Source organism: Thermobia domestica, chromosome 6 (genome assembly GCF_964235325.1).
Source record: "Thermobia domestica chromosome 6, izTheDome1.hap1.1, whole genome shotgun sequence".
Lineage (NCBI taxonomy): Eukaryota > Metazoa > Arthropoda > Insecta > Zygentoma > Lepismatidae > Thermobia > Thermobia domestica.
The window spans coordinates 214,466,214-214,538,302 of record NC_137459.1 but is presented as its reverse complement, the minus strand read 5'-3'; positions in this window follow the sequence as shown (position 1 = coordinate 214,538,302).

The following is a 72,089-nucleotide window of genomic DNA, read 5'->3' as shown; positions in this document are numbered from 1 at the left end:
GGTGGAACAGCATCTAAAGAACTAACATCGATCTCTTTTTCAGGGATCTAGGATGCTTCGTGCATTTGAAGTTTGTCAGTTTCGACGATGCAAAGTTCCCTTCCTCGTCGACCACAGATTCAAAGTGGCTGCGCATGTGAAGAAGCAGGGACATCTCGTTTGTGAACAAGCTCTCGAGCATCTTTTTTGGACTTCGGACTTCAGTTTATCTCTTTTCATATTCTTCTTGTCCTAAATCAGTGCGAGAATGCGAATAAACTCAATTTCTTCAGAAATATTCAAATTCAAAAATTAAAAAAAATTGGAACGAGATAATATCCGACGAATTAGGTTTATTTATGTCTTATTTTTATCTACAAATCCAGGATCGTTCCATCGCGGAAAATATAATTTCACGAAAAAGAATTTCTTCTGTTTCCCATGCAAAACCTCTTAGAAGAATAGAGTGAGTAATGATTCAAATCAAAGGTTTCAGATAACATTCTCAGAAATAGCAGTACTAGTGGGAACATGAGGGCATTTTCAGGCGGTGGTTACGATCACTAACAACTAACTCCGGAAAAGCGTGTTCCCTAAATCCAATGCTGCGATGTTTTTTATCATTTTACTTTGAATGTGCAACTTGGGGGAAGGGGAATGTATAAAAATGATTGAAAATGAACGATGTTAGTGTCAAATGCATAGATTTCGGGTTCGCTGAGATAAACAGTGACACTTTCGATGCAGTTTAAATCCAAATTCACCCCGCAACTTGTGTAATGCGGAGGATGACATACAAAATGTTCGAAAATGACTGATATTAGAGTCGAGACCATGGTGTTTGAGGTCGCTGAGATGAACAGTAACACTTTCGATGCCGTTTAAATTAAAATTTGGCCATGCAACTTGGGGAAGGGGAGATGTATAAAAGTGATCGAATATGACCGATATTTGTGTTGAATACATAGTTTTTGGAGTCCGTAAGTTGATGGTGACAGTTTTGGTGCCCTATATATCCAAAATGAAACGTATTCTCCCCGTATGAAAAACGGGTATTCTAGCTAATTTATAAAAAAGAAAAGAACAATACAATTATTAGTTTAAAAGATTGCATATAAATGTGAGAATAAAAATAAAAAATACAGCAGAAAACACTGTTACGTAAGAAAGACCTAAAGCCCCTCCTCCCCCTTATCACGCTTCGTAACGCAAGGCCGAACCCCCATCCCTCCTTGCCGCGTTACGTAATATGTGGACGACTCCTAAATGTGTCTTAATCACATATCCATTAGACACAGAACAAATATAGACACTTTAGTTCTTCTACTGACAGTCAGTTCATACAGTGATTTTTCATGATTGACCCTTATGCACATTTCGGTTGCACATGGAACAAATCCAAGAACGTTTTTTTATCATCAATTCGAGGACAAATAGCACATCTCCTCCTTTTAGCTGGATAATCTGTTTGCGGATGGTCTTCATTGATGTTCCCATCAGTTAGTCGTAACAATGACTGCCGAAGCCTACGAGAAAGTGTCCCGGATTCGCCCCTTACCTTTAGGTGATCTTGAGTGAAAATCATTTTAATACTCCTCATGAAGTCTCGTCTCTGAAGTCTTCTTGGTTCGTTGGAAAGATGGTAAAAAACAAGACTATTTAAGCATGCAACATCCAATATTCTATAGAAAATTGCAACAAACCACCTTCTGCAAAATCTGCCAGTTCCGAGTTCTGCACACATCTCTGTAACACTCCCCAAGAAAACCACAGAAAAAGTGTAATGCAGGAAACGTATAGCGCAAGTACTGACCTGGGGAAAATTTCGACCCCAGAGGTCCGAAACTATCGAAACAACAATGTGCATGGACACGAACAACAAGTCGCTACGAGAACTCAAGATCAACTGAAAAAAATGCAACCGTTAAGTTTTACGACCCACGGTTATGCCTGCTAGGCTTAAAGAGGCGGTGATAATGAGAAATGAATGAAATGGTGGAGTGAAGAAAGTGGGACGAAACTGGAGAACCCCGAGAAAACCCACGCACACAGTGTTTATCCAGCACAAGGTTCACTTTGCGCGGGCTGGGATCAAACCCAGGACCTCATGCAACAGAGGTGAATACTCTACCACTGAGCCACCGTGGTCCCCTAGCAAGGTCAACTGAGAATAGACGACTGAAGCCTCAGTGAAACAATATATATATTGTCCACAGCTAGAAATGTGTTTGCTGAGGTCAGATTTGATCCCCCACGATAGTAGTTACGAGTTAAGTATGTAGTGATAACTCCGGAAAAAGATAAGTAAAAACTTAAATTTCTTAATTAAAATAACTTTGTATACTGTTAGTATATATATATATATATATATATATATATATATATATATATATATATATATATATATATATATATATATATATATATATATAACGCAGCAGCTGATATGCTTGGGGCAGGAGGGTATGAGCAAATCGATCACCAATGGAATGAATCGATCCAGAGCACAGTAAAACTAGTTAGGCCACTGGGCAATCTCCTTCCTTCTCTTCTCTTTACATTATATCTGGAGATGTATGTTCTGACTAATGGGCTACTTTGGCAATTTTAAAACGTAAGAAGATATACGCTATCAATGATAAACTATGACTTTTAATATATATATATAGGGCAATAAATCAAAAAACTCTATATTATTGTTCTGTTCCAATGCTCCGTATACAGATCCACATATGTCTTCTCTGAGCAACATTAAAATAATCTTTTCCACAGAATATTTTTCCTTCTATACTTTGATCCAGGAGTGGAAATGGAATTTTAGAACTAAGGGGAAAGTCAATAATAGATACGGTTTGATTCAGAAAGTCGAACTTTGATGGAGAACGACTTAAGCGATAGAGATTGTTGCAGAACAATTAACAGAAAACAAAATTAATATCACCATTCAAATTTACTATTTGTTAGTACTAACTACAGATATTTTGCCTTCTTTTGCACAATCACTTTAACTTACGAAGGGGATATTATCCCCTCGTGCATGCCTGATTTCCACTTTTGCTTTGATCTCAGGCATTTTACACGTGAAACCGTATTTACCTGGTAACTTTGACGCGGGGCCACTTTGACTCGTGTATTTTTGTCACGGAGTATTACGTCCAGACCTTTCCCACGCTGGGCCGTTCGACTCGGGCCCTTTTGAGGCGGGGTTGTTTCGACCCAGGCTGCTTTGACGACAGAACTCTTTTAACTCGATTCCTTTTGACCCGGGCAATTTTGACGCGGGGCCGTTTTGACTCGGGCTTTTTAGTAGCGCGGCTATTTCGACTCGTCTCCTTTAGAGGCGGGTCCTTTTGACCCGAGCTCTTTTGATGTAGGGCCCTTTTGTCGCGGGCCCCTTTCACCAAGCCCTTTTGGCACGGGCCGTTTTGACTCGTATCCATTTGTAGCGAGGCCGTTGTGACTCGTGCCCTTTTGTTGCGGAGATCTTTTGACTCGGAGACTTTTCTCGCGAGGCCTTTTGACAAGGAGATCTTTTGACCTGGGCTTTTTTTACATTCGTTCAGCCGCGTAACCCTCAGCCGGTGCCTTAAGCATTCAAACCGGGCGAGGTAAAATTATTGATAGTGTTTCTTTATTTTTTCTAGGCTCTCTGGACGCGGAGCTGTTTATACTCGGGCTCGTTTGACGCAGGGCCCTTTTGACTCGATTCTTTTTGTCGCGGGACCATTCTGACCCAGGTCTTTTTCACACTGGGTTGTTTTACCCCGGAAACTTTTAACTCGAGCCTTTTCGACCCGGACCATTTTGACGCGTGGTCATTTTGACTTGTACCCTTTTCTCGCGGAGACTTTCGACCTGGGCATTTCACTGTAGGCCGTTTTGACCCGGGCCCTTTTGACGCGGGGTCATTTTGACTCGGGCACTTTTGTCGCGGAGACCTTTTGACCCAGGCCTTTTTGACTCGGGCTCTTTTCTAGCGGGTCTGGTTTGAACCGTGGCCTTTTGAGTCGTATCATTTTGACCCGGCCTCTTTCGAACTAGGGACCATTTGTCGCGGGGCCTTTTGACGGCTCCTTTTCACGCGGGGCCGTTTCTACTCGGGCCCTTTTGTCGCTAGGCCCTTTTGACCTGGAGACTTTTTGACTTGCGCTCTTTTAACGAGAGGCCGTTTCTTCTAGGGCCCGTTTGACGTAGTAACATTTTGACTCGGGTTTTTTCTCGCGGGATCCTTTCGACCCGGGCTCTTTTCACGCAGGGCCCTTTCAACTCAAGCCCATTTAACCTGGGTCCTTTAGACGTGTGGCCATTTTAACTCGGGTCCTTCTGTCGCGGAGACCCTTTCACACAGGTTCTTTTGACTCGGGCCCTTTTGTTGCGGAGATATTTTGAACCCGGGTCTTTTGTCGGGGGTTTCTTTTATCCGAGCCCTATTGTTCTGGTCTCTTTTCACGCGGAGCTCTTTTTACTTGGGCCTGTTTGACACAGGTCCATTTTGACTCGTTTTTTTTTGTCGCAGGACACTTTTGACACGAGCTCTTTTGACGCGGGGCCGTTTTGATCCGGGAACGTTTGTTGCGAAGAGGTTTAGACACGGGTCTTTTCGACTCGGGCATTTTTGTAGCGGGGACCCTTTTGGCACAGTCGGTTTGGCATAGAGCCCTTTTGACTCGAGCTCTCTTAACACGAGGTTCTTTTTTTTCGGGTTTTTTTTGCGGGACAATTTTGACCTGGAATTTTTCACGCTGTTCCGATTTGACCCGGGCCCTTTTGAGTTTGGATACTTTTCACCGGGGCTCTTTACGAAGACCCGTTTTAACTCGAGCCCTTTTAATGGGGCTGGGGCTCAACTTGGGGTTTCCTTTTCTTGGGCCCGTTTGACGTAGGGCCCTTTAACTAGCGTCTCTTTTCGCGAGACCCATTTGACCCGGACCTTTTTCACGATGCGTGGTTTTATTCCTGGCTCTCTTGACGCGGGGTCATTTTGTCTCGGGCCTTTTTCACGCTGGGCTGTTTTGACCTGGGCCCTTTCGAGGCGGGGTCTTTTTGACCCGTACTCTTTTGACGCAGGGCCCATTTACTCGAGCCCTTTTGACTAAGAACCTTTAGACGCGGGGTCGTTTTGACTTTGGCCCTTTTGTCGCGGAGACTTTTGACCCAGGCCTTTTTGACGCGGGACCTTTTACACTCCGGCTCTTTTGTAGCGGGACCTTTTAGATCGGCGCCCTTTTGAGGCGAGTCCTTTTGACCCGGCCTTTTTTGAAATAGGGCCCTTTTCTTGCGGGACCCTTTGACGCGGGGCCGTTTTGACTCGGGCCCATTTGACGCAGGGCCGTTTTGTCACGGATATCTTTTGGCCCAGGCTGTTTTTATTCGGAGCTCTTTTACCGGAGCCCTGTTGACTCGCAGACATCTTAACCTACGCTCTTTTAATGCGTGGCCGTTTTTACTCTGGCACGTATGGCGCGGGAACCTTTTGACTCGACTCTTTTTGTCACGAACTCCTTTAAACCAGGACCTTTTGAGTCGGGGTCCTTTTGACCCGGACTCTTTTGACGCAGGGCACTTTTGAACCGGACACTTTTGACGCGGGGTAGATTCGACTCGCGCCTTTTGTCGCGGAGACTTTTTGACCCAGGGCCTTTAGACTCGCGTCCGTTTTGACTCAGGCCCTTTTGTTACGCGTTGTTTCGACCCGTGCCCTTTTGACCCGGCTTCTTTGATGCGGAACTGTATTGGCTCGGGCCCTTTTGGCACAAGGCCCATTTGTCGCAGAGAGCTTATGACCCGGGGCCAGCTTTACTCGTGGCGTTTTGTCGCGGAGGAAGTTAACAGGGCTCTGTTAAGGCGGGGCCGTTTTGACCCGGACCCGTTTGACGCGGGGCCGTTTTGACTCGGGCACTTTTGTTTCGGAGACATTTTGACCAAGTTTCTTTTGACTGGGGCCCTTTTGTAACGGGGCCCGTTTTGACACCGGTCCATTTGACGTAGGGCCCTTTTGACACGTTCCCGTTTGATGCGGGTCCGTTTCGCCTTGAGCTCTTATGTCGCGGGTCCTTTTGATCGTTGCTGTTTTGACTCGGGCCTTTCTGTCCTCGTCCTTTCGTTTGGCCCTTCTGACATAGAACCATATATATAACGCAGCAGCTGAAATGCTTGGGGGAGGCGGCGGGTATGAGTAAATCGATTATTAATCAATCCCTGGTGCAGTAAAATTAGTTACACTACTGATCATATCTCTTTCTTTCTCTTCTCTCTACATCATGTCTGGAGATGAATGTTCTGACTAATAGGCTACAGTGGCGATTTTAAAAAGTAAGACGCTATATTCTATCAATTACAAATGTTATGAATTTTAACTTAATATATATAGCGCAATAAATCGAAAAACTCTATATCGGCCTTTTGCTCCCCCCTCCTGTTGGAAAAATCTTGCTGGTGTTAAGGATTATCATGTTGCTTAGTTACTGTATTATATTGTCCTATACACACAATAAATACATCTGTGTTTTATTTAATAAGAAGAACCTTATTTACATTTATTACGGACCTTGCTTTACGACAGCGAAACATATTCACGTTGAGCGTAATCAGTTTCCATTATGAAATAAGGACAGTGAAACGATTGAAATAATTGACGCATACATTTAGGACTTAGAAAAGTGTCGTAGTAAATTCCTGAAAAGTGAAATGCGCTAGTAGCAATTGTTAGCAGTTATTAACTGTACATAGAAGATAATAAACTGAGAAACTGAGAATACGAAACTTTTCAGAGATGATAGTGTACTGATGCTTTAAATCTGTTCCTTTACTCTCTATACATACGTTATTGCCCTAGTCAAAATGAAAACTCTTCAAAATTATTCACAATTTTTTATGCAACCATCCCTTCCTTGGAGTACTGCGCGGTCACATACCCGTCACGGCGATTTAAAGGCACTTTTGGCGACGAGGAAACAATGAAAATACCACATGTGAATATACATCGAAGGATAAATAAATTAAATAAGGCAAAAAAAATATAAATACAGGTTATCGCGTGAATAGCGAAAATATAATTGAGGAGAAAATAGGTGCAAATGTGCAAGAATACCAATATAATGTGAGATAGTGCTGGTGTGAAAATGTACGATAATGAAAATGAAAGATGAGATGAAGTACCGTCACATCACAAACATAGAAATTAGTCAGACAGATGCAGGTTAAATCTTCTGTCCCGGGGCGACTCGGGACTAGTGATCACAGGGGGAATCCCTTGTTAGTTGTGAGGATCTCTGTGTTAAGATGGAGAAACATGAGGAATATGAGCATGAATGATATTAACTGAATTTTTTTTTTTTTGCTAGCCAAGGCTAGCTACCCGCCCGAGGGTTACGCCCTCCATGGGGAAAGAGAAGGTTGGGAATTGGGAGGAAAGGACTGGGAGATGGTCTAAGGGAATTTTCATTATTTTATTATCACTTTATTTCATAAAATTTATTATTATTCATCAGGTGGATATTGCTATCTTTGCGATAGCAATCATGAGGGAGGGGAATGTCGGTATTGTATGATTGATTGATTGTGAGATTGGACAATACTTTCTATATGGGAGAAGAGAAGAATGAGATGACGATGAATTGAGGTGCACAAGACAACACAACACGAGGGTGATTGTTAGAGGACAGATGCAAGTTAATCTTCTCGCTTGGGGGCTACTCCAAGCATTGATGAGAGACAAATTAACTGAAAGAGAATGGGGGTTATATTTCGATATTCCAGGAGTTTTCAATGAGTGAGCATTATATTGTTTGTTTATAGTTTTAGTAATATTAGTATACATTATATTTATTGGATTTTAATATGGATGTTTAACATTATTATATGATTATGCAAAATACAAGTATATATTTTTATACAATACTTTTGTAAATAATATTGTGAAATATACAGAGAAAACAACGGCTCTATCTGTTAGGTAAAACAAGAAAGTCAGGTAGTCAAGTTGGTGATGACTGAAAGCAGTTTTTTTATTTCCTCTGTTTTCCTTCCTTTTGAGCAAGCTGGTTGACGAGGAGAGACTTTTTTGTGCTGTTTGCGGTAGAAGCCTTTTGTGTGCCATCTAGCGACTGAAGGAATGAACTACGTGGAAAACTTGTTTTTTAAAACATAACCGAGGATGCTTTTTTCCCATTCTTTATTTTTTTTTGGTATAGTAATAGAAAAAAAAATAATTCTATTTTAATGAAAAATATATATGGTGATTGGTTTGATTTTTAGGATGGGATTAGTTTATACGAGAATGAATTTGGTGATAAAATGATTACTTTTGACAGATTGTGATTGTTACTTTATTGTTTTCGTATGCTTGATTAGAGGATTTGTGGATTGGAAATCTTATATTTCAGTACACGTAATGCAGGATATGAGTTGAATTTGTTGCATTTTAGATGTAGAAGAACTTTGTATTAGTGGAGCGGTTAAATATAGGTGAGGAACAATTTGGGGTATAATACATAATTAAAATGTATGAATGAGACATATGAGACAAAATACATAAAGCGTTGAATTGGTAAAATGTACGGATATTTTAAAGATATAATACGTAACATGACTTCTTAGCATACCAAATTGATTAGTTAATTGGATAAACGGTAAGGGTTCGGCTTTTGGGTCTAGCCTAGAAGGAGCTGAGCGAGTGGAACTAAACTTGCAGGATTAATAGCCCATTGGGCAACAACCAAGCCGCGAAAAATCAAATTTTCCATTTACAAATACAAAGGGGGGACGGGGGACAAAACCCTAAAAAATTGTGCAAATGGCACAAAACTCATAAATATTAATCAGACTAATGTACTGAAGACAGTAATAAGTTTAAAAAAATTCTACTGCTATTTGGAGGGAGCAGAGGAGGCATATTCCTCCATAAAGTCCTATGGTTCGGCTGTTGGGTCTAGCCTAGTTATGGCAGGAGACCCAGGTTTGATTCCCGGTCGGTGCTAATTTGAGACGGATCTCATATTAAGCTGTACATCCAACAAACAAGTTTCATATAGCTTCGCTGCTGAAAAAGCTCTTAAATCAAACGAACATGTGATCTGGGTTGATTTCAGAAAAATGTATAGTATACTCAGGCGTGACATCATATACTCAACAAGTGGAGTATGGAATGTACGCACCTTACAATTCGAAAAGAAATTAAAATAATTTCAGCTACTACTGTCTCACCATCTAAAGAAACCTACGACGAAGCACAAATGTAATCTATGTACTATTTTAGAAAAAAAAATCGACTGGAATTCAAAAAAGTGCTAAAAATTAATATTAACGTTTTAAGGTTAGTTTAAAGAGACAAGTTTTGCCGATAGTTTTACAGTCTTCATATATCTCTAATGTTTTTTTTTTTTTTTTTTTTTTTTTTACCTTTCACGAAAATACACGATTTCTCTTACGAATTTCAACCTACACACTTCAAATTTTTAGAGAATGAATTTCATAACCTATTGAAGGAAACAATCCGTGCCAATTTTTTATTTAGAATTTTCTTCATTGTTTTTTATTTTTTTTTTGTTCGTCGTCCCGTTTAAAGGGTTGTGCCCTTTCTTCGGGTAAATGTTGTGCTGTAGATCAAGTGTCTCTATGGAAATGTAGGTGGTCTAAGAGTTGCCAGGTTTATTATTTCTTTATTCATCATATTAATATGAAACATACATGGATTGAAATTTTTCCAGGAGAGAAAAAAAACATATATATATATAACACAAACACTAATAGGTTAATGGTTAGAAGAGAATATTGGCAGTTATTATTACATAAACACAAAATATAAGAGGAAAAGAAAGTTCAGGGCTGCAGTAATAAAATGAACAACTGTAATAAATGGATGAAATGCAGTGCTTTGGACGTCACATCACAAGGTTATGTTAGTTCAGACGAATGAAGTTATCTTCTGTTCCTGGGGCGATTCAGGAACTGATGAAGACGAAGGAGGCCCTTGTTAATAGGTATTACTGTGCATATGATGGATAGCTATGAGATGAAAGTTCATGCGGTCGGTAGATTGTATAGATTTCGGGGTCCAATATGTCATCATCTAACTGTAAATGATATAATGTCATGAAGTGTTGGAGAGGGGTGTCAATGAATGTTGGTGGTGCATCATATGTTGTCACGGTCGTAGCGGAGAATATCAAGTATCATAGGATGGGGCTGTGCTATACGTTTGCTGATGTAACGTATACGTAGTTGTTCGAGGTGCGTTAATAATGGCGGAAAATCGATCATCTCATAAAGTAAACGTGTTGGATGAGGTAGGCTTATGCGGTATGCTAGGCGTATAGCATGGCGTTCTAGTATAGCAAGTTTTTGATAGAATTTTAGGGGCGCAGATACCCAGGCTGTATGTCCATAGGTTAATGTACTCCGCATGAAGGTTTTATATGTATTGAGAACGGAATGTGCCCTTAATCCCCAGGTTGTGCCCACTAATCGTTTGAGAAGATTAAGTCGATTTTGCGGTTGACCTATGAGTTTGGTGAGATGTGGAGTCCAGGGAAGATGAGTGTCAAAAATGACATCGAGATACGTAATACTGCTTGAAACTGGAATAGGCGTAAGATCAACCTGAAGGCGAAGTAGATTCGGGTTTCGATGTACTCGTGAACGGCGTCGACGTGGTAAGAAAACTATGGTTTGTGTTTTGGAAGAGTTAATATTTAACCTCCAAACATGACACCATCGCACAAATGCATCAATGGCTACTTGCATGGTTTTATTGAGAGATTGTACGGTGCGGCCAGTTGTGAAAAAAGCAGTGTCATCAGCAAACTGAAATATTGTGGTGTTATTAGGAATAACAAAATCAGCGACGTACAGTAAGTATAATAAAGGAGACAATGATGAGCCTTGTGGTACACCAGATTGCAGCAAGATAGGATGAGAGAGCGTTCCATTAATTGAGATATAAGCTAATCGTCCTATTAAGAAGGAGTGTATGAAGCGGATGTACGAAGTTGGCAGGAGATAGTTACGAAGCTTATATAGTAAGCCAGGGTGCCAAACTTTGTCAAAAGCCTTTTCCAAATCAAAAGTAACAAGGCAAGAAGGAAAACCTGTATTATATTGATTGTAAATAGCTGTGGTGAGACGGAATAATTGATCTTGAGTACTAAAATTTGGCCGGAATCCAGCTTGGTGTATTGGAAGAAGATTATGTGAGTGAAGATGGTCGTGCATGCGACGGACAAGGATTCTTTCCAAGATTTTGCATAGGCAACTAGTGAGGTGAATAGGACGATACGATGTGACTTCTGATGGATGTTTCTTTGGTTTAGGAAAAAAAAGCACTTTTGAGTATTTCCAGTCGAGTGGAATATATCCAGTTCGCAGATTAAAGGTATAAATGGTGCTAAGAAAGAGTAGAAAAGAGTGAGGCGCCTGTCTGATGAGTACATATGTAACAGAGTCAAATCCTGGTGCAGTATTCCGTTTACCTTTAAGTGTATTACTAATAGTTTCGGGTTGAATCGGCATGGTTAGAGGATTATTTGGTTCTAAATCATGATCAGCAGACGGACGAAAGAAAGGAGAAGTTGCATCGGTATGTCGGTTTATAGTTGATTGCAAGCGACCTGGTGTATGCCAACCGGGTAGAGGTGTAAAGATATTTTGAAAATAGGAAGCAAAAATATTAGCCTTTTCTGCATCCGTAAGGACTGCTTGATGATTATAAACAATGGGGTAAGGCGTACGAGAGACTCTACCTGTTAATTGATGGAACTTGTGCCAATATTTTGTAGGATGTGTTTCATTAGCTAGTGTGTTGCAAGTTTGAATCCAGTGGCGTCTCTTGAACGCAACGATATAATTATGAGTGATCCGTAGGTACTAGCGATGAAGCCGAAGTGCTTCAAGGTTACCCGTAGCGAGATATTCACGGAAAGCTCTCCGGGATGCTGAAATAAATGGTAAATATTGCGGAGGTAACTTAGGTTTGTGTAGCTGAACTTCGATTGTTTGAATAGAACGTTGTGCTGCGTCTTGAAGGGCTGTAGTGAGTCCAGTGATTGTTCGATCGAGTTCGTATTGCGTACTAGGCATTGTGAGCGTAGTTACAGCAGTGTCTAAATCGGTGCGATATTGTCCCAATTTGCCCTTCGGTAGCAGTAGACCTTCTGAGAAGGAGGCTTCGGCTGAGTGTTGGGAGAACAATGAAGTTCGACTTTGATGGGGACATGGTCGCTACCTATGGAGTCAAGTACAGATATGTGAATATACTGAGATAGTGAAGATGAAGTTATGACTACGTCAGGAGTAGTGCGACTGATAGGACGTGTAGGTTTCGGTAAAGTATGAAATTCAGCTCGTGTTTCATTCCGAACAAAATCGAGAAAGTTGTCTTTGTCACGTTGGGAACGGCTATGAAAATTGAGGTCGGCCATGATAATGTAATGCCGGAAGTTGGTATCAATATAGCGGAAGAAATCATAGCTGAAAGCTCTGCCTGGACGATAGTAAATAGTAACAAAGGTAATGGTTTTGCGTCTAAAATAAATTGTCGTCATGTTATGTTCAGGAAGGTGAAGAGCAGGTGGAACAGTAACTGTACGGTAAGGAAGATTTTGCCAAATACCAATAGCTGTGCCTCCGTAGAGACGTGGTCCAGTTGGTGCGTCATGTCGAAGTAAGTGATACTTCGGTATATAGCATGTTAAATATGGTGCAAGGTAAGTTTCATTAAGAGCAAATGCGGCAATTTGTTCTTCCTGTAGGAGCTGTGTAAAGAGCAGTTGGTGCGTCAACATTGATCGTATGTTAAGGAATAATAAATTGTAACTCATAATGAAAGTGAATATAAGTCCGTAGGTAGAGTTGTCCATATCAAACATAAACTTCAAGTGGTTGGATTTGAAAATGCACTGTTGGTCCGGAATACGTTGCATGTAGTTGTAGATTAAATAACAGTTTGGCTGCGTGCATGATTTGAGTTAGAATATGGTTGCGAAGAAATGGGTGGATGTTCTGTAGTGAAATAGTGAGAAAACGAAGTAGATCTTCGACAGTAACTGGATGGCGCAATGAATTTGCTGGTGGAGTTGGTGCATCGACTGAACGTATGGGGACAACGAGTTCAGGCTTAGCTGGATCAGGCTGAGGTTTAGCTTTACATTTATAGCTGTACGTTGGGTGACGTTCAGAGCAGCGATGACAACGTGGTGGTTCTTCAAGGTTTGGACAGTTTTTTGTAGAATATTCGCGGGAACAATAGCCACATTTGGTGTTGTTTGTGCATTCAGCTGTTGGGTGTGAATTATACTGTTGACATTTCTCGCAGCGAACAGGCAGAGGTGCTGGCGTGCGAGAGGGCTCAACCTTATATTTGCGTCGATAGATATATGCGCCCTTGGATAGAAGTTGATCAATAAGCTGTTGTTGATCAGTTAGCACTCGTACGAGATAAGTTGGTCCCTGATTGTTCTTGATCCTGATACAACGCTTTATAGGTAGCCCTTCCTGATGGAGTTCAGCAAGAATTTCGTCATCAGTAAGATCGGGTTCTACACCACGAATAACTACAGATAGCATAGGAGGTCGCCGTGGTGGAGGAGGAGTTTGGCGTGTACTCGGTTGTAAAGTAGAAATCTTTGCTTTCGTCCCAAAAATTTCATAAGTTGCCTTGTTGCGAACATGTGTGGCGAAATTTGGGTTAGTGGATTTCAAAATGATGCCACGGCGTGTCTTAACAATTTCACGGATTTCAGGTCGGGGGACGTACTTGACTAATTGCTGGAAGACAGCACGAACAGTGTCATATTTCTGATCGTAGTCGGTGAGCAAGAAGTTATACACGGGATCTGGCTGGTATTGCTGATGATGATTATCGGCAGAAGTGGATGCCCAATCCATACAATGGCTGTCAGTTGTAGTCTGATTGACACTGGGAGTAATTCGTTGCTTCTTTGAATCTAGCGCTTGTTCGCCATCAGAGAAAGATCGAGAACGAATTCTATGTCCTTTGGTGATGCAGTCAGCATAGGAAGGAATAGAGTTACGGTCTGAACAAGGTGTTCCCGTAACAATCCTTGGCTGCGTCTTTTGGCGACCGTTAGGCCCGATGTTAAGCGGTGGAGGTTGTAATCCTACATCTTGACCGAGATTCGTAGATCCGTTAACCTTGCCAGTGTCCGTCATCGTGATAGAGGAGCCGAGGGCCAAAGCCCAGATGAAGATTAAAAAAATGAAAAGGATGTTAGATGAGGTTCAAAAAGCAAGAAACCCTCCGAAAGTGAAAACTTTCGTCAGACCCCTAAGTGCTGTAATTGTGCTATGCTCGCAAGTACGTATGCTATACTTGGTCCTCGCTGGCACAGTAACTGACACAAGAGAGGCTAGGTTGCTTGGTAAGGTGTCTTCATTGTTAAAATGGATTTACTGTTGAGTTGGATGTCCAAATCTTTAACAGTGGATCTGTTTCAACAATGAAGAAAATTCTAAATGAAAAATCGGCACAGTTTGTTGCCTTCGATAGATTATGAAGTTCCTTATCTAAAAATTTGAAGTCTCCAGGTTAAAATTTGTAAGAGAAATTTTAAATTTTCGTAAAAGGTAAAAAATACATGAGAGAGATATGAAGACCGTAGTGACATATATCGGCAAAACTTGTCCCTTTACACCAACCTTAAATTCTAGGGGCACCCTAACTTCTCATTTCATATGTTTCAGCAGAGGTCCAACACTACATTTGTCTAGGGCCCAAATAATAATGCTTGCCCTACCAGGGAAAGTTTCAAGTTACGGTGTAGGCCGTACGTATAAATTAACCCTCCGTTACACACATAGATTGCTGTTGTTCAAAATTTTAAGAAAACTGAAATCATTCCCATTCCAATGAAATACATAAGTCCTGTCATCACTCTCGAGAAGTCACTGAGTAAGTATTTCAATCTTAAATTTGTTTAGTTCATGTATCGTGTCGTCTATGTACTTAGAAACAAGATTTTATATCAATTCTTATTTATATCTTTTGCTATCTTGCGAAATGAACACTCAATTGTTCACTTATGTACTTCTCACATGGATTTCTAAAATAAATAAATTCTACTTTTAGTCGTAGTGTATGATAATAAACACAAATAAAAATTAAAAAAAAAACACTCTCCCCACTAGACTAGAAGTTAGCACGTGCGGCTTTGGTACATAGGATCTTGGGTTTAATTTCCGGGTATAGAATTTTGAAATTTCAACGCATTACGTTGGTTCGGGTTCCACCCTAAACTGTAGATCCACATCTCATATAGCCTAGGTGTTGAAGGGGACTTTAATTCCAAATCAACTATTTATAGAAAGTGAAAACGAAACTATATCAAGATCAAAACTTTCAAAGTTTTCGAGTTTCCTCTTCACACACAAAAACACTCATAAAAATCATACATATATGCACACAAGTTTCTTACAAACTTTTTTCCTTTAAAATTTGTTCGTTACAAACGTTTTCCTGACTCCTTCTTCATTACAAAAAAGAGGTTTTATTTATTGAATTTTATTCACAGTTTTGTACATATATGTATGATACAAATTCACTTTAAATATGGATTAATGACGATTATTCTAACGGGTAAGATGGACGAAAAAAGCAACTTGAGAAAAAAGTTTGCAAATGTTGTTGTATTAGAGATTCTTTTACCTTTGCTCCAATATCTCACAATAAATTTCATACGCATTCGGATCATTCCAGTTTGCTACTAATTCCATTATTATTCACCATGCGTTGAGCGACTTACGTTGATCTACAATGTCAGAAAATTTTAATTATCTCCCAGAAATTATTGAGAGATTTTGATGTAACTCGGCCTGTATAGACATTAAATCTTGCATGTATCAATAAGTGAAAATTATTTACATATGATATTTACTTTCTCTACACCTAATTCTAGTTGTCAGTAAAGTGCAACCAAGGAAGACAGAAACTTGTAGCTTGACTAATTGTGAATTTGAAGGATTGTAGCACCCAGAAAATTCAAGATGAATTAATTTTATCTATAGTATTGATTGTCTATTCTCTGACCGTGAGACTGTCATGAGAGGGGCAATAATTTCAGAACAGGCCACAGGCCCCTTACAAATGAACCAAGGACTCGATGCCTATCAACAACCGGCACAGCCGCTGCATTGAGGAAAATGGAAGAGCTGATCTTGGAAGATCAACTAATGATATTTCATCCACAACACAATACAGCACAATGGACTCAGTTATGGTAGTGGATGGAAAATAATTAATGGAAAATGGCACATGTCCGTTGTAACAGCACATTGGGTAAAGAGATTACATACTCCGCTTCAGACAAAAACTCCGCAGGGACATGTCGAGTCATTCCTTGAAAATTTTGGAGCAAGATGAAGAAAACTTTTTGCTCATGTGGTAACGTTGCACGAATGTTGGACCTATGTATATTATCCTCAAACTAAAGAGCAAGAAGTGGAAATATTCCTCCTCATCTCACAAAAAGAAGTACAAAAGTAAGCAAATAAGGTCATCTTCTGATACTCTGACTTAAACAAGCTCCCCTCTCGCAAAAAGGGAAGCAAAAGAAGGTACAAATAATTTTTACTTTTAGGACATCAAGGAGTTAAATTTTGCAAAATTTTATCAAATTAGGATAATTTCTAAACAGTAAACATAATAAATCTACTCGTAAGTGTAACAGAAAATGTCATTCTTCTCTCTTCAATCAAAAAATAAATACATTGATATTCTGAGTTTATTTCTACCCATCGCAGTCATTATAGGCTAAACCAAAAGAAAAAAATAAATTTATATGTCTATTTTATGCCACATCTGCAAAAAAAAAAAAAAAAAAAAAAAACAGGGATTAAAATAATTTTCTATTTGATTCTCAGCACCTCATTAAATTTTGAAATTTTATACCATTAACAAATATTTTTAAAGATAAGCTTCGTCCCATTCTCGAATGTGCAAAAGGGAAAATGAATATCCAGTTTTATTATTACTCTACTCACAGGCCAAAAACTTATCAATTATACAAGCTTTATTCAGCCGCGTAAATCGATCTACGCTAAAACCAAGACCAAACAACAGGATTTTATAAGAGAATATGTACCCTCTGCTCCCTCCAAATACCAGAGAAGAAATTTCAAAAAAAAAAAAAAAAATATTTCTGTCTTCAGTACCTCACTCTGACTCACATTTATGAGTTTTGTGCCATTTGAAAATTCTTTTAGGGTTCTGCAACCTATCCCCTTTGAATTTGTAAATGGAAAGTTTATTTTTTCGCAGTTGTATTGCTGTCTGATGGGATATGAATCCTGCAACTTTCGTTCCAGTCGCTCAACTCCCTCTAGCCTAGAACCAAGAGCCAAATCATAGGATTTTATGCATGAATATGCCCTCTCTTTGCAATCCAATTAGCGGTAGAAAATTTTCAAAAATAATTTCTCTCTTCAGTACGTTACTCTGATTAATATTTATGAGTTTTGTGATATTTGGACAATATTTTAGGGTTCGCCTCCCGTTTCCCTTACTATTTGCAAAAGGAATTTTTTTTCTTTCACGGTTCTATTGGTGTGTGATGACTATTATTCCTGCAAGTTCCGTACCAATCGCTCAATTTCTTCTAGGCTTAACCCAAGTGCCAAACCACATGATTTTTTGAAGGAATATGCCCCTTCTGCTCCCTTCAAATAGCAGTAAAAAAATTCTAAAAATTATTTCTCATTTCAGTACATAAGTCAGAAAAATATTTATGACCTTTGTGCCATTTGGACAAATTTTTAGTGTTAGTCCCCCTGTCCCCCCTTTGTATTTGCAAAAGGAAAATTCAATTTTTTGTCGGTTTGGTTGCCGATCGTTGGGCTATGAATTCTACAAGTTTCGTTCCAATCGCTCAGCTCCTTCTAGGCTAGACCAAAGACCCGAACCATAGGATTTTATGAAGAAATATGCCCCCTCTACTCCCTCCAAATAGCAGTAAAAAATTTTAGAAATTATTTCTGTCTTCATTACGTTACTCTGATTAACATTTATGAGTTTTGTGCAATTTGGACAATTTTCTAGGGTTTTGCTTCCCGTCCTCCCTTTGTATTTACAAATGGAAAATTTAATTTTTCCCAGTTTGGTTGTTGCCCAATGGACTATTCATCCTCTAAGTTTCGTTCCAATCGCTCAGCTCCTTCTAGGTTAGACTGAAGAGCCGAACCATAGGATTTTATGCAGGAATATGCCTCTTCTGCTCCCTCCAAATAGCAGTAGAAAAATGTCAAAAATTATCACTGTCTTCAGTACATTAGCCTGATTAATATTTATGAGTTTTCTGCTATTTGGACATTTTTTTTTAGGGTTTGGCCTCCCGTCCCCACCTTTGTATTTGCAGTTAGAAAATATAATATTTGGGTTTTGATTGCTGCTCAATGGGCTATTAATCCAGCAAGTTTCGTTCCAATCGCTCAGCTCCTTCTAGGCTAGAGCTAAGAGACGAACCATAGAATTTTTATGGAGGAAAATGCCCACTCTGCACCCTCCAAATAGCAGTAGAAAATTTTAAAAATTATTACTGCCTTCAGTACATTAGTCTGATTAATATTCATGAGTTTTGTGCGATTTGGACAATTTCTTAGGGTTTTGCTTCCCGTTCCCCCTTTGTATTTACAAATGGAAAATTTAATTTTTCCCAGTTTGATTGCTCCTCAATGGGCTAATCATCCTGCAAGTTTCGTTCCATTCGCTCAGCTCCTTCTAGGCTAGAGCTAAGAGACGAACCATAGAATTTTTATGGAGGAAAATGCCCACTCTGCACCCTCCAAATAGCAGTAGAAAAATTTTAAAAAATATTACTGCCTTCAGTACATTAGTCTGATTAATATTCATGAGTTTTGTGCCATTTGGACAATTTTTTAGGGTTTTGCTTCCCGTTCCCCCTCTGTATTTGCAAATGGAAGCGGTTTGGTTGTTGCACAATGGGTTATTAAAAGTGCAAGTTTCGTTCCAATCGCTCAGCTCCTTCTAGGCTAAACCCAAGAGCCGATCCATATTATTTTATGGAGAAATATGCCCCCTCTGCTCCCTCCAAATAGCAGTAGAAAAATTTAAATAATTATTACTGTCTTTAGTACATTAGTCTGATTAATATTTATGAGTTTTGTGGCATTTGTACAATTTTTTAGGGTATTGCCTGCCGTCCCCCCTTTGTATTTGCAAATGGAAAGTTTAGTTTTTTTGCTGTTTGGTTGTTGCCAAATGGGCTATGAAATCTGCAGGTTTCGTTTCAATCGTTCAGTTCCTTCTAGGCTAGACCCAAGAATCGAACCATAAGATTTTATGGAGGAATATACCCCCTCTGCTCTCTCCAAATAGCAGTAGAAAAATTTTAAAAATTATTACTGTCTTCAGTACATTAATCTGATTAATATTTATGAGTTGTGTGCCCTTTGGACAATTTTTTTTAGGGTTTTGCCTCCCGCCCTTTTGTATTTGCAATTAGAAAATATAATTTTTGGTGGTTTGGTTGTTGCCAATTGGGTTATTAATCCTGCAAGTTTTTTTTTTCAATCGCTCGACTTCTTCTAGACTAGACCCAAGAGCCGAACCATAGGATTTTATGTAGGAATATGCCCCGTCTGCTCCCTTCAAATAGGAGTAGAAAAATGTTAAAGATTTTTACTGCCTTCAGTATATAAGTCTGATTAACGATTATGAATTTTGAGGCATTTGGACAATTTTTTAGGGTATTCCCTCCCGCCCCCCCTTTGCATTTGCAATGAAAATTTAGTTTTTTCGCTGTTTTATTGTTGACAAATGGGTTATTAATCCTGAACGTTTCGTTACCTGAAAGATTCGAGTCGAGGCACACTTTGTATAATTCGAGACAAACGTATTTCTCGACTCGAATTTTCGAGTCGAGACTCGAGTCGAGCCGAAACTGCTGGTTAAAATCTCGACTCGACTCGAATGTCTCGAAAATCTTTCTATAATTTTTAATATTATTTTGAAGGAAGTACTCACTCAGAAACACTCGGCACGAGAATTTCGGAAACTGCAGGACTTGTCAGGTGTTCGAGGAGTGCTGAGGTCATTGTCTTTAACAAGTGGAGAAACCAAGGGGAAAAGACGTAATAATGTCGAGGGGTTGGGCGCCTCTCACCTCATTAAAGATGTCGGACGTCGTATGCTGGGCAGACTGGAAAAACAGAACAGGCAGCGAACAGCGTCAGGACTAAGATCAGAGTTTAATGCTTGGCAAAGTAGAAGTGTGTCTGAACTAGTGTTGTCAAATTTCTGGAAATTTTGAACCTGTTTTTTTAGAAAAAACATTTTTTTCTATTTTCCGGAAAAATTGAAAAAAAATATGTTCGTATTAGGTTAATTTTACTAGTAATGATACCTATTTTTATCAAACACGCGAAAAATATAAGTTCAAAAATTTCAATATTGCGAATATTAAAAATTAGCACTCGAAAATAAAACTATTCCAATTATTATCTATATATTAAAATACTAGATTAACGCGTATATGTTTCTCTTCAAAGAAAAGTTTATATGTTTGTCTCCAATCCTTTCAACAATGAGATCTCGAACCCACAAGTGCTAGAAATGTGCCGTTTTCATTTGTCGATTTATAATTTTGTGTAAATTGTCCAGTTCTAATTGAGCATAGAAAAACATGACTATTAATTCTTTATTATATTTTTAGGGGTACACTAGAAGTACTGTGTTGACGCGGTGGCTCAGTGGTAGAGCATTTATCTCCGGTGCTTGGGGTCCCTGATTCTATCGCAGATCGCGCCGTGTTGACTTTGTGGTGGACAAACACCGTGCTCGTGGGTTTTCTCGGGGTTCTCCCGTTTCCTACAACTTTCTTCATTCCACCATTTCATTCGTTTCTCATAATCATCGTCTCCTTTAGTCTAAGCGGCATAACCGTGGGACGTAAAACTAAAGATATAATTTCACTAGAAGTTCTGAAATTTTTGAAAAAGTAAAGCATCATAACCTACGAGTTATATATTCCAACATCACATAGTTGTATATAGGGGTTGCATATCTATCATGCGTTTGTTTCATGGCGAAATGATAATGAAAACGAAGGATAACCATTTCTCCAGTCTAAGATTAATCTTCATTGTTTGGAGAGGGTTTTTTTTTCAATAAACACCGTTTATCACTGACATAATTAATTGTTTGTGTAGTTTATTTACTTATTAAATAATGCATGCAAATGCATGCATACACGATATGGGCATTCACTAAATGGATACTTGAAAATTTGAATTCAATTATCTATACAACCTGGCTACGAGTCTTTTGTTTTGGCCACGGGTGCAGTCCAAACTACTCTCCTTCTACCAATCTTACAATTAGGATTGAGCTTCTTACCGGATGTGTAGTCTACCGAAGGACAACACAGATGTTATCGAAACTATTGTGCTATTGTTTCTTTGTATTCTTTGGCAGAAACTTCTGTAGATATCGAAGCCCGCCAGTGAATGCATATCTAGCATCTTGGTGCTAGATCTAACATAATTCACTCCTATTTAGCATCTAGCATCTTGACTTTAGCATCTTGGCAAAATCTCATTCTTTCCTCTGGAGAACAGAAAAAGAACGAAAATTTAGATGGCTCACTGACCGTTGGGAATTATTCCTTAGTTGAAGCGATGGTTGGAGTAATAAAACCAGTTAGTATTTCCGCTGTTGTATTGTTGAATTTACAGAAATGTTCAAAAATAAGCAAAACGCGACTCTGCACAAGATGTTTACTTATCCATAGTTTTATTATTGACAACTGAACCCTGAGTGTCTGGGATGTTACTGTCCCTTCTCACTTTACAACTTGAGAGGGAAAGGTGTATGATCGTCATAAATGCTTCAGTGCTGCATCGGAAGCGGATGTTTTGTATATATTTCTTAAAATGTTATCCATTCATAAAGTATAAATTCCCCCTTCCTCCCTTGATTCTCTTTCCAATACAGAGAACCGAATCTTTAAATGAAGAAAGAACCCTGAACCCTCCCGAAAATGCTAAAATGAATGATGCGTACAAATAATAATTCTATGCATGAATCAAATAATGCAGATACATGAGAAGGTAATGACGAAGATAGCAGTGCTTGATGAAGCGCAGTCCACTACATGTAAATAGATTTGAAGTGTTCATATTTGTGTATATGTACGTGTGTATGTGGTTGTTTCTGAGTATTTATATGCGCGTGTGTCTTGTAATTGTTATATTAATATCCACTGGATTAAGTGAAACTATAAAATAGATTTGACGACTGCCAAATTGACGTCCCCTTGGTAAGTCATTATTTTTTAATATTTAGTAATATTAAATTAGATTATAGTTTAGCGTCGTTTTCAGGACCACAGCTCTACAAGACGTGAACGTACAGTTCAACGTCGGATTTGAAACACATCAGCTCCTACCATGAATCAAACCTCGTTCGAGAAAGGCGCATGCGCTAACCACATACAGTAGCAACAGCGAGCTCAACATTTAGTAATATGTATATTAAGTTGTAAAATTATATTCGTTTAATTTTCACTAATATAATCTTCACAATGTAAAGCATTCGCTGGGCACGTTATCTTGTTTAAAAACAAAAAGCCTATCTGTTATGTTTCCGTCTCGGGGTTGGACTCCGGGATGATAGAAATCCGAAAGAGCTGTTTTTATTATATTTTGTACAGTAGATCGTCTCCTTCATAATCTCCGTGTTTGATAAGAATGAACCTCCCTGGCTCACGAAAATGTATACGTGATATAACAAACCATGCACATTAAATGCCAGACTAATATAGCAAACATTGAAGATGATTCCCTAGAAAATTTTCCTTGGTCGCCCATGTCTGGAGGTACACAATTTCGCAACTCAGTGGATACAATGTGGATGTATTCGAAGTCCACTGATTTCCACAAATTTAAATTTTATAAAAACATTCTCAGTGAATATTAACCTGAGGCGAACTATTTTTTTTTAATTCGATCGCTAAAGGAGTTTTTATCGACAGGTCTCGGTAATCGTCCGGCACGAAAACTGAAGTTTCTACAAGTGTTTCCCCAGCAATTTTTTGGAGAAAGGGGTCCTCCAGGAGCGTTATTTAGGGGGTAATTCCTGCGTTTGTTATATACATGTATAGATATAGATATAGATATACTGTATATATATAAAGATAAGTTGGAGCAGGTCTTTAAAATTAGTTCGGAAAGATAATATGAAAATCTGGCATAATTTGCAAGAATCTATCTAGTCTAATATAAATAAAATAAATAGTTTGTTTGTGTGTTTGTCTGTCTGTATGCGGCCTGGTGACCAGACGATTTGACCGAGAGTTACCAAATTTTGGTCAGGGGTACCTTGGTGTAGGACACAGATCAAGACAAATCTTTTTTTTAATTTGAACCAGGGGGTCTCAGGGACATGTACAAGTGGTAGAAAATGGCCGATATTACTGTCGAATTCATAGTTTTCGCGGTCGCTGAAATCAATGGTGAAACTCTAATTACAATAACTTCCAAATTCACCCTATTCGGGCCGGAGGTCACCGAAGGGGTGTAGGATACCGAGACAATAAAAGTAATCCATAATGACCGACATTAGTGTCAAATCCATAGTTTTCGCGGTCGCTGAAATCAATGGTGACGAATTCATTAGAGATGATATGCAAATTCAGCTACAATTGCATGCGGGCCGGGAGTCAGAGGGGGAGGAGAGGGATACCAAGACATGTAAAAGTAATCCAAAATGACCGATATTAGTGTCAATTCCATAGTTTTCGAGGTCGCTGAGATCAATGGTGACTCTTTCAATAGTGATGACTTGCAAATTCAGCTACAATTGTATGCGGGCTGGGAGTTAGCGGGGTCTGAGGGGGCGGTATCCGCCCCGCGGTAACCCCCAGCCCGAATAGGGTGAATTTGGAAGTTAATGCGATCAGAGTTTAACCACTGATTTCAGCGACCATGAAAATTATGAATTCGACAGTAATATCGGCCATTTCCTACCACTTTTACATGGCCCCGTAAACGCCTCCTTGTGACCCCCTAGTTGGATTCCGAGACATGTTAAGGTAATCCAAAATGATCCTATTAGTGTCGGATTCATAATTTTTGCGGTCGCAGAAATGAATGGTAATACTTCAACAGGCATTGTCTTCCAAATACTGCCCCCTTGCGAAGAATGGGTATATTCAGCTGTCTAGTATAAATAAAATAAAAGAGTTTGTGTTTTTTTTGTCTGTGTGGGTCCTTGGGACCAGACGAATGGAAAGAGAGTTACCAAATTTTGGTCAGGGGTACCTTGGCTTAGGCCCCAGTTCAAGACGAAAAGTTGTTTTCAAATTTCGAACCAGGGGAGCTCAGGGGGGAAGGCGTTTACCGGAACCGGCTTGGGAACCAGACAAATTGACCGATAGTTACCAAATTTTAGTCACGAATACCTTGTTCCAGGCTCCAGACCAGAGTTAAACGATTTTGACAAATTTCGAACCAGGGGGGTCTCAGGTGTCCAGAGTTGGCGTGGGTAAATGAAAACTTGACCCACGACCCACTGGCCCACCACCCACCGTGACCCACTCTGACCCACCACCCACGGTGACCCACTCTGACCCACCATGACCCACCACCCACCGCGACCCACCATGACCTACCACCCACCATGAACCACTCTCATCCACTGTGACCTATTCTGACTCACCAAAATCCATAGTCATCAACTCTGAACACGATACACGGCCTCTTCTGTACTGACTAAAGAGTTTACACTTGTAATAAAATAAGACTGTGAATTTGTCATTAATCGGAGTTTGAATTTCTAGTCAATCGCTCAAGCACCACTCTGTTATAAAAAGGTGGATCTGACCTTTGCAATATCAAATGGTAAAGTGTTTGTCAGTGAGGAAATTGAAACACTTCGAGGTGGGGGGGAATTAGTATGTGCCTAAAATATACTTGTATAAAATATACTTGTACTAAGAGAGTATTCTTGCAAGTGTTAATTTCTGAACGCATTCCAAAAGAATCTTCTATTCGCAGGAAAGTACCCCTGCACAATATGGAAAAGGTTATGGTTTCTCAGTTCACAGTATTTTTCTCACAAAAACTTGAAAAATCAGTTTTTCATAGTTTATAAAGGTGCTCGGGTACCCTATGTGGGAGCATCTCCATAAAATGTGCTCATAATTGTAATTTGTGTAATCACTAAAACACCACGTTAAATTTAAATTACAAATATGCATAATTACAATTATTATGAATATTTATTCAAAGTAGTTTACCTAAAGCATAGAAGAGACTTACTAAAAAATATGTACAAATTTGAATAACACAAATAAGCCATTACTAACACAAGTATACATTTTCTATAACTATTAATTTTCCACCTTAAACAAATCTGAAATCGGATTTATTTCCTGTTGGTAACTTTTTCGTGGTAAATCATCCGCAGCGGAATGATGTCCATCCTTCAGCCAAGAAATAACAAACTCGTGTACTTTGAGTTGTCTAGCGGTGGGCCATTAACATTGATGAACAACAAGTTAGACAATGTTTGAGCACTCAGTCTATTTCTATTATCAGTCATCTGTAAATTCATAAGAGGAACTCCCGTTCGCACTCTGTCGTGGAAATTGATAATACTTCTACCCGATTTCTGCAACTCCTCATCGACAATCTGCTTGTTAGACTTAAGTCTGATAACGATTTTTCTTAGTCAGTTTTTAAATACTCAGCAAGAAGTACGTATAATATCTCTATCACCATACAACATCTTTTCCATATCGACCATGTCAGTTGGCAATGTTGACTCACGAACAGAAACTTCATCTACCACGGCTTCGATAGGGAATCTTGTGAATAAGTCATTAATTAAAGCCTGATAAACTGATGATTTCTTATTTGTTTATAAATTAAATTTTTACACATGAAGGTTTGATGCTATTACCAAGTTCCCTACCCCGTCTAGAAAGCGAAAGAGAACGAGGCTCCTGGAAAGTGTTCAGAGGTGAATGGGAATTTCCCTCCTTCCTCCGCTTCAATTACCACACTGCTTTTTGCCATGTGCCAAATTACGATGAATTTAAATTAAATTATCATAGTATAACTATTTCCTTGTTGAATTATCAATACTTTTCAGCTGGAAAAAAGGATGAAATTTGAAAGTTCCAAATCAAGGTAAGTAAACCAATGTAAAGGGGAAAAAAAGTGTAAAATTTTCTAAATTATGCGTACAATCCAAACTTAAAATTTCCGTGTAATTAAGCCCACAGTACAAATTTTATGCCTATTTTAGTCACAAGTTTTTGGGTTGTTTGCCCTGTGCTGTAAGCGCTCCATATAATAAACATAAGCTTCAGCAATTATTATAGTAGAAAGCAATGGATATATGGAGCCAAGCACTGTACTTTTTGTTTCTGATTTTTTTCTTAAATAACATCGATCGTTTTCGATCATTTTTACAAACCAATTCACTACCAATTTTCCATATATAGAAAGTGCCCCCTCCCCCCACACACACATAAAGAAGAATTTTAAGAAATGCTAGGACACATTCTGTTTATTTTCAATAAAGAGTTAATACACTGAATTTCAGCTCCGTATGTTCAACGGCGTGCGAGATACTCATTTCTTTTTCGCAAAAATTCGGATCCTCTCTATCTCCTTAGGATATTATGCATTATAATAAAAGCAATATAATATCCCAGTTTGGATTGAGGCCTAACTATATACCAAAAGTAATTTTCCTTTTGACTTTGAAATTTGACTGTGATGATCAGGCACACATAGTTATATTCATTTTTTTATATAATAATTTATATATTACAGTGATTCAAAAATGTATTTTTTCCAGTAGTTAGCTCCTCTAAATACTCACAGATCTCGAAAGCCAAGTAGTAGTTTAAGTGCTATTGGTATTATTACAATTAAAATATCAATATCCAAAAGTCCTGAAGTTCTTTCTTCACTTGGTCAGATATACTCACCTCAGGTAAGTAGACAGAAACAAGTGGAAAAGGAAGGGAAATGAAGGTCTTGAAGTAAAACGAAGACAAATTTACCAGTCTTCAGAAGATACTGTCTACAATGCAGTGAGCAGAGAGGGTCGGTAGATCATACTGAGTCGGTGGGTCGCAGTGGGTCACGGTGGGTGGCGGGTCGCAGTGGGTGGTAGGTCGCAGTGGGTCATGGTGGGTGGTGGGTCGCAGTGGGTCACGGTGGGTCACATGTTGTTGACCCACGACCCATTGACCCACTCAGAAAACTTGACCCACTTGACCCACTGATCCACTCCATCTCTGCAGCGGTCGTTTACCGGGACATGTAATAGTACTAGAAAATAACCGATATTAGTGTTGAATTCATAATTTTCGCGGTCGTTGAGATCAATAGTGACACTTCCATTAGCGATGATTTGCAAATTCAGCTACAATTGGATGTGGGCTGGGAATCAGCGGGGGGGGGGGACCAAAACATGTAAAAGTAATACAAAATTACCGATATTAGTGTCAAATCCATAATTTTCGCGGTCTCTGAGATGAATGGTGATACTTTCATTAGCGATCACTTGCAAATTTAGCTACCATTGTATGCGAGCCGCGAGCCAGCGGAGGGGGGGGGTATACCGAGACATGTAAAAGTAATCCAAAATGATCGATTTAGTCTCAGATCCATAGTTTTTGCGGTCGCGGAAATGAGGGTAATATACTACTTCCACAGGCCTTGACTTCCATGCGAAGAATGGGTATATTTAGCTTATATATATATATATATATATATATATATATATATATATATATATATATATATATATATGATCGAAAATGGCCTCGAATCCATACTCGATGAGATGAACAGAAGATGCTGTTTAAATCGGGTTACATGCACAGGACCGACACGGCATAGGATCGACACGGCGTAGGATCGACACGGCATAGGATCGACACGGCACAGAACCGTAACGGCATAGGATCGACACGGCACAGAACCGAAACGGCATAGGATCGACACGGCACAGGACCGAAACGGCATAGGATCGACATTCTGTAGGGTGGTCAACACTTTCTGAATATATCAATATCGCATATCCCTCACTTTGAATTTGTGGATATAAATCATTGTAAGGATAAATAATTCTAAATGATCTATTTTTAAAAAATTATGTATATATATACAAATTGTATAAAAATACTGTTCGTAATATATCCATGTCCCACACCTTTAATTTTGTGATATTAAAAAAAATGACGCTAAATAACTCCAATAGTTGATTCGAGGTTTTCAATACCGAATAAATGATATTATTTGTCTGATATTTTTATAATGCTGTAATTTTTTATGTATACTAAGTTGAAGTATGTACATGTAACTGCAATTTTAAAACTGTAGGCTTAGAATTTGCGTTTGGAAATTTGGAATTTTTTAAGGGAATCAATGCACCTATGTGAAGTTGCCTCCTTTCAAATTTCGAATTGAAATCGGAAGCCAATCGTTTGTTTTTCGTTTGTTATTGACTTTTCTGAAGAAAAAATAGTAAAAATCGTATCTTTCTTAAAACATAAAGAGATGTTTACAAAATAAAGTTGGTATATGGCCAAATTTACCCTTGTTCCTCCACTTAAAATTTTGATTGAAAATCAAAATCAATTGTTTGATATGTGTATGCTATTAATTATTTTGAAAAAGAATAGTCTGTTTCGAAAAACATAAAGAGTCTTTTCAAGAGAAATGGGTGATGGAATTTCATATTGGCTCCACTTTAGAGTCTCGAATCAAAACCGAAGCCAAGCATTTCTTATTTGTTGTTTTTTTTTAGAGCAAATCGCTTGTTTCGAAAAAATAGAGAATGAGATTTACAAAATAAATTTAGAATGTGATCAAATTCAATCTGATTCCTTTACTTACAAATTTCGATTCAAGACCAAAATCAATCGTTTGATATGGATTTGTTGTTGCTTGTTTGAAAGAAAAGTAATTTGATTCGAAAAACATAAGAATATAATTAAGGAATAATGTTGATGAAGGTGATTTGTTTCGGGGCGGGTTGCTTATTTTGAAGAAAAAATCACTTGTTTCAAAACAACCAGTAAAATATATCCATTTGCAGGATACATTTGGTGGTCACTTCATACTGTTTTTTCTGCTCTTAAATATCGATTCAATACTCAAGCTAATAACGTGTTTTCCTTTCTTATTGATTGATTTGAAGAGAAAATAGTTTGTTTTGAAAATTATTAAGAGGCATTTACAAAATAAGGTTGGGTGGGCCAACTTTTTGGTGGTATTTCAAATTTCGATTCAAAATCAAACTCAATCATTTATTTTTCGTTCGTTATTGTTTGTTTTGAAGAAAAATTGAGAACCATTAAAGAAATTTTGATAGTAAAGGTGGTCACCTTCACAGGGTCCCTGCACTTCAAATTTCGCTCAAAGCATAAAACGGTTAAAATAATAAGAGAAACACAATCAGTACTCTACGCAAATGTTTAGGGGGTTCAGGGGCTTTAGGAACACAAGTTTATATAATATCAAGTATTTATATATATAAACGTGCTTAATTTTGCATAATACCTTGCTCAAGGGGGGTTTCAAAGTCCTTAATCCCTTTCCTTCAGTACGCCACTAAACATCAATTATAAATCATTCGTTATCCAAATTGTACTTCTTGTACTGATTCAATTCTTAATTTCAAAGTTTAAAATTATATGAGTATTTATTATGCTATTGAAAAAGAGCACATATTTTATGACAGTGCAAGGAAGTTTCTTGTTTTAACAATTGAAAGAAAGGAAAACACCAATAAAAGTAATAATAATACCTGACACGAATTCCGATAGTAAATCATATTTCATTATCTTATTTGAAACTTTGAGAAAATTGAAGCTCTACACCGAATACAAATTGGATAATAAGCAATGCTTTATAATTGCTTGATACATTTCAAATTGAGAACAAAGAGAGTGATACTGTTTAAAAGAAAGATTGGATAAAAACAAGAATTTTAGGAATGATCTAAAAAATGGATCAAAATATTATGATCTTATCTAATATTAATTTTTGGATCAGTTACCATAAAATATTCGAACGGTCTCTAAATCGAGTTTTCTCCAGATATGTAGTTCTCCAGGTATAAGGAGTACAAGAAAAATTTCGATTAATGAAATATTTTGGATTTTTTTTATAGCGGGCCACAAAATTTTTGGACGGTCCCTAAATCGACTTTTCATATTTTTTACGCAATAAGCATATCACACTGAGTTAAGTGATATCTTGGGTTGGGTTACAGTATATGTAGTTCTCCATATATATAAGACATACAATAAAATTATCGATTGAATGAAATATATTGGACTTTTTGGATCAGGGGCTACAAACGTTTGGACGGTAACTAAATCAAGGTTTCGTATTTCTTTCGGAATAAGCACATCATGCTGAGTTAAGTGATAGTTTTGGTTTGGCTGCACTATATGTAGTTCTTCAGATATAAAACGTACAAGATTTATTTTTTATTGAATGAAATATATTAGATTTTTTGGATCAAGGACAACAGAATTTTTGAATGGCCTCTAAATCGAGTTTTCGTATTTTTCAGGCACTAAGCACATCATACTGACTGTGAGTTCGGTCATAGTTTAGGTTTGGGTACACTATATGTTGTTCTCCAGATATAAAGCTTACAAGAAATTTTTTGTCTGAAATATATTGGATCTTTTGATCCAATAATAGTCCTTCATCCTCCATTTATACATTAAGCAAGTAACAGTATAACGTGTACATTACGTGATACACTTTGTATTTTATGGTGTGATGTTTAATAATAAATTATTAATAGAATATCCGTTCTTCGCACGGGGAGAATAGTTTCATTTTGAGCATAAAGGGCAATGGTATCTGAGTATGGATTTAAACTGCATCGGAAGTGTTACTGTTCGTCTGAGTGACTCCAAATACTATTTCATCGACACTAATATCGGTATTATTTTTTATTATTATATATATAGGGTGTAACTTAATTAATGTAATGAACGTCTGGAGGTGATTCCTGGACTCGGAAGAAGAATTTAAATGAAACGAAGTCTTTAGCGTATCACAATTATAACTTCTATGCTAATGGTAACGGATGATCAATGAACGGCTTCCTGTTCAACTTAAGAGTGTGTAAAAATGGAAAAAATAACTTTGATCCAGAGTAGGTTTATAACGACTGTGCATAAGACAGTCAGGGGCAAAAGATCATGTATGATGAACTAGAGTATAAGGGATTCCTCATATAACAACAGTGATTCCCACAAATTATGTGAATATAATTTGAGCCAAAGTAAGCTGCATTAAAAGATTTCCTCCCCGTAATGCGTAAATCCGTGGAAGATAATAACTACGAGTACAGAAGGAATGAAATTCGACGATACTCAAGGTGTTGCGCGTGTTACACAAGGAAAGAAAGAAATACAATTTCAAATTATCGATTTATTCTGTTTCGTACAAGGTAGGATAACTGTGAAATACTCAGAGGTACCTTGTACAGTATTTGTGCAATGCAGTATGTGTACACGAGACAGCTATGAAGAATAACAGTTCACAGTCTGATATTGTCGACCGTTGATCGCATTGCAAAGATGACATCAGCGAAGCAAATTTTTCCGCGTGTGGTCAAGCACATCTGAAATTTCGTAGATGATTGCCGCAGCTATATTAAATTGAGCTACAAGATCTTCGACTGTTGTGGCCGGAGTTTCATACGTATCCCCGAAATAAAAAATCAAGCAGCGTGAGGTAGAATGAACGAGGTTGTCATAACACAGATTTTTCTCTCCCAATGAAACGATCTGGGAATATTTCATTTAGGTAAGTCTGCATATTCCTGTCAAAATGTGCAGGTGCACTGTCATACTGAAATCACATCTGCTGTCTTATGTTCAAGGGCACATGTTCTATCAATTTTGGGAGAAAATTACGTAAAAATAAAAGATACGTACTCCCACACAGGCAGGCCGGTAATAAATAAGATCCTACCACAACATTATCCACCATACCACACCAAATTTCTGCTGCTGATCGTTTACTAAAGTTGCATGTGGATTTTGACGCCATACACATGATAGTTTCAAGACGGTCTCTGATCATTCGACGTACGCTGTCTTCAAGTTCAGCTGTCCATATGGGGCTATTTCCTCCGATTTCACGTACGAGAAACTGAAGGGACCCCTCTCTCGAAGTCGAATATGGAGGCGTGAAAAAATACAAGGAAAGTTACTCTCTTTTGAGGGCGACGGTCAAAATATAAACGCCTCGCCTCTGGGCTATTGCCTCTTGCTACTCCATAACAGAGTTGCATATCTGCCAGTTCGTGGACAGGGTAATCTTCCATTGCGCAGGCGTGTACAGGTTAACACAATCAATTTTACTTAAACACCAACGTCTACACTTTTACACGACCTTAAATACCTGGACACAACCCTCTACCGTTGAACGCAACACTTCCCATTCTGTTATACAGCAATTACACGTGTAACAGTAGAGCATCTGACTATGTATATCACTCACAAGTTGCGTAGATGCTTATTACAACTCAGCCATGCTAATTGATGCCATTCCACAATAAAACTGCAAGAGAGCCTTCTGCAAGCCACTCGCAATTGGCACACAAGGGACGATAGTTCCGCAGGTATTCCTCCGTGTCGGTATTAAATACAGCTCTAAGGTACAAATGGTGATCAGAAAAATGGAAACACCCGAACGAAATTGCAACTTACCAGATTAATATGGTGTCGGGCCACCTTTCGCCTTCAGAACAGCCTTGATGCGACGTGGGATGGAGGCATAGAGGTCGTGAATGGTAGCAAGTGGAATTTTACACCATTCCTCGTGCAGGGCATCAGTCAGTTCTGTGAGAGAGGATGGAGAGGAAATCATCGCTGGAGTCGTGTTTCCAAGACGGACCACAGATGTTCAATTATGTTGAGATCTGGGGATTGGGCGGGCCAGGGGAGGTGTTGAACTTCATCCCGATGTTCCTCAAACCCCGCTGCAACAACTCCAGCTGAGTGAATGGGTGCATTATCATCCTGGAAGATGGCGTCATTGTCCGGGAACAACATCCGGACCATAGGATGCAAGTGGTCTCCTAAAATTGCGACATAATTGTTGGCAGTGATTCGTCCGCTAAGTGTGACCACAGGACTCAATGAAAACCATGATATGGCAGCCCACAGCATCACCGAGCCTCCGCCATGTTTCACAGTTGGGCGGAGACACTGCAGATCATAAGCTTCTTTGGGCGTTCTCCACACATAAACACGGCCCGTGGTTGGGAATAGGGTGAAGGATGACTTATCCGACCATATCACACGTTTCCAGTCCTCAACAGTCCAAGTTGCATGGTCGCGGCACCGTTTGCGGCGTGCGAAAGCGTTATGGTCCCTGATGAGCGATTTGGCCCGTTCAACACGACCCCGTAAGTTCATGTCATGTAATTCGCGGCGGACTGTGATTGTCGAAACAGGGTGGGGGAGATGCTGATTGAGTTCCTCCGTCACTTGCTCCGCAGTGGCACGACGGTTCTGCGTGACAATGCGCTTTAATACCCGGCGTGACCTGTCACTCATGATTTTCTTCCGCCCACTGTACCGCTTCCCCGATGTTAGGGATGGTACCGAGACCGAGACTAGTCTCGGTATCGTCTGGTATCGTCTCGATAATTGTTATACTGCTTAAAATATCGTATTTATGTTAATTTTTTATAATGATTGGTGCTTTAGTTTGGTTCTATAACATTACAACAATAGTTTCTGGTGGTTTTATTTTTTACAAGTCGCAGTTCCAAAATTTTAAGCAGTGTTGCCATCTTAAATAAATGCTAGATATTATTCTAAATACAGTGAAAATAACGCAGCTAAACTGCAAAATATTTTTAAATTACACATAATTTGTTTTATGGTACAAGAATGTTTTCAAAAGACTACGTTTTTCACAGTCTTTATAATGTTAATGTTAATGTCAAAGTTTTGGTTCCAGCAATACATGTAAATGCAAATTGTAACTGAAATTAAATGTAACTGATAACTTTTTAGTAACACTAGTTGTTCCCCTTAGCCTTAGGCCTGATATACACAAAACCATACTTAATTAAAAGTTCTAATTACACCCTACTTACATTTCACTTATTTTTTTGTTTGACTACCGACCACCTGAAACTCGATCCATACCACATAGCTATATGCAAATTATTTAAGGACTTACAGTTAGTAATACACACTGTGTTGATTTTTGGTTTGGTTTGTTTTAGTTTAACGTCCCACGATTATGCTAGAGCGTCTAAAGCAGACGTGGAGCTAATGATTATAATGGAATCCGAACCACTTCGGTCGTTCAACTGTATCCCCACCGGAAATCGAATTCGGGACCACGCGAAACGAAGTCAAGCGTACTAGCCGCTAGACCAAATGGAGGCCCTCATATTGTGTTGATTTAAATCATTGAGTCAGTGTTGTCAGATTCAACACAAAGATCAAAAACTAGCGTTTCTGTGCTCCAAGAGTAGCGGATTGGAACTATTTGTAGGCCAAATGTATAAAATAGAAAGAATGATTTGGCAATTAATGACTGGTACTAATAAAATTATTTTTAGATGGGCTGGAAAATGTGCTGGACATATTGCAAGAAATTATGATCGATGGACAAAAACAATTCTAGACAGGATACCACGAGATAGAAACAGCCTAGGAAACGTCCTTATACAAGAAGGTTTGACGAAATCAAGAACAACTGGGGAGTGACCTGAAAAAGAATTGGTCAAGATAGATAGTTGTGGAGAAGACTTGGAAAGACCTTCATCCAGCAGTGGATTGATAATGGTTGATTATGATTATGGCTATGACTTTATTATATCTGGACCTCAGAGGTAAACTAAACCAAGTCACAATTTCGCAATTTTACAGGAGAAGCGAAAATCCGGTTCCTTAACTAAGACCTATAGTACTGTTTTCAAACTATACTAAGCAGTTACAAAGTAATAGGTTGCTTTTAGGCTTACATTATTACACCACTGGAAAGAACATTTATATATTTTAAAAAAAAGTATAGTTAACTCAATTTCGACCAAAAAGTGACTTCGCATAGTCTACCTCTAAAATTTAAAATTCATATATATATATATATATATATATATATATATATATATATATATATATATATATATATATATAAGTTTTACTAGGTAAGGTAGGGTAAAAACGGATCCAAAATTTAACGAAATTCCTACAGCGAAAAAAAAAAATATTGTTGATCCTTCATATTGCAGCAAAACTACGAAAATTAATAGAAAAGAAAACTAGAAAGTTAAGAATCACTTCTTTTGCCGGGACAGAGAAAATAGATACAGATAGCTCGAATTACCTATATATTTATATAATATGTGTGTCCATGTTTCGCAAGTAATTTTCAATCAGTATAAAATTTCAGCGTAATGAACGCATGATTAGTTTTCTCTAATAAAGATAACATGCAACGCTGAGAGCTCAGGAATAAGCTTAATCTATGTTACGACACTGAATATATGCTTATGTAATACATTACGACATTATGAACTTGTATAAGAAACAGAATGTACTTAAAGTGAGACGCATACTATACGAAGCATCGGACTTTGAATCTAACTTGTTTGGTGATCCAACCAGAGACCACAGACAGCAAAGATGAGTGTCGTAGCTTCCACCACAAGGTCAAGGAAGTGCCTGTTTTAAAGTGTCAATTAAACACTGAGATGTGAAACGGTAATAAAGCATTTGATCATTTTGAAACAAAATATATTGTAGTAATAATTTAATCTATTTGTTAAGATAATGACCGTTATATTCTGTTTTCAAAATGACAGTCAAAGCAGAATGTATTGGATAGTAACTGAGAAATTGTAAAATTTCAATTTCGGTACGATTAAATACATTCGTGTTGCTATGTGTTGCGTTATCCGTTAGGTGGTATTGAGCAACTCTGTTTCAAAGGAAGGAAATAACCTACTGTACAGTACTGGAGTTAATTTAATAGGTTTTAATTGTATAGGCAGTACTGAGGCTATATGAGACAAAGTCTATTACTGAAAGTGAAATATGGGTTACTCTTAGGGTTTTATCCCAGGTATATTATACCCACACTGATGATTGAACCTGGAACACACGCATGGAAAGCATTAGCGATAGCAAATTAGCTACGAAGAGGTACATCATACCATAATTCTAAATCAAGAATGAAAGCAAAAAATATGAAGCGAAAACGACAGACTGTACGATAATAATACTTTCACAATTTTAATTTCACACTATTTATTTCGAGACTTTTGAGACGAGACCCGAGACGAGACCGAGACTTGGCCTTCGAGACCGAGACCGAGATCGAGACAAGCATCTGCTGACCGAGACGAGACCGAGACGGCGATTTTTGACTCGAGACGAGATCGAGACCGAGACCGCTACTTATCTACCGAGACGAGACCGAGATTGTACAAACTCTCGTCTCGTCTCGTCTCGATACCATCCCTACCCGATGTGGCTTTCCCGTGTGTTGTGTAGGCCGTCATCACCTTCGACACTGTCCCACGCGACACACCTAACACAGTAGCCACTGCCGTCATACTCACTCCACATAACCGCGCACCAATAATTTGCCCTCTTTGAAAATCTGAGAGGTCTCACATTTTACACTACCTCCGTGTGCTGCAGCCACTGGACACTGCTGTTCCACTGCGCCTGACGTAGTATGGAGACCGACCTAACACACCACCACCAGCGGTCCGGCGCTGCGGGCGCACGACACCACTGCCAACCCATACATCTGACGTGTTGCCAACTACAGGTGTTTCCATTTTTCTGATCACCATCTGTACATTAGAATGTCGAAAAAAGACTATCCTCTTTTTTAAATGTACTTTCAACGAGCTTCCTTTTAGAAAATTTCTCCAGCAATGACAAAATCAAAATGTAAGTGGTCTACACTAGAATAGTATTTTGGTATATTCACAATAGCAATGAAGTTTTTCATAGCTCAGGGGAAAGTTGAGGTTTGCCAACTCGAAAAAAGGGGAAAACGCCATCAAAAGTATTCCTGGGAGAAGATTCACCTAACGGATAAATCAAGTATACTGTTCCAGCGCACTTCTTGGTATCCTTGTGCAACGTGTACAACATCCCTTGTTTCTCCACTTTTGTTGCTTCTGTGCACAGAAGTACCATATTCCACAGAATTACATATTACGAGGAGGAAACCGTTTAGTGCAGCTTACTTTTGCCCCATATGTATTCACACAATATTTGGAATCCCTGGGTCATGTGGAGAATTCTTTATAATCAAGTGTGCAGGCGGGACATAGAGCCCGGTTCCTCTATTTACACCTAGAATTCTTTTCCTTTGCTTCAAGAGAGCTTGGTTTCTCCTTTATACCAGCGTTAGGGTCGAGTCGAGCCAAATCTGGTGTGTAGTTTCGAGTATTCTCTTCAAGTATCTTGCATAGACAATATAGGTTATCAATGATACTAGTACTACTTTTATTATTATTATCAATAATAATAAATAATAATTATAATTATAACAACACTGTAATTAAACATGAAAGATACGCGGTCTGTATTTGAATACTAAAAAACTAGTTGATTGCTAACCTCGGTAGTCGTGAATTCTAGGAGTCAAGGATATTGTTCACGAGCTTGTGAATTTGGGTTGAGGGTTTAGGTTGAGTATTCGGGCTCGAGCCAAACATTGTTAAAAGTTATAGGGCACTGGCCAAATATCTTCAAAACTGTTCGGCCCGAGTTTACAATTGTCAACAACTTGAGCAGCTCGGCTCACAGTGCACTCACTATCGACCCGAACCGAGAAGTGAGCCGAGCCAACAGCTCACCGAACCGAGTCAGCTAGAGCCTTCGGCCCAGATGAGCCGAACCAAGCAGATGGCTCATCCCAACCAAGCCAGCTCGAGCCGATGGTTCACCCCAAGCGAGCCGGCTCGAGCCATCGGCTCAGTTATTACTTCCCAACTGAGCTTCTTATTAAAAAATCTCTTGTGGTCTCGATATCGAGACGAGAAGACATGCGAGCAGTGTTTCCTCTAGTGAGCAACATTAAAAGTATTCCATATTACTACTTAGCTTACATTTCTCATGGCTTTCGCTTTCTAGTGTAATCAGGCCATGATTTCAAAATGAGTTAAAACGTAATAATAATAATAATAATAATAATAATAATAATAATAATAATAATAATAATAATAATAATAATAATAGTAATAATAATAATAATAATAAATATAAGTATTCCATACATATAGAAATGCTTTTGACCAAGCACACAAGAAATTATATTTTGTCCATTTAGCACTATCATTCTTTTGTCACTCACAATTATTAATATTAATATAGTAAATATCTTATAATTCTTATATTTTAAAATCAATTGACAGGGCTCTGATTGCTTTTATGAGAAATAAATCTTTGGTTTTATAGATCCTACGCAGTGGCGATGATCGTGCGTCGTTTCGGTCCTATGCCGTTTTGGTCCTGCGCCGTGTCGATCCTGTGCCGTTTCGATCCTGTGCCGTGTCGATCCTGTGCCGTTTCGTTCCTATCCCGTGTCGATCCTGTGCCGTTTCGGTCCTATGCCGTGTCGATCCTGTGCCGTTTCGGTCCTATGCCGTGTCGGCTCTATGCCGTTTCGATCGTACGTATTCTATGCATATAACTTGCACAGGCATAGAATCGACAGGAGTTTATAATTTGTAAGAGCAAAGATTAAACAGATAATAAAAATATTATTTTTTTAGTCACATGATTAAAAGTTAAATTATTTCAGAGCAGCGGCGTGAGAGCAAAACGGCACAGGACCGAAACGGCATAGGATCGACACGGCATAGGACCGAAACGGCACAGGATCGACACGGCACAGGACCGAAACAGGTTTCTGAGCTGAATTGTCGGTCGTATGCCGTGTCGATCCTGTGCCGCATCCCCGTTTAAATCCACAAATTTAGCCCCATCAGTACTGTAAGGGGTGGTGACATATAAAGATAATTGAAAACTATCGACATTAATGTCAAATTCATAGTTTTGGGGCTCCACAAGTTCATTGGTGACAGTTTTGGTGCCATTTGTGTCCAAAATGAAAGTATTCTCCCCGTGCGAGAAACGGATCTTCTCCTAGTCTGTAATAATAACTAACGGAAGTTTCACTTAATATATTTCTCGCTGCTTACATTTACTCACCTGTGCGGTATATGTGTGTAAAGTAGAATTAAAACCTGTTGCTTTAAGTATTTTTCCGTTAGCGAAATACATTGTATATACAGTAGGTCCTCGATAATCCTAACGTCAGAAATCCGAACGCGGTCCCTAGAAGCCTTTTACATTTTGTCTTAACGCTAGCGATAAAGAAACAATAGCGTGTCCATCGACGTTATGTGAAGTCAGTGTTTTTTACAAATGTTCATTTATATGTAATTGTTTATCATGTATTTTTATTTTTATTTTTTGTTAGGCCTATAAGTTTTAAGTGTGACTTACAAGAACAGTGTTATTTAGAGTACAAGCAGGTTCTTCAGAAACATTAAATGTAAGTAGCCTACGTATGGTATTGTAATTACTTTATGTACTGAATAACCACTGTATCCATAGAGGAACATACCGTATAGTACTTATAAGCCTAAATGGCATTTTCTTGGTCATTTTCGAAATTCCGAACATTTTGAAAATCCGAACTACCTGTGGTCCCAATTAGTTCGGATTTTCGACTTCCCACTGTATATGTTGCAGACATGTTATAGCAAGTGAAATTACTAGCATGAGGCTAACAAATAGTTTTTAAACTATATTTTCCTTTTTTTGCCAATATATCCGAACAAATTATTTTTTCTAATGATTTCAAAATTTCCGGAATTTTACATAGAACAATGAAGATATCTCTATGAAATATATGTTTGATTTAACATATTGACTAAAATGATTCTGTGATTAACAAAAATGATGATTCTGATAACACCCAAATTTTCCGTTTTTTCCCCGGCGCGGTAAAACCGTAAAAAAAAAATTTTTACACAAAATTTCCGTTTTTTAACAGGCCTTCACAACACTAGTCTGAACCCACAGTGAACCGAACACTCCTAACGATGGCGAATGTTAACACCACGAAATCGGCAACTACAACTGAAATGAACACGTGAACATCGCCACTAGACCTTGGCACAATGTCAGAGCGTTGCATTGTCTGATGAATCCCGATATCTTCTTCATCATGTGAGTGTGCGAATACGTCGTGTTCCAAGGGAACAGCTCCTTGACATCTGTCCTGCGGGATGGAGACAAACTGGGTGCGTCTTATATATCTGGGGAACATTCAGGTGAGCATCCATGTGTCTAGTGGTGCTCGAGCAAGGCACCATGACTGCCGATGAGTCGCACGCTGCTTCCCGACTACGTACACACCTTCACGACGGCCATGTTTCCCATCGGTAGTGGCATTTTTCGACAAGATAATGCACCATGTCGCAAGGCCAGGAGTGTGATGGAGTGGTTCGAGGAACACAGGAGCGAGTTCTGATGTGCTGGCCCCAAAACTCTCCGGATCTGAACCCAATCGATCACATCTCTGATGTGATTGAACGTGACGTGAGGGTGCAGCACCCTTCCCCCGGAATTTATGGGAATTGGATATCCTGTATGTGCATACGTGGTGCCAACTCTCTCCAGCGACCCACCGAGAGACATTGAGATCATGCCAAGACGCGTTGCCATTGTTATTCGTGCCAAAAGTTGGACATGATCTGGGTGATGTGTGTGTATATTTTAACTCGTATATTTTGTCTCGACTCGAATTTCGAGACGTCTCGACTAAATTCGAGTCGAGTCGAGACAGAGACTGTCGAGTCGAGACAGAAACATTTTTCGAGTCGAGACGCGAGTCGAGACATCATTTTCTCGAGGCCAGTAGAGACAGCCTTAAATCTCGACTCGACTCGACTCGTGCCTATCACTAAATCGTTCAACTCCTTCCAGGCTAGATCCAAGAGCCGAACCATAGGATTTCATAAATGAATATGCCGCCTTTGCTCACTCCAAACAGCTGTAGAAAAATTCTAAACAAATATTTCTGTCTCCAGTACGTTAATCTGATTAATATTTGTGAGTTTTGTTTCATTTGGGTAATCTTTTAGGGTTTTGTCTCCCGTCCCCGTTTGTATTTGCAAATGGAAAATTTCACTTCTCGCTGTTCGGTTGTTGTTCAATAGGCTATTAATCCTTCAAGTTTCGTTCCAATCGCTCAGATTCTTCAAGGCTAGACCCAAGAGCCAAACCATATTATTTTATGGAGAAATATGCCTCCCTTGCTCCCTTCAAATAGCAGTAGAAAAATTTAAAACATTATTACTGCCTTTAGTACATTAGTCTGATTAATATTTATGAGTTTTGTTCCACTTGGGAAAACTTTTAGGGTTTTGTCTCCCGTCCCCATTTATATTTGCAAATAGAAAATTTAACTTTTCGCTGTATGGTTGTTGGCCAATAGGCTATTAATCCTGCAAGTTTCGATCCAATCGCTCAACTCCTTCTAGGCTAGAACCAAGAGCCGAACCATAATATTTTATGGAGGACTATGCCCCCTCTGCTCTCTCCGAATAGCAGTAGACTAATTTTAAAAATTATTACTGCCTTCAGTACTTTAGTCTGATTAATGTTTATGAGTTTTGTGCCATTTGGAATTTTTTTAGGATTTTGCCTCGCGTCCCCCCGTTGTATTTGCAAATGGAAAATATAATTTTTCGCGGTTTGGTGTTTGCCAATTAGGTTATTAATCCTGCAAGTTTTTTTTCAATCGCTCAGCTAATTCTAGGCTAGACCCAGGAGCTGAAACATAATATTTTATCGAGGATTATGCCCCGTCTGCTCCCTCAAAATAGCAGTAGAAAAATTATAAAAATTATTACTGCCTTGAGTACATTAGTCTGAATATTTATGAGTATTGCTCCATTTGGACAATTTTTCAGGATTTTGTCTCCCGTCCCTATTTGTATTTGCAAGTGGAAAATTTAATTTTTCGTGGTTTAGTTTTTGCCGAATGGGTTATTAACCCTGGAACTCCAGACATTTTTTTATACCTTTGTGTACCAGTCTGGTCCAATGGACCCTCTAGCCATATAATTAAATTTTTAGGAGAAAATGAACAACGACATGCTAAACAATGTCATTTTTGCAATGCATTTTTGACGAATTAAGAAAATACACTTCGTATTTATCGTAGTTATACTGTACCCTAGAAATATGGTAACTTAGCAGAATTATAATTTCTTTATATGAGCTCAAATAGAAGTTTAATTTTTAGACATAGAGAAATAGACAACCTTTTAAATACACGTAATAACAATATTTTATGACAAGTAGCAAATATTTGCTTCCAAAAAGATAAAAATTACGATCCCTTTGCCTTTTCTTCTGCATTTGTTAAGGTTAGTGTACGAAACATTTTTCACAAACAACTTTGCTGTGATCAGAACACACATTTGTAGGTTCTTGTCTTGTGGTCACGTTTTGATGGGCAGATCCCGCATCGAGCTTTCTTTCTGGCTGACTTTTTCCATGAGCTGATCAGTTTCTGTGTGACGTCTCTTCTGTGGAAAGTCTTCTCCAATGTGGGCCAATTGTTTGCCGAGGGAAATCAGGAAGTTACGCAGTTTCAATCTCTGCCTCTTGTCTTACTTCTGTAGTGACAAGAATATAATATAAGCGTTGAGTGCGCTTATATCAATCATGTTGAAGAATACTACCAGAGGCCATCTCCTTGTCATTCGCTTTGTCCTTTTAACAGCAGGGCATCTGGTCCATAGTGTCTACGCCAGACTTTCTTTTGTTATAGTGAAGGATTGCTTCTGGCTTTTTTCTCTGCTATAGAAGTGTCAATCTCAGGCTGGTTATGCATTGTACTCAGAAGCGTAACAGTTTTGTACTTCTTTGAACAGTACGAAACTATTATGGCATCCTGTTGGAATCGAAACAAACTGCCCTACTTTTATCCGGTTGGTTAAATGTAGTTGGGCGTTCTGGCTTACTCTTCCGTATAATTCTGACGTAGGTAAGTTTTCGTTCTTTCAATATACGTGCAAGAAAAAGACTTGTAAAGAAGTTATCCCCAGTAATATTTCTAATACTTACAGGATTTTTTTCTGTCAGTTGAGGAACGACTCTTACCCCTTGATTGACTTATCTTCCTTGTTCTGGACTCTTTCCGCTATATATTTGCATCTTCCACACATAGCTTGTGGTGCTCTCACAAATTACCCAGAACTTTATTCCATATTTACTCGGTTTACTTGCTATGTATTGCCAAAAGGACAACGTCCACGAAAAGTCACAAGCTATTCGTCCACCGCCATGTTATCTCCGGGAATATAAGCGTGCTGTAGAGTTTTAACCCAGTCTTCAAACACTGCACGAATTGGAGATAGTTTATCATCAGGTCTTCTCTGGCGCTTGAGCTCTGCTTCATCAAAACGTAGAGCGGAATTGATTTGTTGAAAACGATTCCTGCTCATAATGGAATTGAAGATAGGTCGACCGTTTTCCTTACTCCAGAGCTGCCTAGTTTCTTCATTCTTTGATTCGTATACAACAATAAGTATTAGCACGCCGATATATTTCTGAAGTTTCCACACCCTAAGCGGTTTCCAGTCACGAGGAAATTTTATCCTACCCTCCTTGTTAGTCCACTTGCAAATTGTTTCCATAATGTTCCTACGAAAAAATAGACAAAAAGCATATTTCTCATCATCAACTTCCCTGTTAACATACAGTGTAGGACAACAGTCCTTTCTACTTCCATCGGCAGCACCAATACGCCCGCGACTCGTAATGAAGGGTACTAAAGTCCAATGGTCTAAGCCACTTCTAGAGCGGAAAATTGCTTTATCTTGCACGTCGCTGTCACTAACATCGGAAAAATCACTCTCACTTGCAGATAACTGTAATAATTCACAGTTCACTTCTCATCATCTGTGGAATCACCAGAAAAATCCTCTTCTGCCAACAGCCTATGTCGTTATGGGAAAGTACGCCATGTGTCATTATCCTCACATACTTAATCCAATGACTAAAGTGAAACGTGCACTGGCTGGCTTAGTATATATTATAGATAGAAATTCATAATATGTCATCCTGGGAGTCAAGGAGATAAGTGGTGTCAAGGAGAAAACACCATACACCAGTGGACATTACGTACAAAAGGAATAATTAGTTACAAAAACTTACTAAAACTGCATTAACTCCTTTATAAGTAAAACATTTTACTGATAACTGATAACATATTACTGATAACAAAGAATAAAGAACACGCTGACGTTAATTCTGCCATGTATGATCCACAATATAAATCAAAACCAAAGTTGGAACAGTATTCCTATTTAAAGTATACAGTGGGTCCACTGGACCCACCTGGTACACAATGCTATTATTTTAATATATACCACATGACTTAAAGGAACAAAGTATTTCTGACATAACATGGGAGAGGAGCACCATAAAGAAAAACTCACGGAATATTAGCGACCACTCACGAAAACTTACTCTGTAATTAATAAACGAAAAGTCATATGGGTCCAATGGACCCGTTTGGGACTCCCAGAGTTAATCCTGCAAGTTTCGTTACAATCGCTCAGCTCCTTCTAGGCTTGACTCAGAAGCCAAACCATAAAATTTTGTGGAGGAATATGCCCCCCCTGCTTCCTCCAAATAGCAGTAGAAAAATTTTAAAAATTATTACTGCTTTTAGTACATTAGTCTGATTAATATTTATGAGTTTTGTGCCATTTCGACAATTTTGTACCGTATTGAATCCCGCCGTCCTTTGTCTTTGCAAATGGAAAATTTAGTTTTTTCGCTGTTTCGTTGTTGTCAAATGGGCTATGAAATCTGCATGTTTCGTTCCAATTTTTCAGTTCCTTCTAGGCTACACCCGAGAGCTGAACCATAAGATATTATGGAAAAATATGCCCCCTATACTCTTTCTAAATAGCAGTAGAAAAATTTTAAAAATTATTACTGTCTTCAATACATTAATCTGATTAATATTTATGAGTTGTGTGCCATTTGGACAATTTTTTACGGTTTTGCCTCCCGTCCCCCTTATATTTGCAATTAGAAAATATAATTTTTTTGCGGTTCCGTTGTTGCTCAATGTACTATTAATGCTGCAATTTTTGCTCCAATTGCTCAGCTCCTTCTAGGGTAGACCCAAGAGCCGAACCATAGGATTTTATGGAGGAATATGCCCCCTCTTCTCCCTCCAAATAGCAGTAGAGAAATTTTAAAAATTATTACTGCCTTCAATACATTAGTCTGATTAATATTTATGAGTTTTGTTCCATTTGGGCAATTTTTTTGATTTTGGCTCCCGTCCCCTATTTGTATTTGCTAATTGAAAATTTAATTTTTGGCGGTTTGGTTTTTGCCCAATGTCCAATTAATCCTGCAAGTTTCGTTCCAATCGCTCAGCTCCTTCTAGGCTAGACTCAAGAGCCGAACCATAGGATTTTATGAAGGAATATGCCATCTCTGCTTCCTCCAAATAGCAGTAGACTAATTTTAAAAATTATTACTGCCTTTAGTACATTAGTTTATTATTTATGAGTTTTGTGCAATTTGGACAATCTTTAAGGGTTTTGCTTCCCATCCCCCTTGTATTTGCAATTAAAAAATATTATTCTTGGCGGTTTCGTTGTTGCTCAATGGGCTATTAATCCTGCAAGTTTCGCTCCAGTCGCTCAGGCCTTCTACCCTAGACCTAACAGCCGAACCATAGGAATTTATGGAGTAATATGCTTCCTTTTCTCACTCCAAAAAGCAGTAGAAAAATTTTAAAAATTATTATTGGCTTCAGTACATTAGTCTGATTAATATTTAAGAGTATTTTGTTCCATTCGGGATTTTTTTTAGAGTTTTGGCTCCCGTCAACCCTCTGTATTTACAAATGGAAAATTAATTTTTCGCAGCTTGATTGTTCCCCAATGGGCTATTAATCTTGCAAGTTTCGTTCCATTCGCACAGCTCCTTCAAGGCGAGACCCAAGAGCCGAACCATAGAATTTTATGGAGGAATATGACCTCTCTGGTCCCTCCAAATAGCAGTAGACTAATTTTAAAAATTGTTACTGCCTTCAGTACTTTAGTCTGATTAATGTTTATGAGTTTTGTGCCATTTGGAAATTTTTTTTTTAGGATTTTGCTTCGCGTCCCCCCGTTGTGTTTGCAAATTGAAAATTATATTTTTCGCGGTTTGGTTGTTGCCCAATTGGCTATTATACCTGCAAGTTTTTTTCCAATCACTCAGCTAATTCTAGGCTGGACCCAAGAGCCGAAACATAATATTATATCGAGGATTATGCCCCGTCTCCTCCCTCAAAATAGAAGTAGAAAAATTATAAAAATTATCACTGCCTTGAGTACATTAGTCTGATTAATGTTTATGAGTTTGGTTCCATTTGGACATTTTTTTTTAGGATTTTGCCTACCGACTACCCTTTGTATTTGCAAAGGAAAATTTAGTTTTTGGTAGTTTGGTGGTTGCCAATTGGGTAATTAGTCCTGCAACATTTCTTTCAATCTCTCAGCTCCTTCTGGGCTAGACCCAAAAGCCGAACAATGGGATTTTATGGAGGAATATGCCCCCTCTGCTCCCTCCAAATAGCAGGAGAAAAATATTAAAAATTATTACTGTATTCAGTACCTTAGCCTGATTAATATTTATAAGTTTTGTGCCCTTTGGACAATTTTTGAGGTTTTGCCTTCCTTCTCCACCTTTGTATTTGGAATTATTAAATATAATATTTGGTGGTTTGGTTGCTGCTCAATGGGCTATTAATTCTGCAACTTTTGTTCTAATCGTTCAGCTCCTTCTAGGCTAGAGCTAAGAGCCGAACCATAGGAATTTATGAAGGAATGTGTTCACTCTGCTCCCTCCAAATAGCAGTTCAAACATTTTGAAAGTTATTACTGCCTTCAGTACGTTAGTCTGATTAATATTCATGAGTTTTGTGCCATTTGCAATATTTTTTAGGGTTTTGCATCCGTCCCCCTTTGTATTGGCAAATGGAAGCGGTTTGGTTGTTACTGAATGGATTATTAATCCTGCATGTTTCGTTCCAATCGCTCAGCTCCTTCTGGGCGAAACCTAAGAGCCGAACCATATTATTTTATGCAGGAATATGCCGCCTCTGCTCCCTCCCAACAGTAGTAGAAAAATTCTTTAAAAAATTATTTCTGTCTTCAGTACGTTAAACTGATTAATATTTATGAGTTTTGTACCATTTGGACATTTTTTTATGATTTTGTCTCCCGCCCCCCTTTGTATTTACAAGTTGAAAATTTAACTTTTCGCAGTTTTGTGCTCCGCAATGGGCTATTAATCCTGCAAGTTTCATTACAATCGCTCAGCTCCTTCTGGGCGAAACCTAAGAGCCGAACCATATGATTTTATGGACGAATATGCCACCTTTGCTCCCTCCAGATAGCAGTAGAAAAAGTTTAGAAATATTAGTGTCTTCAGTACCCTAGTCTTGTTAATATTTATGAGGTTTGTGCCATTTGGACAATTTTTTAGTGTTTTGCCTCCCGTTCCCCCTTTGTATTTACAGATGGACAATCTAATTTCTCTCAGTTTGTGTTCCCTCAATGGGCCATTAATCCTGCAAGCTACGTTCGGATCGCTCAGCTCCTTGTAGGCTAGACCTAAGAGCCGATCCATAGGATTTTATGGAGGAATATGCCCACTTTGCTCCCTCAAATAGCAGCAGAAGAATTTTAAAAATTTTTTTATGGCCTTCAGTACACTAGTCTGATTTATGTTTATGAGTATTCTGCCATTTGGACAATTTTTTCGGATTTTTCCTCCAGTCCCCCATTAGTATTTACAAATTGAAAATTTGATTTTTCTCGGTTTGGTTGTTTCCAAATGTTTTATTAATGCTGAAAGTTTCGTTCCAATCGTCCAGCTCCTTCCAGGCTAGACCCAAAAGCCGAACCATAGGATTTATGCAGGAATGTGCCGCCTCTATACCCTCCAAACAGCAGTAGAAAATTTTAGAAATTATTTCTGTCTTCATTAGGTTACTCTGATGAATATTTATGAGCTTTGTGCTATTTGGACAATTTTTTAGGGTTTTGCTTCCCGTCCCCCTTTTTACTTACAAATGGAAAATTTAAGTTTTCGCAGTTTGGATTCTCCGCAATAGGCTATTAATCCTACAAGTTTCGTTCCAATCGGTCAGCTCCTTCTAGGCTAGACCTAAGAGCCGAACCATAGGACTTTATGGAGATATATGCCCCTTTTCTTACTCGAAATAGCAGTAGAAAAATTTCGAAAATTATTATTGCCTTCAATACATTAGTCTGATTAATATTTATGAGTATTGTTCCATTTGTGACTTTTTTAGGGTTTTGGCTCCCGTTCCCGTTTGTAGTTACAAACGGAAAATTTAATTTTTCGCAGTTTGATTGTTCCCCAATGGGCTATTAATCCTGCAAGTTTCGTTCCATTTGATCAGTTCCTTCTAGGCTAGACCCAAGAGCAGAACCATAGAATTTTATGAAGGAATATGCCCTTTCTGGTCCCTCCAAATAGCAGTAGAAAAATTTTAAAAAAATATTACTGCCTTGAGTACATTAGTATGATTAATATTCATGAGTTTTGTGCCATTTGCAATATTTTTTGGGTTTTGCATCCCGTCTCCCCTTTGTATTTCCAAATGGAAGCGGTTTTGTTGTTACCCAATGGGTTATTAATCATGCAAGTATCGTTCCAATCGCTGAGCGAATTCTATTGTAGACTCAAGAGCCGAACCATATTATTTTATGGTGGAATATGCCCCAACTGCTCCCTCCAAATAGCAGTAGAAAAATTTTGAAACATATTTCTGCTTTCAGTACATTAATCTGATTAATATTTATAAGTTTTGTGCTACTTGGACAATTTTTTACGGTTTTGCATTGCGTCGCCCTTGTTTTTGCAGTTAGAAAATATAATTTTTGGCGGTTTCGTTGTTGGTCAATGGGCTATTAACCCTGCACGTTTCGTTCCAATCGCTCAGCTCCTTGTTAATTAGACCTGAGCCGAACCATTGGATTTTATGGAGGAATATGCCCCCTCTGCTTCCTTCAAATAGCAGTAGAAAAACTTTAAAAACTATTACTGACTTCAGTATATAAGTCTGATTAACGTTTATGAGTTTTGTGCAATTTTGACAAATTTTAAACGTATTGCCTCCCGTCGTTCCTTTGTTTTTATATGGAACGTTTAGTTTTTCGCGGTTTGGTTGCTTCCAAATGTGTTATTAATCCTGGAAGATTCGTTCCAATCGTTCAACTTTTTCCAGGCTAGACCGAAGAGCCGAACCATAGGATTTTATGCAGGAATATGCCGCCAGTGCTCCCTCCAAGAGCAGTAGAAAAATTCTAAAATATATATATATATATTGCTGTCTTCAGTATGTTTAACTTATTAATATTTATGAGTTTTGTACCACTTGGACAATTTTTTATGGTTTTGCCTCCCGCCCCCCTTTGTATTTACAAATGGATTATTTAACTTTTCGCAGTTTGGTTGCTCCGGAATGGGCTATTAATCCTGCAAGTTTCGTTCCAATCGCTCAGCTCCATCTAGGCGAAACCTAAGAACCGAACCATATGATTTTATGGAGAGATATGCCACCTCTGCTCACTCCAGATAGCAGTAGAAAAATTTTAAAAATATTATTGTCTACAATACCCTATTCTGATTAATATTTATAAGTTTTGTGCCATTTGGACAATTTGTTATTGTTTTGCCTCCCGTCCCTCTTTTGTGTTTACAGATGGAAAAACTAATTTTTCGCTGTTTGTGTTCGCTCAATGGGCCCTTAATCCTGCAAGTTTCGTTCCGACCGCTCAGCTCCTTCTAGGCTAGACCCAAGAGCCGAACCATAGGATTTAATTGAGGAATATGCCCCCTCTGCTCCCTCCAAATAGCAGTAGAAAAAATTTAAAAATTATTACTGTCTTCAGTACATTAGCTTGATTAATATGTAGGAGTTTTGTGCCATTTGGACAATTTTTTAGGGTTTTGCCTCCCGTCCCCACCTTTATATTTGCAATTAGAAAATATAATATTTGGCCGTTTGGTTGTTGCTCAATGGGCTATTAATTCTGCAAGTTTCGTCCTAATCGCTCAGATTGTTCTATCCTAGAGCTAAGAGCCTAACCATATTAATTTATAGAGGAATATATCCGCTCTGCTCCATCCAAATAGCAGTAAAAAAAATAAAAAATATTACTGTCTTCAGTACATTGGCTTGATTAATATGTAGGAGTTTTGTGCAATTTGGAATAATGTTTAGGGTTTGCCTCCCGTCCCCCTTTGTATTTGCAAATGGAAGCGATTTGGTTGTTGCCTAATGAGTTATTAATCCTGAAAGTTTCGTTCCCTCCGCTCAGCTCCTTCTAGGCAAGATCCAATAACCGAAACATAAGATTTTATGGAGGAATATGCCCCCTCTGCTACCTCGAAATAAAAGTAGAAAAAATTTAAAACATATTACTGCCTTCAGTACATTAATCTGATTAATATGTATGAGTTTTGTGCCATTTGGACGTATTTTTAGGTTTTTGCCTTCCGTCTCCCTTATATTTGCACTTAGAAAATATATTTTTTGGCAGTTACGTTGTTGCTCAATACGCTATTAATCCTGCAAGTTTCGTTCTAATCGCTCAGCTCCTTCTAGGCTAGACCTAAGAGCCGAACCATAGGATTTTATATAGGAACTTTCCCTTTCTGCTACCTCCACATATCAGTAGAAAAGTTTTAAGAATTATTACTGTCTTCAGTATTAGCGTCTTCAGTGCATTAGTCTGATTAATATTTGTGAGTTTTGTGCCATTCGGACAATTTTTTAGGGTTTTGCCTCCCGTCACCCTAGTATTTGCAATTAGAAAATATAATTATTGGCGGTTCCGTTGTTGCTCAATGTACTATTAATGCTGCAATTTTTGTTCCAATCGCCCAGCTGCTTCTAGGTAAGACCTAAGAGCGGAACCATAGGATTTTATGCAGGTTTATGCCCTCTCTTCTCCCTCCTAATAGCAGTAGATAAATTTTAAAAATTATTACTGCCTTCAATACATTAGTTTGATTATTACTTATGAGTTTTGTGCCATTTGGGAATTTTTTTTGGTTCTGGATCCCGTCCCATATTTGTATGTGCAAATTGAAAATTTAATTTTTGACGGTTTGGTTTTTGCCAAATGCCCAATTAATCCTGCAATATCGTTCCAATCGCTCAGCTCCTTATAGGCTAGACCTAAGAGCCGAACCATAGGACTTTATGGAGATATATGCCCCTTTTCTCACTCCAAATACCAGTAGAAAAATTTTGAAAATTTTTTTATTGCCTTCAGTACATTACTCTGATTAATATTTATGAGTATTGTTCCATTTGGGGCATTTTTAGGGTCCCGTTTTGGCTCCCATTCACGCTTTGTAGTTACAAATGGAAAATTTAATTTTTCGCAGTTTGATTGTTCCCCAATGGGCTATTAATCCTGCAAGTTTCGTTCCATTTGATCAGTTCCTTCTTTGCTTGAACCAAGAGCAGAACCATAGAATTTTATGAAGGAATATGCCCTTTCTGGTCCCTCCAAATAGCAGTAGAAAAATTTAAAAAATATTACTGCCTTGAGTACATTAGTCTGATTAATATTCATGAGTTTTGTGCCATTTGCAATATTTTTTGGGTTTTGCATCCAATCCCCCCTTTGTATTTCCAAATGGAAGCGGTTTGGGTGTTACCTAATGGGTTATAATTCATGCAAGTATCTTTCCAATCGCTCAGCTAATTCTATTCTAGACCCAACAGCCGAACCATATTATTTTATGGTGGAATATGCCCCAACTGCTCCCTCCAAATAGCAGTAGAAAAATTTTGAAATATATTTCTGCTTTCAGTATATTAATCTGATTAATATTTATGAGCTTTGTGCTATTTGGCAATTTTTTAGTGTTTTACATCGCGTCGCCTTGTATTTGCAGTTAGAAAATATAATTTTTGGCGGTTTGGTTGTTAGTCAATGGGCTATTAACCCTGCACGTTTCGTTCCAATCGCTCAGCTCCTTGTTAAATAGACCTAACAGCCGAACCATTGGATTTTATGGAGGAATATGCCCCCTCTGCTTCCTTCAAATAGCAGTAGAAAATTGTAAAAATTTTTACTGACTTCAGTATATAAGTCTGATTAACGTTTATGAGTTTTGTGCAATTTTGACAAATTTCAAACGTATTGCCTCCCGTCCTTCCTTTGTATTTGCATATGGAACGTTTAGTTTTTCGCGGTTTAGTTGCTTCCAAATGTGTTATTAATACTGGAAGTTTCGTTCCAATCGTTCAACTTTTTCCAGGCTAGACCGAAGAGCCGAACTATAGGATTTTATGCAGGAATATGCCGCCATAGCTCCCTCCAAAAGCAGTAGAAAAAAATTAAAAATTATTACCTCCTTGAGCACATTAGTCTGATTAATATTTATCAGTATTGTCCCATGTGGAATTTTTTTAGGGTCTTGCTTCCCGTCCGCACCTTTGTATTTGCAATTAGAAAATGTAATTTTTCGCAGTTTGGTTGTTCCCAAATGAGCTATTAATCCTGCAAGTTTAGTTGCATTCGCTCAGCTTCTTCTAGGCTAAACCCAACAGCCGAACCATATTATTTTATGGAGAAATATGATCCCTCTGCTCCCTCCAAATAGCAGTAGAAAAATTTTAAAACTTATTACTGTCTTCAGTACGTTACTCAAACTAATATTTATGAGTATTGTCCCATTTAGAGTTTTTTTTTTTTTTTTTTTTTTAGGGATTTGCCTCCCATTCGTATTTACAAATGGAAAATATAATTTTCTCGGTTTGGTTGTTGCCTAATGGGTTATTAATCCTTAAAGTTTCGCTCTAATCGTTCAGCTCCTTCTAGGCTAGAGCTAAAAGTCGAACCATAGGATTTTATGGAGCAATATGCCCTCTCTGCTCCCTCCAAATAGCAGTAGAAAAAATAAAAAATAAATAATGTCTTCAGTACAATTTGGTCAATTTTCTAGGGTTTTGCCTTTCCTGGCCACCTTTGTATTTGCTATTAGAAAATATAATATTTGGCGATTTGGTTGTTGGTCAATGGGCTATTAATCCTGCAATTTTGTTCTAATCGCTCAGCTTCTACTAGGCTAGACCCTAGAGTCGAACCATAAGATTTTATGGAGGAATCTGCCCTCTCTGCTCCCTCCAAACAGCAGTAGAAAAATTTAAAGCATATTACTGCATTCAGTGAATTAATCTGATTAACGTTTATGAGCTTTGTACCATTTGGACAAATTTTAAAGGGTATTTCCTCCCGTCCCTCTTTTGTATTTACAAATGGAAAATTTAATTTTTCGCAGTCTGGTTGTTCCCAAATGGGCTATTAATCCTGCAAGTTTAGTTGCATTCGGTCAGCTTCTTCTAGGCTAAACCCAAGAGCCGAACCATATTATTTTATGGAGAAATATGCCCCCTCTGCTCCCTCCAAATAGCTGTAGAAAAATTTTAAAAATTATTATTTTCTGGAGTACGTTACTCACACTAATATTTATGAGTATTGTCCCATTTAGAGTTTTTTTTTTTAGGGATTTGTCTCCCATTCGTATTTAAAAATGGAAAATATAATTTTCTCGGTTTGGTTGTTGCCTAATGGATTATTAATCCTTAAAGTTTCGCTCTAATCGCTCAGCTTCTTCTAGGCTAGAGCTAAAAGTCGAACCATAGGATTTTATGGAGCAATATGCCCTCTCTGCTCCCTCCAAATAGCAGTAGAAAAAATTCAAAAATAAATAATGTCTTCAGTACATTAATCTGATTAATATTTATGAGTTTTGTTCAATTTGGTCAATTTTCTAGGGTTTTACCTTTCCTGCCCACCTTTGTATTTTCAATTAGAAAATATATTATTTGGCGGTTTGGTTGTTGCTCAATGGGGTATTAATCCTTCAATTTTGTTCTAATCGCTCAGCTCCTTCTATGCTAGACCCTAGAGTCGAACCATATGATTTTATGGAGGAATATGCCCTCTCTGCTCCCTCCAAATAGCAAAAAAATGTTAACAATTATTACTGTCTTCAGTACATTAATCTGATTACTATTTATAAGTTTTGTGTCATTTGAACATTTTTTTTTTGAGTTTTGCGTCCCGTCCCTCTTGTATTTGCAATTAGAAAAAATAATTTTTGGCGCTTTCGTTGTTGCTCAGTGGCCTATGAAACCTGGAAGCTTTTTCTCAATCGCTCAGCTCCTTTGAGGCTAGACCCAAGAGCTGAACCATATTATTTTAAGAAGGAATATGCCCCCTATGCTCCCTCTAAACAGCAGTAGAAAACTTTAAATCATATTACTGCCTTCAGTGAATTAATCTGATTAACGTTTATGAGCTTTGTACCATTTGGACAAATTTTAAAGGGTATTTCCTCCCGTCCCCCCTATGTATTTAGAAATGGAAAATGTAATTTTTCGCGATTTGGTTACTGCCCAATGGGCTATTAATCCTGCAAGTTTCGTTTTAATCGCTCAGGTCCTTCTAGGCTAGACCTAAGAGCAGAACCATAGGAATTTATATTTCACGGTTACTAAACACATGAAATACGGAGTTGTGCTTTTAAATTTTCATTTCAACTTAGCAAAGCGGGTAATATATGCTAGTAATACTAATAAAGCTCAGGTATAGTCCTTTCTCTATTTCAAATCCACCTATTTTTAAATCTCTTTCCCATAATATCTATTACAGGAGCTAGCAGTATATTTTTGTTTTTCGTCCTTATACAACACCAAGGTTATAAAGGAAGGTCTTTTTAATGTGGGTTAGGAACTTGAATCTGATTGGCCGTTCGCAACCATACTATCTCGCCTCTAGAAAAACTGGATTACAGGGCAGAGTCTAAAGCAGAAAATTTCTCTTTTTTGCTAAAAAAAACTTTAGTTCGCATACTAGTCATAGCACATGTTTAGAGATTTTTCAACGAATCTGTATGAAACGAGACCATCAAATGACACAGGACAAAGTTGAGCTTACACCAGGAGTCGAATCTAGTATCATCTTAAAACAAAAAGAAAAAATCTTAATGGCTGACTACTTTAATGCTCATAAATCATTCTCATGTGAAAATTTAGGGTGAACCCTTCCCCCAAGACTCTCCATGGATACGGGCCTGTGTGACCCCCCACCCTCGAACACAATTTTCTGGAAGAAAGCGTCTATTCTTCCTTTTGTCTCTCTAGTTTACTGAAAACATGAAAAACAAACTAGGTCACAGAGCATAGAGTTGGAAATGATTGACATCTTGCATTGCAGACATATTTCGTACCGTTGATGATTTTGGGAGGTTTTCCAGGGACAAAATTCCCCTCGGAGTTATATCTCCTATGGTGCTGAATATGAGTTGAGTTGATTTTGTCGTCCCTTTCAGCAGCGAGGCTATATGAGTTTGGACCTACTGATTAAACGTGAAATCCGAACTACATGAGCTCTCACCGAAATCGAACCCAGGTCTCTCACGCCAAAGGCGCGTACGCTAACCACTTAGCCACGACGAAGCTCGGAGCTCATATTAGAAAAGAAGAAAGAACATTATGGGAATTTCAGTGCAGACAACTAAGTACGACGACTGTTAAATGAATATTTTTCATCTTGAATATATTGTAATAATGGTCAATCTTATTCGATAATGTCATTTAAAAAAATAGCATTCTCTTTTCTGTAACTTACTACATTATACAAGTTAAATTTCACAGAGTGTGCAAAAGAGGGGAAGGGATTACAACGTACGATGGGCTTCGCTTCCTATCCGATGAACAAAACCTTTCTTGTAACATTCAGCGTTGCAAAGAACCTGTGTGACTTACTGATAGCTACACATAAATTGACAGAATGAAAGTCTTAATTTTAGTACTGAAGCTGCCTGAGGCAAAAAAGCAAGCACACCGCAGGCGTGGTGGCTTCTGTGCCTCGTATCATTGTGTTTAAAAAAAACAGACAAGGTCAGTTGTGAGTTTGTAATACTACTGATAAGGCTTTTTTTCTTTTATACAAATCATATTGTTGTTTGAAGCCTCTTTATTCCTTACAAAAACAATATAACCAGATTCACGGGAACAGACAGCAATTGTAATAAAAGTTGAAAAATATATTTATCATTCAGTATTATTATTATTATTATTATTATTATTATTATTATTATTATTATTATTATTATTATTATTATCACATAATATTTTTCGTTAGTCCTCACAGCAATTAATACTTAGCAGCAGGGGTAAAAGTGCGTGGGAACGCGGGGGACCCTATCCCCACCTCCAAAAAATTGGGTATGGCGACCCCCCACTTCCTAAGCATTTACAATGGACACACATAGGCATGGGGTACGGCGTGACGTCATGCCGCTACCTACCGTCCCCCTACATTTTCAGATGATTCCATCCCATCTAGCCTAATTCCACTTAGCCTAACGATTTATCAGCCACTTATATCTCCAAGATAAGAATGGCTATCATTTTAGGCGAGATGGGAATTCCCATCTTACTTAATCCCATCTCGCCTAAAATTGCGGTAGGATGCAAGGAGGGAATTTCTGTACTGAAGAGGGAATTCCTCTACTAGCATTTTAACCAGATATTTCAATCAATATTGGCAATCTCTGTCAACTACAATATAAATATATAAGTACTATACAAGAAGAAAGCATACGGGGTAGGCGATTTAGTGAATTTAGTTCACTTTTGGTTTGTTTTGGGAATACTGGAAATTGATTGGCAAAGAGAAGCTAATCAGAAGCAGGATAGAAATATAGAACGTGTTTCAAAACAACACTGACAACGGTTGGGAGCTGATTCCTGACACCATGATAAGACAACCTGGGTGCACAAATGCTTCCTTTTGGCGCTATGACCAGCAAAAAACCAGTTGCAAAAATGCCGAAAACAGCGATAACTCGAGAAGAAAATGTCGGATCGAAGTCGGGGGAAAGGAAATGTATATTATTTTTAGCCATGGCTTACAATAATGCATAACTCGATATGGTACATGAGCAGCACAAAGGTCACCTCAAAGAAATTGAAAAATTATGGGGATATTTTATGAAACGTTGACCGAGGCAAGTTAACAACAATTAAATACGATATTTCAACTAACAGGAATCTTAGAACACGGTCAAAGTTACAAGAACATCATTAAAATTATAAGAAAGGGAAGATGGACACATTTGATTGATCTACTTTGTCTCAGTATAGAATTCGCTATCGAGGAAGAACTGAAATTATATGAAGTCCATAAAGTTTAAATGTTATGCCTTCTAGGCTAATGAAGACAGAGAGATCACGCATGGATATTGGGTAGCGTCTGCGACTTTCGCATAGGAGACCCGGCTCCGAATCGCGGCGGGAGCGCAAGCATTTCGGATCTCACGTTAATCCGTAGCTCCATATCTCATGTAATTTTGCTACCCAAGGGATGCTAAAATGAAATCCGATCCAATAATAAAGAGAGGTAATGGATGGAAGCTAATTTTTGGGAAATAATTCGTGAAATGAGAATGTAGGAGAAAACAGGATAATTCCGAGAAATCTAACGGGTACGATGGTATCCACTACAAACTTTAAGTCTGGGATCGAACGAGGTCCATCCCGCACCAGAAGTAAGCGCTCTATCACTAAGTAACCTGCCCCTACTTTGGAGGAAACACTATTATTCTGACATATGTATCGATATACTAAATAATGTTTGTGATAAACCAACATACAAGAAGTACAAACGGTCAGAATGTGGGATTCGTGGAGTTTCCTTTGTGAGAAAATCGTAAGTACGTTTTTTATGTCAGTTATTCTTAACTGGATGCCCGCGTCTCTTAGGGATTGGGGAGGACACGGTGACTCAGTGGTAAACACTTGTTTCTGGTACGTACGGCCTCTGGTTCGATCATCAGCCAAGAAACTGTGTGGTGGACACCATCGTATCGTGTGTGGGTTTTCTCCTGATACTTTAATTTCCTTCCACATTCTCATTCCATCATATCTTCCATCAACATTCACTTGCCTTAATCATTGTCTCCCTTAGCCTAAAGAGCATAATCGTGGTTCGTTAAAATGAAATACTTCATTTCATTTTACAGGGGTTGCTTACAGTTTGTCGGTGGGTTACCGTTAAGATAATTTTTCAATAGGTTATATTATTGATACTAATATTTGTAAGAAAGAAGGAGTCTATGAGGCTCATAATTTTGAAAGGCTAAGAACTACAATTGAACGTTGATTGTAAGAAATGCTAAAGGTGCGAACTAAATTTGATTTGTGAGTCTTTTAGCATTATTAGTCGTATTATGGACAAAAGATAAGTCATATCTACAAACCAAGAAAACTAACAGTGAAATTTGATATTCGACAGTGAAATATAATAATATACAACTTGGATATCAAATTTCGAGGTTAGTTTTCTTGGCTTTAGACATGTTCAACTTACATGTGTTTTCGTGATAGTCCAAACTTTCAACATACGAGTATCAGTCTCCTAGATTTTCGTAAATAACTATGAAGATTATCCTAAATCTAACCACTAAGTACAGATACCGATCACTAAAGTTCATAATTGACTTTTGAGAACATGCTGGCCCTAACTGATATATCACATCACTACCTTTCCATTTCCAGAATTATCACAGATTTCAAAATGGCGGATTTGAAGGTGCCGCCAGAGGTTTCGCGATCTACTCTGCCCATTTTTCTTCTGTCAATATGAGAAACTATCACCGTTTGCATTGTCTATCTTTCACTATTTTCATGATTCAATAGTCTATTTGATGTATTTCAATAACATAGCATAGCCCTCCTCCCATCAATTTTGACCCCCCTCCGTTTCTTATGGCGTTCAGCCCTTATAACTTTGCACATATACATATTTCCATATCCTCTATCAGTCGCACTAAGTGTCATCCCGCAACTCGATTCATCCATTTGGACCCTTTACTTGTCAGGCAATTTCTTATTGATGGAAAAACAAGGAAAATAGTTTTACAATGACTGACGAGTAACACTTCCCAAGTGTAACACTCCGATTTTGATAAAATTTGGTAAGTAGATACTACACATAAAATAAACTAATACGTGTATTTTTATTTTCTGTGGTAAAGTTGTTTCAGGGGGCGATAAACCAGACCAAAAATTTTGAGAGTTGACGCCCGAAAGGTAATAACTAGTGGACCGAAGTGAATGAAATTGTGCACATATATTGTAGACATAAAATGAGGGAATACGGGTTTCGTGTTTTCGTGTTTTCGTGCCACAGACTCCTCCAAATTTTTGATCACGAAATATCAAAAGTGCTAATAACAGTATGTCAGAAGTGCCTACAGAACATGAAGAATTGCAACGAAATTTTGTGTAGTGACAATATGCGAAAAAAAAACTAATGCGTTTTTTTTATTTTCTGTGGGAAAACGGTAAAGAGGAAAAGACCCCCACATAAAATTTGGAAAATTGACGCCCAAAAGGCAAAAACAAGTGGACCGAAGTGAATGAAACTGTGCTCAAATATTGTAGAGGTAAGATGAAGGAATACGTGTTTCGTATTTTCCTGCAAAGAAAAAAAAATTGGGTGGACCGAGGCGTCTGGTGGCGGAAGGAGTGGACAGAAGCGAAATAAATTGTGTGTAGATATTGGATATGTAAAATAAGACCTTTTGTGTTTCACAAGTGTATCCATCCGATTTTTCAAATTTGGAAGATCAACAGTAAGCACAAACAGTATATATATATATATATATATATATATATATATATATATATATATATATAGAATTTTATATTATTTCGGGAGGCACCTTTAACGCTTACAATGTTTTCGTCATCAAATGTTTGGAGGGCTCTTTGCCCCACCCAACCATCTTTTTTTCCAGGAAAATACGAAATTCGTTTTCCCTTATTTTGTGTGTAAAACATCTGTGTATAATTTCATTCACTTCGGTTCACTTCTTCTTGCCTTTCGGGCGTCAGCTTTAAAAATTTTATCCCTGTATATTATTAATAATTTGTATCTTGCATTTATTAATAATTAGCTGAAATACCCACTTTTCGCAAGGGTCAGATAAAATATCTATGTAAACATACTGAACAACGAAACGATAAAATATCGGTAATTTTCTACTACTTTTACATATCACTGTAAACACGCCCTGAGACACCCCTGTTTGAAATTTAAAAAGAACGTCTCTGGTCCCCAGCTGATGGGAGTTGTATTTATAAGTCAACGCCTCTGGAAGAATCACCATTCATCTCAGCGACCGTGAAAACTAAGGATTTGACACTAATATAGGTCATTTTGGATTATTTTTACATGTTTCGGTGTCCCCCGGTGACTCCGGACCGCATATAATGATAGCTGATTTTGAGTAATCGCTAATGGAAATGTCACCATTGATTTCAGCAACCGTGAAAACTATGATTTGACACTAATATCGGTCATTTTGGATTACTTTTACGTGTCTCGGTGTCGCTCCCCCGTGACTTCCGGCCCTTAGCCGAATGGGGTGAATGCGCTCGGAGTTTCACCATTGAGCTCAGCGACCACGAAAGCTGTGGATTTGACACTTATATCGGTCATTTTAGATAATTGTTACATGTCTCGGTAACCTCCCCCCACATGTGACCCGGGCCCGCATACAATTTCACCTGAATTTGCAAGTCATCGCTAATGAAAGTGTCACCATTGAGCTCAGCGACCGCGAAAACTATGTATTTGACACTAATATTGGTCATTTTGGATTCCTTTTATATGTTTCTATAATTCAGCCCCCCTCCCCCGGTGACCCCTGGCAAGGAGCCGAATAGTGTGAATTTGGAAGTTTATTGCGAGAGGAGCTTCATTATTGATTTCAGCGACCGCGAGAACTATGAATTCGACACTAATATCAGAAATTTTCTCCTACTTTTACATGTCCCGATAAACGCCCCCCTGAGACCCCCTGGTTCGAATTTTGAGAAAAACGTTTAACTTTGATCTGGAGCGTGGACCAAGGTATTTGTGACTAGAATTTGGTAACTCTCGGTCTATTTGTCTGGTTCCCAAGCCGGTTCCGGTAAAAGCCCTCTAAGATTCCCCTGGTTCGAAATTTGAAAGAACGGCTTCGTCTTGATCTGGGGCCTGGGCTAGGTACCCCTGACCAAAATTTGGTAACTCTCGGTCCACTCGTCTGGTTGCCAGGCTGCACACAGACAGACAGACCAACACACAAACAAACTCTTTATTTTATTTATATTATATAAAGACTTAATATACTGAATATCACCTCTCCAACTTGAACGGCTTGCGAGATATTAAATTTTTCGCAAAAATTCGGACCCTCTTAGAATATGTAATATAATGAAACCGATACATGTATGATAACTTCCTAGTTGACATTGAGGCCTAAGTATATACCAAAAATCATTTCATTTGACTTTGCAATTTGGATATGATGATCATGCACACATAGTCACATTCAATTTTTTTATATAATAATTCATATATTACACATGATTCAAACATTTTCCCCAGTAGTTAGCTCCTCTACGAAATCACATGCTGCATCTCAAGTAAGTCCTATTGCTATTATTACAATTGCAAATATCAATATCTAAAATTGCCTGAAGTTCTTTTGTCAATGGAAACAAATGAAAAGAAAAAGGATGCCTTGAAAGTAGACAAGTTCACCAGTGTTCAGAAGCTGTCTACAATGCACTGAGCAGAATGAGTCTGTGGGTCGTAATACGTTGTTAAGTCAGAATGGGTCCTGGTGGGTGAGAGGTTGCAGTGGGTCACGTTCTGTTGACCCGCGGCCCCCCGGCCCTCTCCATCTCTGGACTGTACATACGGATAAAACTATCATATATATGTATTTTAACCTTCTTGACCTTACTGAACCTTCACTTATTTAAGATAATTTATAAAAATGCAAGAAAGCAATTATTAATAACATATATAAAAATATAGAAAAGCATTTTGAAGGAAAAAGTAATTGGTGTATTCCAGACTCGAACTCGAGTTGCCTACTCAATATGCAGTCACCTTACAGACTTATCCACGGCACAACGTGCAACTAATCGTTTCGAAGCTTTATTTCTAATGTGTGTGTTACGTAACACGGCTACCAGATGTCAGTAGTGGTGCGATCACCGTCTTGAAGACCCATTTCGAGGTTACGAAATCGCTCTTTTAATCCCCATTAATCCGATTTTTATATACCTCTCTCTCTCTCTCTCTCTCTCTATATATATATATATATATATTGACAACAGTAAGTAAGAGTATAGATTAAGTTATTCTTGATTTTAATCTATAGAACAAATGCTTTTAATGAAAACATGGGGCCTGTTGCCATAGATGGCTAAAAGCCGTAAATAAAATTCAAACTTCAAGTGTAACTGGGGTAACTCCCGACTTTGGCTGATTTAAGACGTTTGATAACAACGCTTGTAGTGGCTGGTTTATAAACGCACGGAGTTGACATAGCGTGTGTAGGTAAGTAGTTACAGCGTCTGACTGTCGTTCTAAGGGTCCGGGGTCCGAGTCTCGGCCTGGATGGAGTTAACTTTTTTCAAGGAATTAAACACTATCAATGATGTTCGCGTTTGATGCTGAATGAGATTTATCCTATGAAGGGATAAAAACCAGGACGGATACAGCGGGCAGGAGGAAAGACGGACACTGTTTATCCTTAAGTGTTAAAATTTAATTTATTCCCATGTCTTTTGCTCTTTCCTTTCCCTCTTTCCTTCTTTTCTCATTTTGTTTAGCTTTCCATACTTTTTCGGTCTCTGCATGATGCGTATTATTCTTTTCGTTTCTTTTGCATTAATTCCTATCTCTTTGATCTTAAAGTGAATGGATCTTCTGCAGATTTATCTCGTGGTTGTTTCTCTAAGTGATGCTCTCAGATAGTAATACTTTTTCCTCCAAATGGAGGAATATCCTGGCATGTTATGTTTTCGGGCACGTATTTGCTGTCATGTTGGTTGTCCAACTATCAGACATCGAGTGAAACTATTCTGCTACTGGAAAAAGCTATCATTTCTTATGTATCCAACCTCCAGTTTCTACTGTCGCTGACTGTACAATGGTAGTTAACGTGTTGGGTGACAGCGGTATTAATTGATGATGTATGTACACTATTGCTTAAGATAGATGCATAGCAACTAGTAAATGCAATGGGTGACAACAGCATGAACTGATGGCGTATATAGCGTACGGAGAGGCAAAATAGATACATAGGAAGTAGTAAATACATTGGATAAGAAAAAAGCATTGGACAAGGGGTGATGCAGTATACACAGCGTTCATTATTGCCTAAGATAAATGCATAACAAGTAGTAAACGCGATGGGTGAGAATGGCATTAAGTGATGGCCTATATAGTAATACTTATGGATATGTAATTTAGTTGTATAGCGGGTGAGAGAGACATGAAGTGATGTCTTATATAATATTGCGTCTGAACGCACAGCGGTGGTATGAAAAATAGAGCATTAGCTGAAAGGCATGTTATGTTATACACATAGAAAAATAATACCCAAAGTGGTAGAAAATAGACACAGAGAGCATAGTAAGCGCAGTAGGTACCACATTATTGATGTTAGCGACTACTATTGTGTACAGAGTATACATTATCGATATACATTGTATCGATGTGGCGAAACATGAATATTATTAAAGGATACAAAAGGAAATGACACATGACATTTGTGCATTATAAACCTATTTGTTTGGGGATTCAACCAGGGACCCTATGCAGCTGAGATAACCACTGAGCTATTATAGAATGTTAAGGTAGAAGAAAAATTAAAATTGTTTTGATATTTGCTAGTAGTAGCAAAAATGATTTTTGTTGCAGTAGTATTTAGTAATTTAATTATTTTTTTTTCTTTTTAGGAAGAATATTTGAAAAGTGACAAAGTATAACAGGAAATTAGTAAAACGTAAGTTTACATTACAAAATATTTTTTGCATATATATTGTTAACTTAGGGGTAAAGTTTTGTATTGTTGGATGATAATTGTGAGTGGAGAAGAAGCAGAGGGGAGTGACAAATGGTTTTGCTTTTGACCTGCATTGTAGAAGTATTAATTGTAATTAGAAAAGAGGGGACTGCTAGCAAAGTTGTTTGCTATTGTTTTAATTAGTTTAGAAATTAAAGGCATGGAAAGGCAGAAAACAACATTAAAACCCGCACACTGGGGAAACTTATTGATGAATGCTTGTAGGACGTTGCCTTACATGTTTCTGGAAATTAAGAAAGGGATGCTAAGTGTTATTTTTCGTAACTTAGATAAAGTAAATATTTTTGTGAAATATGAGCAATGTAGTAGAACACTAATTAAATATTATAAGAATAGAATAATAAGCGCTATATAAATAGTAACTATTGACTAAAAAAGAAATGTATTATAATAGACACAGTCTTTAGTTTTTGGTAAACACAAAACTCTATTGCATAAATCATATTGAATAGTTACGAATAAAATAATAATACATGCTTTTAATATAGCGCTGTTACTTTGAAGTTTGAGTATTTTATTGAAACTTCTTGGAAGTTTTTATAGCCACTTGTGTTAATTTGATGTAGAAGCGTAACGAGCTGATTTACGAAGGGAACATTTAAATTATATTTATTATTGAGTATATGATATAATAACTTGTATGGGGGTAACACTAGTGTAATACCCTAGCAGTAATTGCATGTTTTATGTATGGAATTTAGAACTTAGGATTTATATTTTGTCTCGCTTTATATATGATCACCTTGGCATTTACCTAATGTGAACGAAGAAAAGTTTAGTAGTTTTCTTTTCAGGAAATGAACTTATAATTTCTAACACCAATTTTAGCAAAACCACTTGTATGAGAAATAGATGCACTAAATTTCAGGTGTAGTGTTTTGAATGGAGATGTGTTTAAATAAATAAATCAATATGTGGAAGTTGAGAGAGAGAGAAGACTATATACTATTTTTAAAATAATAATAATAAAAGTAAAGAAACTTAAAAGAAAACAGCTAAAATGGAAAATATGATTTAGTTTAGTAATGCCAGGTGGTAAATTGAATGATAGTAGGCAAAGAGAATTGGGAAAGTCATATAAATTATTATGTAGAGTTTTTCAATGATGGTCACTAAGTTAGGTTAAAATGAACAAAAAGTGGAACTTAGAATATTTCGGCTTTTACCTAGTCTTGATGAGGAAACCCTCATTTAGGGTGGGTGGTTTTCAGAAAGCTTTTAAATGTTTTTAAGCGCACCGGGAGTTAAATCAAATACCACATACACTAAAGGTAATAGCGTCACACGGGGCCGAAAATAAAAGGAATGAAGGTTATGCCGGTTAAAATACTTTAATCGTAATAATAATAATAATAATAATAATAATAATGAAAATAATAATAATATCCTTGAAATTGCCCATACTTTTTTATAACTTTAAGAAAATTCACAAGTTGTTCACTGCATAAAATTTGTCAGTATTTAAGTGGGTTGCCATCCATGTGTTACGTTCATTTATCATTTAGAAATATCAATAAATTCACAGAGAAGGTAGCAACATATTAAAATAAACAAAGAAGGTTAGAAAAAGTACTATTTTTACGTAATGCGCTTACGGTGCTTTTGACCGGTTACTATACCTCGAGTAGTCGCGCATGGTTAAAAAGAGCAGTTAGTAAACAAAAGCTTTATTGCGTTTACTTAAAGGAAAGCAATAAGATTATATATGTAAGAGGCAAGTTGATAGAAAGGTATAGAAGGTAGATGGTCGCAGTAATCAGTAATATATGCAACATAATTCTTTAGTACGGTCTTTAAGACCGTGAAACAAATTATGAAGGGGGTGGATGTAAAGCCTCAAAACTGAAAATTGAAATAACCACCGGGAATGAAACCCTGGTGTTAGAAAGTATTACATACACTTGCAATATTTAGTGAACGGTCTTTTGCTTAAAACTATTGTTATTTATTAGTTAGGCATGAGGATATATCAGTTACATTGAGTACTTAATTTATTACTTTCTGTAGATTTGAAAATATTTGTTAAAACGTTTTTTAAATGTTTGTTAATTATAATATTTGTATGTTTTGTCTTTATAGAATGGCAGAGGGAAAACTATCATGATCTTTGGACATCATATCATCCTTTGAAGAATTGGATTCTCTTTTATTACAAGTTTCGGATGAAGAAAGAAAAAAATATGAAAAGAAGGGAAGAAGAAGAGGAGGAAACCAAGAAAAGAAGGAAAACAGAATAAAAAGAAAAAGAAGAAAAAAATTGTGGGCGCTTTTCCCATTAGAAGATAAAGTAGCAATAAAATTAGTTATTATTGGCAAAAGAATAGACGCATTGGAGCGTCTTCGATTAAAAAAGAAAACTAAAAACTTGTAAAAAGAAAGAAATGTATATGGATCAAAAATGATAAAAAGAAAAAAAGAAAAGAAAGAAACTAGATTAAGACTTTAGTTATAATTTAGTGTTTTACTTCATAATCATTCCTTGTTCTTGCGATTAGTATTGGCTATTTGTTGCTGAAAGTAAAGAAAAAGATTTCTTGTTGTGTTTGGCAAGGGTTTCTCATTTTTTAACTTTAAGAGTAAAGGTGTTTGTGACTTGGAATACAAATTTAAAGGGTGACCCATAGCGAATATTTTCCCCTTTTTGTGAATATTTGCTCATTGTTTTTAGAAAGAGAACTATAAGGCTGCGAAAACGGATTTTGTAGCACCTAAGGTATTGCATTGAACTGGTTCAGGAAAATGGAAAGTAAAATAATTAACTAAATTTGGGCGTTCTAGGAAACATTTGGTTTAACTTGAATATTTCTTTTAGGCAAATGCATACTTTTAAAATTAAGGACATTTACCTTGTTTTCTCCAAGAGTTGTGGTTTGAAACGAATTTGACACTGGTTTTACATTACAAGTATTCTAATCTTATTATTACTCTTTGAAATATAACTTACAAGAATTGTGTTCTTAGTTTTTTTTCAATATATTGTTTTTACTAAAATAATATTTTAGCAAAAATTCTGACAGGGTTTCACTGTAATTTTAAAGATTCATGCAAATAATTGATAAAGAATAAATCAAAGCAAATGAATGATGACCCTGTGATTCACGAACCAGTGAAACTTTGTTACTTGTGAGTAAATTACTTCAAATTATTTCATTTTTTATAAAATAACTGTCTTTTAAGAGTTGAATCTACTCATTTGAATAAATTTTGATGTAAAGAAGAATGAGTATGTCTAAAAAAAAACTAGAATCTTTTAATGACACAATTTTTAAAAATCTGATCCGTGTAGAGCAATAAGTTGAGATACTTTCACAGGTTGTGAGGGTTGCGCAAATGTATATTACAAATAAATATAGTTTGGATGATATGAGTGCTAGTTAGGATGTAGGATTTAGATTATGTCTATTTATCCTGTTACATTGAGGGATGACCTTTTTTTTTAGACGAGTCCGGGAAAATGGAAAGAAGCGGTCTGGGACCTAAATATTATGTATCGTATCGACATTTGCCTGATAAAAAAGCACGGAAAACTGTATTCAAGGTGAATGGCGTAAAAAAAAGCTGTTACAATTTTTATGACCACCGGGAATTGAAACCGAAACCGCTTGCAGCGTAGCGACAGCGTTAGCGCGTACACTACGCGGATCCACTGTGGTACTAGTTAAAAAATTATACGAGGTTGGTGAGCAAATCCTGAAACAGAACACAAGAGAAACAAAAATGGAAAATGGCGAAATTATGTAGTTGTATTATTACGGTAGGATGAAAATAATTTCAAAATTTTAACCAGTAAAAGAGAAAACATAGCCGGAAATGGGAGAACAATATTAAGATGGACGTCGTAACACAAAGTAGATGCACTTGGCTAAGGATAGATGTCAATAGAGAGCTTTTGTGAACCTTAGGTTCCATAAAAAAATAAGGATACATAGTTAGTTTAATTAGGTTAGCAATTTACTATTTAAGACAAATTATTGATAATGAAAAATAAGTAAAGAGAAAAATCAACGGACATATTAATTATTGGTAAAATTATCTATGAAATTGAAATCACATTCGAGGGAATTACCCTACCACTAAGTAATTGCCGTAGAAATTAAATGAGGGAACCCCAAATAGCAGAAATAACTACTCTACCACTTATTCAGTGCACCCCTGCATTAAAATATAAGCATTAATGAAATAATAATTCTAAGATATGTAATTGGCGGTACACGCAAATTAAAGTCTTAATAGTAACGAACAGAATAAGTAATATAAGTATTTGTAGGGAAATTATAAAGCGCACGGTTTCAAACCAAGGATCTATATATTATCAGAGCAAAAACAAATCCAGGAAGAACTTAAATGTTAACTAACAAAGCAGAGCATTTCGGTTATTATCCGATTGAAAATCTCTTGTCAAGAAATTTCAGGCTTAAAATTATGCGTTTTTTTTTTCTAAAATATGTTCGCTTACTTTGAGGTAATATATACGCAAAGAAACAGGGAACTATATAACATATATGGTTTAGTAATCATTCTTAGGGTCTAGGAGGTTCAGGTAAGCAGGTCATGTAGGTAGAATGGAACGGTTTTAAGTGAAAACAACCATTAGGAAGACCTAGGCGCAAACGGTTGAATCTCGCAGAGATTGGAATACAAAGTAAAAACTGAACGCAGTTAGCTAAGATCCAAAATCAGTAAAGAGATCATCCAACCATTCATTCTTTAAATTTTATTTTACATATAGAAAATTACTGTTGGAATAATATGTGATTCATTCAGTCAGGTAATGTAATCATTTATTAACTTCAGTAAACCATATAGTATATTTCAAGGGACAATTTATTTTAGAATGTCTATGTAGACATTCAATCTTTAAGTAAAAATCCTATTGTTTTTCTTAGCTCAGAATAAAAACTAAAATCATATATGAAAGTTTTATGATAAATAAAAGCACTAGCATCAAGTTTTATAGTGCCTAAAAATTGCCTAATTGAACGTTAGATTATATTTTGCGCCAAATGTGGGAAGAACAAAGAGTTTTATGCTGCTATAGAAAATCCAACTTTTAAGAAATTCTGTTATGCAAAAATCATGTCTAGCCCACATATGAGGAAGCAATGTTCAGAATACGAAATGACATACGAGATTATTATATTTGGTTATTGATTAATGAAACCGCTGATGATTTATTTGTAACTTAACTGTAAGGGAAACTAACCTTGATATCTCTTCTTAGGCAAAGTCCCAACCAGTTTCTCTTCCTAATAATATCTAAAAGTGTTCTTTTCTCACCCACCACTTTTCCGCTCGACCCAACTAATTCTTTCATTCTTTTCTACAGCCACATTTCGAAGGCTTCCAGTTGATTTTCTTTACCTTTACGTAATGTCCACGTTTTCGCCCCATATAGTACAACACTTCCCACGAAGCTTTTTATGAGTCTTTTTCTCAACTCTTTACTCAAGTTCCCACAAAACAGACTTTTTTCCCTCCTATCTTTGCTTTTATTTCACGTTCGCACTTCATGTTATTACTAAAAATACTACCGTGATATCAAAAACTGTTTACTTGTTCTATTTCTTAGCCATCGGTATCATGATAGTTTTCAGAAAGTCTTTTGGCCAGTCTCCTGTTTCATATATTTCATTACATAGTCGGAACAATTCTTTCTTTCCCTTTTCCCCTATATTTTTAATGAATTTGATTGCTATATTCCGGTTGCCTTTCCATTTCTCATGTTAAGGTAAAGCATTAAAATATTTTACAAGTGTTAAAACAGTTTTACTAAGCCTTAGAATCCCGGAAAATAATACTGACCACCGGGGTCCATTGAACGCGAGGACTATAACTGAATTGCAAACGTAGTTTTTGCATCTCTTGCAAGTTTATCTGTTTTTCTCTGTCACATATTATCTTTGGATTTGTTTTATGACCATTATCATTGCCTTTATTCCTGGGAGTAATTGGAATGTCACAAATGTCTTCATATTGAAAGCCATCTTTTCCAAGTGGTATTAAAACTTACTTTTGAGTGGTTCCTTAAAGGCACCAAGTGAATAAAAGTTCCTAATATATAAGCATTCAATGCTCTTACATCTAGGATAGCGTAGAATATGACCATGGGTCATTATCTACAAGCTAAAATTTTGAACCCTTTGATTCATGGTTTTCAATTTTTTCTTTCTTTCCATTATAATCTTCTGTGATTTCAGATATGAGAAAAAAATTACTAAGAATAGTTACAACTTTAAGTGAGTTAGGACAAGAAGATAATATCATAACATTGTTTTGAAATCCAAACATGGTTGTAAATTTAATTTTCTCCTTAGAAATCGTGAAATCTGATGGCAATTCTCAATTATTCCGTCATATTCTACCACCTAATGTCAGGCGCCTTGAAATCAAATCCTGTGCAAGTTTTACACTTGTGAAAAAAATCACGTGATATTACGGCCACTGTTTTCAATTTCTTCCGTGAACACTTTTTTATGTTTTTCAATTTTTCTTAAATATTCTGCCCTCTTCCTCGTGTTTATTTGCATCTTCCAGGCATGCTTTATTGTACTATCATATATAGCCTAACTTTTAATATTATTATTTCCCAGTTTGCAATGTATTTTTTCTGCGTCTCTCGGCTGCATTATCAAATCGCATTGAAATTTGAAATCCATTACTACTTATTATCTTGGAAAATATTGGATCCCCATTCGAGCGATTCCACTATTGACTGACACACACCAATAAATAACAACATAGCTACAGGTTTCTTCAGTTCAGTTTTACTCTTTTCCTTCCACCGAGTACGGAAAGCTATTTGTTCCTCTATGTTTGTCATATTAATTTCAATAACGGAGGCCGAAAATGCAATAGAAATGTAAATAATATTGAGTCACATTCTCTAGCTGCAAAGAATAAAGTTTTTACTTTTCATTCTGCTTAGAATTTCTGTATGTAGTTGAACAAGCTTCATTTCATTACTCCCTGAGACATAAAATCTTTCTTCATTACCTAATGTAGTTCGTTGACAAATGTCTCCTGCTGATTATAATTTCCATCTCAACCACTATCACTACAACTTCCTTCCAAGAAAACATATTCTGATTCATTGTTATCATCTAAGGGAAGTACTCACTGTCTTCCAAAATTCATACGAAGCACTTGAGCAACTTGTCCCCTTTTACTCATTGCAAATACATAAAACTGCTGAAACCACTATAAAACTTACGAAATCTCACTTTTGTTTTGTCGTCTATGTTTTGTTCAAAGATTATTTCCATTTAAATAAGAAAAGTAAAATCAACAGCTAAAATTTGTATTCAACTTGTTAGTAAAAAATGATTTGTACATTCACACTGTATGTGTTCTTATGAGTTTCTATAAGAATTTTAATATTCTCGCATTTTAGTATTTTCGAAACGTAGTTTCTCTTTATGAGCTTCTTTAGAAGCGAACCCTAAAGAATTGCACAGCAACCGACTTATTTATAAGTTCGAAACAAGTTTTTCTATATAAGCTTCTTTAGAACCGAATTATTTGTAGGTTCAGACTGTATGTATTCTTATGAGTATGCTTAGCATACGACTTATGTATAAGTCCGAAACATTTTTTATATTTTCACAATCTAATTTAACGAAGAGTATGCAATGCACACGACCCAACTAAAATTCCAAAGGAACTTTAGTACGTTCACAGCATAGCTTTCTGGGTTTCCAGAGGAACTTTACTACGTTCACAGCATAGCTGTTCTGATGAGATTCCAACAGGAATCGAATTATTTACAAGTTCCAGACACAGTTTGTCTTTATGAGCTTCTATACAACACAAAAGTTAATGCTGTGGTGTCCATCTTAAAATACAATCCAACAAACACTGTTCATTCACATCAAAAGAAGTACGTTCATACACACACTGATTATTTGCGTATGAATTTTTATTTTTGTTTAAAAACAGTTCCACTAACTGAGAAATATAAGTATCAGAAAATGTAAGTGATTCGTATAATAACTTTAATCTATT